Consider the following 72,089-nt stretch of genomic DNA (forward strand, 5'->3'; position numbering starts at 1 on the left):
TTACTTGGAGACATAACCGTTACTCTTCATTTCAGATATAAAGGAAAAGGGAAGAAGATTGTTCAGATTTTTGTAATTTGCAAAGTCTATTATTCACTTACTAACATGAGTGTCGGAGTTTCTTTTGCAGGTACCCACCCCCCTTATTTTCTCATTGTCAACGTATAACTCATCCCGACAGAAAACTTGCAGATACACATCGGCAAATGAGCTATACAGTGGCCAACCTCTACAACAACAACAACAACAATAACAACAATAAGGAGATGAAAAATGAATAAAATGTTGTGCTATGAATGTGAAACTGTTAGAGTTGAAGGTGCAAGGGTTGTGCCTTATCCAATGATCTTAGCTACTCAGAATGGTCCTCCCTATTGTTCTGATATTTGATGCGTTTATCTTCTTCTCAGACAGAAGTAGGTCTTTCTGTCCTTCAAAGTTGTCGTAGCACTTCTATTTCAACCTGGCCTGCTTCTTTCTCTTGAAACTCGGTTAGCATTTTTGGCTTCATCACTGCTATAGTCTCTTGAAATTTTCCAAGGCGAAGTCCACTTTTTAGTGCATGCAGGTGGACCTCTAGATTGACGTTTGGGATCTCCATAGCCACTTTAGCTAATCTCGTCATATAGTCCTTGAGACTCTCATGTTGTCCTTGTTGTATGGTACTAAGATAGTCCAAGTCATGCACATAGATCTTCGAAGTTGCAAAGTTGTTAACAAATAGGCTGGCCAACTCATCAAAACTTGATATACAATGTACAGGTAAACCAGAAAATTAGATCAAAGCAACACCATCTAAAAAGTGGAAAATATACGACAAAGTATTGGATCGGATGCACCGTTCATGAACATCATCGAATAAAATTTTGTGACATGGATGTTTGGAGTGACTAGCATTATGACCTTGACTTCCGAGGTATGGTCGTCATCATCATCGTGATTACCAAGATTTTTCTGTTTTTGGTTTAATAACTCGGTCATCCGCTAGACTTCTGCTCTCAACGACTCATTGATAGCCAATAGTTCGGCCTTAGTAGGAGGAGGAGGTGGTGGATTGTTTTATTCTTCCGCCATTGATTATAGCCTACAAAAGAGGGCAGAAAATTGAACAAAGAAGATGATAGTGGGGTTAGATTTAAACTCCTACCCCACGATGGACGCCAAATATTCTTACATATTAATCTGATCTGAGATATAACTCTTTCTAGTACCGAGATATGACTCCTTCTCCGTTTATATGGAGTTTTATGTCCTAAGAGCACAGATGCCGAGCTAAACTTCAGTCGTTGAGGAACACCAAAGAAGGTTAGGACCTACAAAGAGACTCCAATGCTCAAGTAAGAACAAGTATAAGATGAGGTATATGTTATTGAGAATGAATAGCGTACCTTTTACATGCTTAGAGTTTTATATTTATACACTTGTTATGCTATAGATAGTTATCCCGTGGTTCTAGTATTTTGGTAACCACTGCACATGTTCATATGGTTCCGTTATAGCCGAGATTCTTTCTAACTGAAATAGGCAGGCTTTATTTATTTTATTCAAATTTTAATTTATAAATAAATCTTAGGCCGAGTTATAACTAACGGATCAAATCCATTTTATGAACCTAAACGAGCAAAATCCTCAAAGATATATTATTTTTAGAGAAAAAGACAAATAGGTCCCTGACCTTTTTTTCACGAACATTTTTGTCCCTGACCATTGAAAAATAATTTTAAGTCCCTGACATCCTTAAAAGTTGGATGGAGCAGTCCCTCCGTCCAAATGCCTCCGTTAGATCCAATGAAAAAGTCTGACGTGGCTCCCGTAATGCTTGTCACGCGTACGCGTCGCTTGGCAGACTTTCCTCTCACACATATGCATGACACACGCGTACGCGTCACCATGAATTCAGCAAATCCTCATTTCTTCATGAATTCCACTTTGCATGCTTTTTTTCCATTTCTTTCAAGCCATTCTTGCCTTTTCAAAATTTTAAATCACTCAAAGAAACATATCAAGACATCGAATAGGAGAAAAATAAATTAAATTTAGCCATAACCCCATTACAACCCTTGAAAAGACCTCTTAATATGTGTATCCATGCATTAAGTATATGTTGATTGGTAGAAGAAGAGCAAGCCTTAGAAAGCAAGATTAGTAGAAAATTGAGAGAATCGACCCTCAAACACTAGAGAGATTATAGTGCAAACACTTCCGGTGAGGGTTCCATGCTCAATACCCTGTTCCTTGCTTTCACGAACTTTCTTCTTGCAAGTATATTTTTACTTCATTCTGAGATTTGAATTAGTGGAATTCATAAATCATCATACTATCTTAGCCTTACTTGTTCATATATGTTCTGGGAGATTAATTCATTTTTAACCAAGTAGGTAGACACATTTTGCATATTTGATGAACCACAAGAGTTTAACATGAGAACATGCTAATGTTTAAGTGTGGGAAAGTTGATGAACCACAATTTTATAGTTTATATTGTATTGAATTTGGTAGATTTTATCAACTTTTTTCATATTTATTCACTAAAATAGTATGGTTTTGTGAATTTCTCCTAAGTGTGCTTAATGATTGAAAATATGCTTCCTAGGCTATTAAATTGCTAAATTTAATTTACTTTTCTCCCATTCAATGCCTTGATATGTTTGTTTGAGTGATTTAAAGTTTTGAAAGCAAGAATGACTTGAAAAAAACGGAAAAAAAAGTATGCAAAGTGGAGAATTCATGAAGAAATTAGGATTTCCTAAATTCATGGCAACGCATACGACACATATACGCATGAGAGGAAAGTCTGCCAGGCAACGCGTACGTGTGACAAGCATTACAGGAGCCACGTCAGACTTTTCCGTTGGGTCTGACGAAGGCATTTGGACGGATGGACTGATCCGACCAACTTTTAAAGACGTCAAAAACTTAAAAGTATTTTTCAATGGTCAAAAACAAAAATGTCCACGAGAAAAAGGTCAGGAACGTTTTTGTCTATTTTTATTTTAAATCTGAGCAAGTTTTATATTATATGTAATCTAAAACTCAATTAATGGGAATGAATTAAAGAAATTTTTAGGTTCTATCATGAAAATGGAGTGTGATCATGGTCCCCTACATATTTTGGGTACGTGACCATCAAATCAAAATTGAAAACAACTTTTTTTAGATTTTACCCACATGCCTACAAAATCAATGGGCTACTTATTAAGTACTAAAAATAATAAATGTAATATGGGAATTTTTTTATTTAAATTAAATAAATATAAAATTTACAAAAATACATAAAATTAACTATATTTACATAAATACACAATATATCACATCTCAAATTGTTAAAAATGAGTAGATCTTGAATACTTAGATATGTGTAAAATGTGTAAATAAAAATATAAAGGGTATTCAACTACACAGCACTCCAAAATCTACTCACTCCCAATTTTTAGGTAAGTAAGGTAGCATTTGTTTTTGAGGTACTGAGACAGAGACTGAGAGACTGAGATTCAGTGTCATGTTTGTTGGTTCAGAGATTGGTACTAAAATTTTTGTCTCTGTCTCTAAAATTTCAGTATTTCAGTACCTCCAAATGTAGAGACACATAAGACTAAAATTTTTAGAGATGAAGAATGAAACTTTAATAACATTTTATACCTAAAATACCCTCATTTCAATTCATTATTTCCAATTTTACCCTTTGTGCAAATTAAATTAGAGTTTCATTTTTGTTTTAATTTTTGTCTCCCATTTTGTACCGAACAGAATATTGAGATTATCTCTGTCTCTTAGTCTCTGTCTCTCAATCCCAATCTTTTTATCTCTGTCTCTCTACCAAACGCTATTTAAGAGAAAACTATAGATTTAAACTATAGCTAATGACCATATTATCATATTATATTATTATAAATTAAAATAACAAATGAGAATAATTAGAGGGATATCTCGTATGAATTGAGCATCACCCATCATCATCCATACCCATTACCCAAACCTTCCATGAATAATAATTATGAATTGAAACTTGAAACTCAACAACGCTCTCACTATTAACCTTCGCTTCTCTAATTTTGATTCCAACCCGCCACTATTTCTCTCAAGATCCCTCATAATCCGTTGGAAAAGTTTCAAACTTTTGAGCTTTGAAACTGGGGTTTTCTCATTCTGCTTGTTGGGCCGTCTTTGAGATATGCCCGGAGATGGCGGCGACGGCAGTGGTGGTGGTGGTGTTGCTATCAGAGGTGGCAACATCTACTGGGGAAGGAAAGGGGGCACTGATTTCAGAAGAATCGTTGTGATCTTTGCTTGGGTTTCTATTCCACACAACTTGCTTTGGGAATTCGTTGACTCTTCTTTGGGATGGAATTCCCTTGTTTGTTATGCTCATTATCTTTCTGCGTAAGTTTTTCTTTCTAATTTTTAGATTTGTTTGGGTTAATTTGTATTTCTTTTAGGTCAATTTTTTCTGCATTAGCAAGTAGTTGTTTGTTGTTTAATAACTGATTTGATTATCAGATGGAGTTCATTGAATAAGAAGATGATGAAATTTGTGGGCCTAGTGTGTTAGATGAGAGGAATAGGTCGTATACCCAAATTAGTTTGAACTTAAAAAAATTAGGCTGTTGCATGGTATATCCTTGTCTTGGAGAGCAAAATTGTCAATTGTCAAATGGAATCTTTGCTTCTTGGAAGATAGTTGGTTATTAATTCTAGCTAAAGTGGCAATCTCAATTCTAGTTAAAGTTTTTTGGCTTTAGAATCTTGGCATCACTCTGTTCTAGCCTTCTAGCTAATATTCCGGTTTTTGCTTCTCTTCTTTTGTGTGATTCTTTATATTCCTAATTTTCAGTGTTCAAGCAAACAAGCAATGACCTACTTGTGGGTCTTTTTCTGGCTCATTTAGTGAACTTTATCATGGGATGGCAGCTTTAGTGAGTTGGAACTTGCATTATCATGTTGGCCAAACCATGTTGAAACAAAATGGAACAGAAAAGTTTGGCTTGTATAAGCGCCTTTCATAGAATTAGGTTTTCACCATGATATTGATGAAAAACGTTAACTTCGTAGATAGTTGATGGGAAGTAGATGTGGACCTGTTTTATCAAGTAGAATTAAAATAGATGAAAATTTACCAGTGATAAACTAGAAAAGTTACTCTTATTGTTGCATCAGATACATGTTACAGAGTTTACACATAAAATCAGGAATATGGGTGGGTTGTAGAGGTGTAATTATTCTTGAGTCATTAAATTTTTTCCATAATTTTAGTTATGTATTATAAGACAGCAATAGTTTTAGCTGTAACTCTTTACAGAGGTTTGTGCTCTGCTTTGTTGCATATGCAAATATTTGAGACCTGCCCACATGTACATGTCTCTATATCTTACATGATTTGGGAAGCTTTTTTGTACAATGAAGTACAAATAGTTTGACTTCAGACGCGGAAAAGATATGGAACCCAGCTCCACTTCCACCTATACAGATGTGATTTAGAATGGAAATGTTGTTGTGAATCTGTAACTGTAAAAAGAATATGTTGAAAGGAGATTAGAGCATAAAATATTAATAATATCTGGTATTCTACTACATATTAAGTAGGCTTGAGTTGTTAGATGTTGTATGATCCTAAATTACTTTTAGCAAAGCACTTTGAGACATGCTAAGTGATAGCCAACTATATTACTGTTGAAAGCATACTATTTCATATTCGCATTTTGTCTCCGATCATTGCCTTATTTGGGTTTATTGGTTTGGTGTTTGATATTGACAGAAATGTTTATATTACAAATTTCTTCTCTCATGCAGATTCCATGATGAAAATGTCATGTCACTGGCATTTAGTGTTCTTAAGGAGCTTATTGAGGTCTGTGTTGGAAATTTGAAAACATGCAAATATCTATATATATCCTTTTAAGAAGTTGTGGTCACTAGGCACCATCCTCATTATCTGTATATCTTGTCTTTGTTCTACATTCTTGGATTATGCTAGAAACAATTTTGCATTTTGCAGGAACTGCGGATTAGGTCATGTCCTGTTGTATTTGCTACATTTTCTGCTGGGTCAAAAGCCTGTCTGAACAAGGTATTTCAGGTAAGTTTTATTCATCTGATCTATCTTTGGCATATAGAGAATTAATGTATGTCCTATTAAAATAGAGATTCCCATTGTAACGGTTTTCATATAAATGCAGCTTATTGAAGGAGGATGTGAAGCTCGAATACACATGGTAATTCACCTTTTGTTTTATTTTTATTTTAGGCTAACTAAATTTTGCCTTTGTTCACTCCGTGCTTTCATCTTTGATTGATGAAATCTTTTAATGCCGATTTTTTTGAAACTTACTAATTATTAGTTTATTTTGTGAAGCATAACTATCAGTTGCTTAAGAGATGTGATTCCGGACACATCTACGATTCTGGCCCGCTAGATGTTACGAGTGATTTCGGCTTCCGTTTCTCTCTACACCCTTCCATTGCAAAAGTGCCCGAACTGTAACAACCCCATTTTTTGAGTACGCGGGATCTTTTCTGAAGGCACGGATTTCTCCGGAAGATCAATAAAGGGAACACTTCTGTTGTATCATCAAGCATCTCAATCCTTAATGTTATTATGTCATCCTTAAGCTAGAACATCTTTTGAGGCAAGCTCGATAACGCAATCACGAAGAACCTAGCTTTTGAACCGTATCGGTTAGGAGTTTTGGTTCTAGTTTTCATAAATAGTCTCTGTTTGACGAACCGGACACAATTCATGAGAAAAGAGAGATAATAGTATAATACGATCATTATAGTAGTATTAGAAGATACTTGAATGATATTATAAGGTTAGCTGGTCTGTTTTAGTTAAAAATAAGAAATCAGTTTAACCGGGTTCACAGTTTACTGGTGTAGCTTAACACCTGCACTCTTTGATGACTTTAGCAATGCTAAGGCCTCATAATACATGCTCTATTCTCATAATACATATGTTACTAGTGTCATTTATGCTAGTAGCTTAGAAAATAAATTTTAGAGATGTTTTTACAAGTGTTCCGATACATCTAGTTTTAGTAGTTATACACCTGAGATATTTTAATATTATTTTAATCCACCTCCAAGCCAACCAAACGCAACTCACCCTACACCCTCCAAAACCCCCAAGGCTGCCTCATTTGCTCATTGTGGCCAAAAATCATCAAGAGAAAAAAGAGAGAAACGTCTTGGTTTATAAATCTTCAAAGCTTTATTTCTGCTGAACTAAAACTCAAATCAAAACTTTGATTTCACTAAAATGATCCTTTCTTCTTCCTCTACATAACCATACAACATATCAAGGCTGGAAATAAGGTGAGATAGCTGTCTCCTTCCCTCTTCAATTCGGTTTTCAAGGAAAACCATGCAAAACATGTGTTTTCTTGATGTTCTTCCTTAGGAATCATGCTTAACTTGACTTGAGGGCCAAGAAACATTAATTTCCAGAAAGTTTAAGGTGAGATATCTCTTTCTAATGTGCTGAGAGAGATTTGGTCAGTTGAGGGTTTTTGGATTTAAAGTTGTTCTTGATGTGATTTAGGAGGAAAAAGTGCTTAAGGACCACCTAAGGACATAACCAAATTTGGAGCAGCAAAACCAGGTAGGGTTTGGTAAAATTAATCTTGATTTATTATGTTTAAGTTGTGTGATTATGATATGCTTTGGTTATGCTTGAAATTGATTGTTTATATGAGTGATTCTTGTTGAAATTTTGGTGAAATTTTGATGAAATTTGATGAAATTTAAGCTATGAACTTGTGTTCTTGTGGCTGCTGGAAAATGAAACCCTAGAGCTTAAATTGGGGTTCAATTTGTGTTAAAATTATGTAGAAAAGATGGGGTTTTAGTGGCTGAGAATTTATTATGAATTATGGTAAAAATCGGTTGCTGAATAGATTTAAAAACGGGTAAAAACAGAGAAAGAATCTGAAAAATTTACGAAGAACATGAAGGACACTTTGAGTGTGATGAAGAACATGGAAGAACAGGCCTTAGATCTTAAAAATGGCAAGGTTGTAATTATTTTGGTGTTTGAGGAATTATTTGGTAAATTCTGAAAGTTAAGGTGGTAAAAGTAGAAATATTAAAAGTTATGGGTGGTAAAAAATAAATTTTAAAGGTTAAAAGTTAAAGTGGGATAATTTTCAAAAATTTAATGATAAAATAATAAATAATAATAAAATATTAAATAATAATATTTAAATAAAAATAATATTTTAATAAAAACAATAAAATAATACAAAAAAGTAGTTTTCTGTAAAAGCCTTAGAAAGACAACTTTAAGTGCAGAATCTCATAATTACCTTCATAAAACACTTAGGGAGTGGTAATAACATGTTAGTGAGCCAAAGATAAAGGAAAGATAAAAAGTTAAAGAAGAGATAAAAATTGAAGAAAAAGTCTGTAAAGTTTTAATGACAGAAAAACAGACAGAGATTAGTGAACGAACTAGGGCAACATAGTTAGTCCTTGAGTTGCAACTAGGGTTAGGTATTATATGAAAAGTTAAACTATTTCAGTATAGACTTAATGAACCTATACTTGGGATAGACTAACTATTCGTACCAAAATTTACATAAGCTTTAAAGATATACGTTAAGCAGAGAAAAGAGTAATCAAAGCAGAGTAAAGAGATACAGAGAACAGAATAACCAGAGTAAAAAGACAAAGAGAAAAGAGTAATCTGATAAAGAAAAATGGTTTGAGTTAAGATGTTGTAAAAGTAAAAGTTGTAAAGTTTGTATAGTATGATTGAATAGAGAAAGAAAGAGGTACTACATAAAAATGTGAAAGTGATGATGAATAATTAGAATGATAATGAATGATGATAATGAGAATGATTCTGTGATGATCTGTTGTATAAAGGCAGTCAGATAGATGGTGGTACGACCACTGAGAGCGCTTCCCTGGGATACTTAGCTATAATGCTATTCTGTAAGTCAGAGGACTCTTACAGAGGTATCGAAAAAACACGACTAGCATATACTCCTGTAAGTCAAAAGACTCTTACAGTAAGTGTGTGTATGCTCCTGTAATTCAGAGGACTTTTACAGTGAGTGTGTTGGGCAGATATAAGTTAACTAGCTCCGCCATGCAAGTCAAAGAACTCTTGCAGTGGGTTGCTAGTGCCGCCCTGCAAGTCAAAGGACTCTTGCAGTGGTTTGCCTCGCAAGTCAAAGGACTCTTGCGAGGATCATTGCCAACAGGGAAGCCTTACCTGGTCAAAGGACTCCGGGTAACGTCGAGAGCGGGTATGTAACTGATAAATGAGCTCATTACCTGCACTAGGGCTAGACATGCATCATACTTTGTTGCGCATTTCCTCTGTTATGATTGTTGTTTGAATGTATGCCTTCTTTGATTTCATTTTATTCTCTGTGTCTGTGTTTTGTTTTCTTGTATTCTTTTGTTTGTGTTTTGCTTTCTGTTTTCTCTATTTATCTGTTTTTTCTTTTTACTGCTTCTCGGTATTCTGCTATTTATCTGCTAAACAACACGGAATTAACAAACTTAACTAATAACCCCGGCCCTACTAAGAACTTTCCAGTTCTTACCCCTTCTCTCTCCCTTCCCCCTTCAGATGGAAGCATGAGTACCCTTCCGTAATTCACTGACGACCGTTCGCAAAGAGGATTCTGCTCTAGGTAGTCTTCTGAGTCTAGGGTGAATCTTGTATCTCTGTTTATATATATATACTATGAGACCAGCCAATGTCTGCACCCCGTTTGTACGTGAACCTTAACCTAAGTCCTGTGTACGAGACTCTTGTTATGTGGCTACTTGATGAGGTACCAGGGAGACGTCATATGGTAATGTCTGATTGTGCAGAGGAATAGTAGATGATGTTCCACCTTCTGATGACGTTCTACTTGACTTGAGTTTTGAAGACTTAGAACGTACTTTCCCTCGCTTTAGTAGTTTAGATGGACTAGGTGAGTATAGAGTCTAGGCTAGCCTGGGTGCCAGCTTAGGGACTTCTTAAACAAGTCAGGGCCTGAGATGTTGTGTGTATATATATGTATATATATATTATTTAGCTATATCTAGGGGTGTTCTAACTAAAAGTCTATACTCTAATAAAGGCTGGATCACGGAATGTTGTCAACTGCTTGATTTGTATTTATGTGAGGTTGTTTATAACTGTGGTATTTGTTATTATTTGCGAATTGATTGTGAATGATTCACTTTATTAACCCAGATATTTTAAAAAAAATACCTCGCAAAATAACTACGCTTTTAACAACGAATCAGGCTCATATAATAAATAATAGATAATAATTAAGTAGACAAGTCGGTAGCGCTCAGTTTCTAGTATGATCATGACGTACCTGAAATTGGGTCGTTACAATTTGATATCAGAGCAGTTTTTTCCTAGTAGAGCCTGGAGAGTGGACTGACTATGCTTCATTGCATACTCTGCTTGTGTGTCTCATGCTGTTAGGGTATCTTTAAGATACATTTGGCATGAATGTCTATGAGTGCTCATTTTGGGAATGTTTGTACTTAACTTGAGATATTAAGACTGATCACCTTAATGTTGATTGTTTGGTGCGAATATGACCTTAATGACTGTGAATAGGCATATTTTAATCGAGCTCCGAACGATGAGTCGATGTGAGCCACAGCTATCTTCATAAATATTATGATGTCCATGGCCATGACTATGTGAGATTTGGGTGCTGTAAGGAATGGACCGATCTCTTCGTCAGGATGGATTGAAGGAAATAGAACACTTGAAGATGGATTCTGCACATGGTTGAAATTTTGCGGGCAAAATTTTCTTTTAGGAGGGTAGAATGTAACAACCCCATTTTTCGAGTACGCGAGATCTTTTCTGAAGGCACGGATTTTTCCGAAAGATCAGTAAAGGGAACACCTCTACTGTATCATTAAGCATCTCAGTCCTTATTGTTATAATGTCATCCTTAAGCTAGAACCTCTTCTGAGGCAAGCTCGATAACGCAATCACAAAGAACCTAGCTTTTGAACTGTATCGATTAGGAGTTTTGGTTCTAGTTTTCGTAGATAGTCTCTGTTTGACGAACCGGACACAATTCATGAGAGAAGAGAGATAATAGTATAATACAATCATTATAGTGGTATTAAAAGATACTTGAATGATATTATAAGGTTAGCTGGTCTGTTTTAGTTAAAAATAAGAAATCAATTTAACCGGGTTCACAGTTTACTGGTGTAGCTTAACACCTGCACTCTTTGATGACTTTAGCAATGCTAAGGCCTCATAATACATGCTCTATTCTCATAATACATATGTTACTAGTGTCATTTATGCTAGTAGCTCAGAAAATAATTTTTAGAGATGATTTTACAAGTGTTCCGATACATCTAGTTTTAGTAGTTATACACCTGAGATATTTTAATATTATTTTAATCCACCTCCAAGCCAACCAAATACAACTCACCCTACACCCTCCAAAACCCCCAAGACTGCCTCATTTTCTCATTGTGGCCAAAAATCATCAAGAGAAAAAAGAGAGAAACTTCTTGGTTTATAAATCTTCAGAGCTTGATTTCTACTGAACTAAAACTCAAATCAAAACTCCAATTTCACCAAAATGATCATATCTTCTTCCTCTACATAACCATACAACATATCAAGGCTGGAAATAAGGTGAGATGGCTGTCTCCCTCCCACTTCAATTCGGTTTTCAAGGAAAACCATGCAAAACATGTATTTTCTTGATGTTCTTCCTTAGGAATCATGCTTAACTTGACTTGAGGGCCAAGAAATGTTAATTTCCAGCAATTTTAAGGTGAGATATTCCATTCTAATGTGCTGAGAGAGATTTGGTCAGTTGAGGGTTTTTGTATTTAAAGTTGTTCCTGATGTGATTTAGGAGGAAAAAGTGCTTAAGGACCACCTAAGGACATAACCGAATTTGGAGCAGCAAAAACAGGTAGGGTTTGGTAAAATTAATCTTGTTTGATTGTGTTTGAGTTGTGTTATTATGATATGGTTTGGTTATACTTGAAATTGATTGTTTATATGAGTGATTCTTGTTGAAATTTTGGTAAAATTTTGATGAAATTTGATGAAATTCAAGCTATGAACTTGTGTTCTTATGGCTGCTGGAAAACAAAACCCTAGAGCTTAAATTGGGGTTCAATTTGTGTTAAAATCATGTAGAAAATATGAGGTTTTAGTGGCTGGGAATTTATTATGAATTATGGTAAAAATCGGTTGCTAAAAAGATTGAAAAACGTGTAAAAATAGAGAAAGAATCTGAAGATTTTACGAAGAACACGAAGGACACTTTGAGTGTGATGAAGAACATGGAAGAACATGCCTTAGATCTTAAAAAGGGCAAGGTTGTAATTATTTTGGTGTTTGAGGGGTTATTTGGTAATTTCTGAAAGTTAGGATGGTAAAAGTAGAAATATTAAAAGTTATGGGTGGTAAAAAATAAATTTTAAAGGTTAAAAGTTAAAGTGGGGTAATTTTCAAAAATTTAATGATAAAATAATAAATAATAATAAAATATTAAATAATAATATTTAATTAAAAATAATATTTTAATAAAAACAATAAAATAATACGGATAAAGTAGTTTTCTGTAAAAGTCTTAGAAAGACAACTTTAAGTGCAAAATCTCATAATTACCTTCATAAAACACTTAGGGAGTGGTAATAACATGTTAGTGAGCCAAAGATAAAGGAAAGATAAAAAGTTAAAGAAGAGATAAAAATCGAAGAAAAAGTCTGTAAAGTTTTAATGACAGAAAAACAGACAGAGATTAGTGAACGAACTAGGGCAACATAGTTAGTCCTTGAGTTGCGACTAGGGTTAGGTATTATATGAAAAGTTAAACTATTTCAGTATAGACTTAATAAACCTATACTTGGGACAGGCTACTATTCATACAGAAATTTTCATAAGCTTTAAAGATATATGTTAAGCAGAGAAAAGAGTAATCAAAGCAGAGTCAAGAAATTCAGAGAACAGAATAACCAGAGGAGAAAGACAAAGAGAAAAGAGTAATATGATAAAGAGAAATGGTTTGAGTTGAGATGTTGTAACAGTAAAAGCTGTAAAGTTTGTATAGTATGATTGAACAGAGAAAGAAAGAGGTACTGCATAAAAATGTGAAAGTGGTGATGAATAATGAGAATGATAATGAATGATGATAATGAGAATGATTATGTGATGATCTGCTGCATAAAGGCAGTCAGATAGATGGTGGTACGACCACTGAGAGCGCTTCCCTGGGATACTTAGCTATAATGTTATTCTGTAGGTTAGAGGACTCTTACAGAGGTATCGAGAAAACACGACTAGCATATACTCCTGTAAGTCAAAGGACTCTTACAGTAAGTGTGTGTATGCTCCTGTAATTCAGAGGACTTTTACAGTGAGTGTGTTGGGCAGATATAAGTTAACTAGCTCTGCCATGCAAGTCAAAGGACTCTTGCAGTGGGTTGCTAGTGCCACCCTGCAAGTCAAAGGACTCTTGCAGTGGTTTGCCTCGCAAGTCAAAGGACTCTTGCAAGGAGCATTGCCAACAGGGAAGCCTTACCTGGTCAAAGGACTCCGGGTAACGTCGAGAGCGGGTATGTAACCGACAAATGAGCTCATTACCTGCACTAGGGCTAGACATGCATCATACTTGGTTACGCATTTCCTCTGTTATGATTGTTGTTTGAATGTATGCCTTATTTGTTTTCATTCTATTCTCTGTGTCTGTGTTTTATTTTCTTGTATTCTTTTGTTTGTGTTTTCCTTTCTATTTTTTCTATTTTTTCTATTTATCTGTTTCTTCTGTTTACTGCTTGACAAACGGATTCTTGCGTGGTCTAGAATTTTACAAATAAGCTCTAATTGAAAGTATAGCTTCTAAACCAACAAAAATCCTTTCGTACAAAAAACTTGTTTTTCACTAAAGCAAACCCAATAAGATTTATAACCGAAGTATTCAAACATCGGGTCGTCCCTCAAGGAATTGCAGGGAGGTGTATTTATTATTGGAAACAGGTATATTTTTGAGGTTTTTTAACATAAAAAGCAAGAATAGTGAATGGCAATGGAAACAACTAACTATAAAAACTCTTAGCAAGGTATGAGAACTGGAAATCCCATCTTAGTTATCCTTATCAATTGTGATGAGAATTGTTTATTGCTCCCACTTAGTAAACCCTTACTAAATAAAGGAAAGTCAAGTGGACTAATCAATTTGATTCCTCAAGTCCTAGTCAACTCCTGTGGAAAGACTAGCTTTAGAGGGATCCAAACTAATCAGCAAATTCCAATTCTCAATCAACAAGGAGTTTGATAACTCAAGTGTCACCAATTACTCTACCCAAGCCAAAAAGAGAAAAATCCAAATTATTTATATCATAAATAGAGAAAAACAATCATAAATCTGAAATACCTCAAATTGCATTAAATGAGAAAATCAATTCTAACATGGAGTTCATAAGCCAATATTGGGAAAATAAATAAAAGTAGAAGAGAAATTAAATTAAAGGAACATTGAACCTGGAATGAAGAGAAACAATCCTAAAACTAAGAGAAATCCTAAATCCTACAACGTAAGAGAGAGGAGAGAGCCTCTCTCTCTAGAAAACTACATCTAAACCTAAAATTATGTGAATATGAATGTTGTCTCAATGAATGGATGCATTCCCCCACTTTATAGCCCCCACTTTATGTCGTCCACGTGTACGCATTGATTGAGTTTTCTCCAGGTCACACATGTGCGTGATCCACGTGTGTGCGTCACCTATCTTCAAAGCAGCTATGGCAAATTATATATCGTTGCGAAGCCCCGGATGTTAGCTTTCTAACTCAACTGGAACCGCGTCATTTGGACCTTTGTAGCTCAAGTTATGGTCGATTTAGTACCAAGAGGTCCGGCTGGACAGCTTTAGCAGTTCCTTCAGTTTCTTGTATTCCTTCCACTTTTGCATGCTTCCTTTCTATTCTCTAAGCCATTCCTGCCCTGTGATCTCTAAAAACACTTAACACACATATCAAGGCATCGAATGATAATAAGGGAGGATTAAACATAGCAAAATTAAGACCAAAGAAGCATGTTTTCAATGATAGCACAAAATCAGGAAGGAAAATGTAAAACATGGAATTTACATGAATAAGTGTGAGAATAGTGGATAAAATCCACTTAATTAAGCACAAGATGTACCACGAAGTAGTGGTGCATCACTGCTTCTCGGTATTATGCTATTTATCTGCTAAACAACATGGAATTAACGAACTTAACTAATAACCCCGACCCTACTAAGAACTCCCCAGTTCTTACCCCTTCTCTCTCCCTTTCCCCTTCAGATGGAAGCATGAGTACCCTTCCGTAATTCACTAACAACCGTTCGTTAAGAGGATTCCGCTCTAGGCAGTCTTCTGAGTCTAGGGTGAATCTCGTATCTCTATTTATATGTATATACTATGAGACCAGCCAACGTCTGCACCCCGTTAGTACGTGAACCTTAACCTACGTTCTGTGCACGAGACTCTTGTTATGTGGCTACTTGATGAGGTACCAGGGAGACGTCATATGGCAATGTCTGATCGTGCAGAGGAATAGTAGATGATGTTCCACCTTCTGATGACGTTCCACCTGACTTGAGTTTTGAAGACTTAGAACGTACTTTTCCTCGCTTTAGTAGTTTAGAGGGACTAGGTGAGTATAGAGTCTAGGCTAGCCTGGGTGCCAGCTTAGGGACTTCTTGAACAGGTCAGGGCCTGGGATATTGTGTGCATATATATGTATATATATATATATATATATATATATATATATATATATATATATATATATATATATATATATATATATATATATATTATTTAGCTATATCTAGGGGTGTTCTAACTAAAAGTCTATACTCTAATAAAGGCTAGATCACGAAATGTTGTCAACTGTTTGATTTGTATTTATGTGAGGTTGTTTATAACTGTGGTATTTGTTATTATTTGCGAATTGATTGTGAATGATTCAGTTTATTAACCCAGATGTTTTAAAAAAAAATACCTCATGAAATAACTACGCTTTTAACAACGAATCAGCCTCATATAATAAATAATAGATAATAATTAGGTAGACAAGTTGGTTGCGCTCAGTTTATAGTATGATCATGACGTGCTAGAAATTGGGTCGAACCATCAAAGCTTGCTACCTGGGTAGCAAAATCTGTTGTTTCTGGTTTAGATGCTCTATATATAACTAGGTTGGAAGTCCTAGCTTCTGAACATTGGCAAGCTTTATATTCTTCTGTGGTAAGTGTTGTTAGAACCCCTAACTAAGTCGAGCAGCCAGAATCTTTAGATATTTCTATTTTAAAATAAATTGGCTTTAATTTTCATTTTTGTTTTTAGAATTTTGGTGCCTCGTTTCTCGTTGTATGTTCTGAGAATGATGACCATGTGCGGTACCAAAGCATCTACGACTTTGCCCAACGGCTGTGCAATGTTGGTGGAGATGTCAACCTTTTAAATTTGAGTGGCTCGTCTCACGTAGGTTTGTCTGAGGCCCAATTTCCCCTATGCCGTTTCTGATTTGGACCTGTATAACACAAATGCTGTTACTTGTTTCAGGACACTACAAGCAGCATCCGATCCAATATAGGGCTGCTGTGAGCAATTTATTTGAGAAGGCTGCTTCAATATATTCGCAAAAACTGATCCTCAAACGAGAAAGAACTCATATGGAAGGTGCACAAGATGAGATATCCGAGTTAATCTGCGACCTTCGGAAGGTGGCTATCAATTCAAATAAGAGCCTTAGAAGAGTTGCAGTTGGGCCAAGGGACCATTTCTTTATGCCTAGTGCTGCCGGACATTACAATGATAGGGACTCTGGGACTGTGCAAGACGAACAGAAAGAAAAACCTATTTTTCTGCCCAGCTCTCCAAGCATCAGTGCTCATAGTGTCCTTGGTCAATTTCTTTTTGACGTTTGCGTTCGGAAGAATGTCGAAGGTTGGGATGTTAAATTTTTTGGAACTCCAAACGAAAGGTTGTATTCTTCAGCTCCTAGGCATTCACCTTTAAGTGGTATTAAACGCATCCGTCGCTCAAGGTTATGAAGTTGTTTCTTGCGTCCGATTGAGGAAATACTGTTATATAAGCTTGACTGAACCATCACCAATTTTCCTAGACATAACTAGAAGATATTATGGATTTTTGCTACGACAAATGGATCATTCATTTTAAGGGGGGATAAGTATGATTTTGGTCCCCAACGTAGAGGCTGAAATGTTATTTCGTCCCCGACCTTTTTTTCGCTCCAAAATGGTCCCAAAGGTTTCAGTTTATTTTAAAATCGTCCTTCGGACGAAAATACCCTTCTCCCTTCACCCAAAATCAACCAAAATCAACCACCACCACCACCACCAGAACAGAACCACCACCACCACCACCACATCACCACCACCACCATCATCATCATCATCATCATCATCATCACAAAACCACCACCACCACATCACCACCACCACCACCACCATCATCATCATCATCATCATCATCATCATCATCATCACAAAACCACCACCACCAGAACAAAACCACCACCACCAGAACCCACCACCACCACCACCAATTTTAAAATCATCATGGTCATTATCATCATCATCATCAGAAATTCACAACAAAACTTCACAACAAATTTCAGCAACAACAATATTCCACAAAAAATTTCACAAAAAATCAGAAATTTCACAAACAAATCTAGTTCACAGAAGAAGAAGAAGAAGAAAGAAGAAGAAAGAAGAAGAAGAAGAGTTGGTGGTGTGGTGCAGCGGAAGAAGAAGAAGAAAAAGAAGGAGGTGGTGGTGCGGTGCGGTGGTGCGGCGGGGGTGAGCTGCTATGGTGCGGCAGAGGGCGGGGCGGCGGGGCGGTCGTGCGGCGGAAGAAGAAGAAGAAGAAGAAGAAGGTCGTGGTGGTGTGGTGCGGCGGGTGCGGTGCGGTGGTGCGGCAAAGCGGCGGGCCGGTGGTGCGGTGGTCCCCCTCCTTCCCTCCCCCCCCCCCTTTCTGCGCCTCCCACCCCTTTCTGCATTCCCCCTTCTCTCTCCCCACTCCCCCTTATCTGTTCCCTTTCTTTCTTTTTTTTATTTTATATTTATTTTATTTTATAATTTTTTAATGAAGAATATTTTGGTAATAAAAATATAAAATTAGTAAAAAGGACGATTTTAAAACAAACTGAAACCTTAGAGATCATTTTGGAGCGAAGAAAAGATCGAAGATGAAATAAATTTTTAACCTCTACGTTGGGGATCAAAATCATACTTATCCCTTTTAAGGGACAATGGAAATTTAATGGTTGAAATGGCTTTGACTATTAATTCCTTCCTGGTTACCCTTAGAAACAAAAAGGTGTGTAACCTTGAAAGAAGAGGTTTTGACTATTATTTTTTTTAAAATAATAAAATATTTTTAAATAATAAAAAATATTATTTTAATTTAATAACACTTTTTTAAATATTAAAATTATATAAATACAATGCCAAACGAACATTCGGAAAATGTATAAAAAGTGTTGCAATTTGCGACTAATTTTTTGGTAATGGATTGGAAGAGTGTGTTATAGATAGTTATGAAAAATTGGTTTGTTTTTATTAAAAACTACAAATTGGAGGTTCAGATTTGGGTGGGAGTAGAAAACTGAAGGTTAAATTTTGGATAAAGGTAAAAAACTGAGTGTCAATTTTGGGTGGAGATAAAAAATTGAAGGTCGGTTTTGGATAAAAAATAAATAAATAATTCAAAAAATTCAAATTGAAAGGTTTTATTGGTTTGTTCAAAAAAATTTGTAATATTAAAATATAAATTTGACTTTTAAATTTGTAAATTCTTTTTAAAATAATAATAAAAATTATAAATCTAATTCTCAGATTTATAAGATTTATATAAAATAAAAATACATTAAATTTTTGTATTATCAAAAAACACTACTTATACAGTTATACTACAATACAAAATGTAAAAAGCCACAATTTGAAAACAGAAGAGGAAGAATTATTCTTGTTTGGACATAGTCATTGACGTGGGGCCCAATAGACAGCCAAATATTCTACAATATGGTGTGACTTGTATTGTGTGCCACTCACTCTTGTTAGTCCTTTCATGTTTTCATTATGGGAATGTCTTTGGTGGGGAAAGTATCTTCTAGATATTGATGGACCAAGTAAAAATATTCTAAATGTGTGATTCAGATTCATTCTAGATATAAGTTTTCTATAATATTATATGTGTCCAATACTTACTTTAATTGTAAACTAGTATATTGTAGTCTGGTTGAGCCAATAATATAATGACTGATTTGAATTTTTTTTTTTTGAAAAAAAGTGTTTTAGTGGGTTAAGTGAATGTTGGGCCATAAAAAATTTTAACAATAAAAAAATAATTTATTTGTGTTTGGACTTATTGGATATAAATTTATATATGGCCTTTATTTTTATTTTCAACAGAAGATATTATTAATATTTTGTATATTTAGGTAACAAAACATGGAAAAGTATGGGTGAACAATGAAAATATTAAACAATGTAAACAATAGATATATCGGATGTTCATTTTACTAGTGTACGGATGGTTATTTTAATATTAAAATTTAGAGGGTTAATTTAGAGGTGTAGTGTGTTTTTATTTGATTGGTGGTTGTTCATATTGTTCAACAAAGTCATTGTCCCCCTAGCATTCCCCTTTTTTTATTAACCAATATGTGGTTAGTAAAAACATATATATCAATTTGGTGTCCAACAAAATAAACACACACTATATTTCTTATCAAAATATCTTATAATTGTAAAGTAAATAAAATATAAAAACTATTGATGAAATGAAGAAAGTATTTTCTTTGTTTTCACAAAAATAATAAAAAAATTTGTCAAAGAAAAAAATCCATGAGAATTTTGGAGCATTCAGACTATGACTAAAAACTCTCCAAATAATCATCCAACATTACACCAACCATAGGATACTGTCTTTCTAACTCCTACTAGAAGTAAATATTAAAATAATTTCATATAATGATAATAACAATAATAATTAATTATTTATAATATTTAGAAATAAAACACAGAATATAAGCCTCGTGGAAAGCACTGTAGAGGACACACCAGGTGGCAACCTTGCCCCGACGAGAGGTGCATTGAGGCGGACAGCATGGTAAGCAGTAGCGATATGGGTTTGAGAGATGTAACGGGACTTGAAGAAGTGAGAGGGAATCCGGCGATTATGTCCATCACGAACCTAGATCCCGTTGAATTGAGGACATCATCAAGGCTTTCTTCCATTGTTAGGCATTCTTCCATTGTTTCCATGGTTCGCAAACAATATAAAAAATTTTTCCTATTCAATATCTCATCGCCTCCGTCACTGCCGCCACTAACACTGCTGAGTCGAACCCACTTCAAATCTTCCGGTAGCCATTCAAATCACACTTTTCTTAGAATTTCTCAATCGCAAAAGCTTCACCTTTACTATTAATCACACACCATACAATCGGATTTTGTGTTTTCTAATTTTTTAGTGCACTTAATGAAATAACAAAATTGTGAATCGATGCCAAAAGTGTTCCTTACTTTGGCAACTGTCTTCCATGGTGTTCCTACCGTAAGATTTGACAAAATCTCACTTCCGCAATTAACGGCATCAGCATTGCTGGTGGAACATTTGGTAAGGCCTGTAAAGAGTGTAATAAAAATTTAAAGATGGTAGTAGCAGCTTCTATAAAGATCAATTTACAATTGCAAGAACTAGAAATACCTGCTGCAATGGAAGAAAGTATGTGATTAATAATGCACACCACAAACCTCTTCTAGCAGTTGTCCTGCCACAAAAAATTCATCCAATATGAAACAGCAAACCATGTTCACAGCAACACTATCTGAAATAACAATGCAATCACAAATTTAGCCAACATTTCATCTGCAGAAAATTAAAGCATTGCAGCGAAAAGGAGATAAAAAGAGAATCAAAAGCACACACCTAGTCCATGAATTGAAGCCGCACACTCAAAAGAAGCCTTGAAGCAAATCATTTTCTTCTGCAGTGCACCGCACATTGGCCATGCTTCAGAATCACTCCTTGAGGAACTCGCTGAATCTGAATCTGCAAAGATTAAAATAAGAGTAAATTTTAAGTTTCCCTGCTAACAGATTGTCTCAAGAACAAACCAAATAACAGCTAGGAGCAAATTTAGTACCACTGAACGACAAGGAATCACTACTTGAACTGCTGGAGCCAATTCCTGTCCATTTGATCACAGTAACAAATTAGTATATATGGTAAGAAAATGATTACAATGCTATATAAAATAAGCCTAACCCATTCAACTGATAAATGCACAAAAAATGAAAGGAGTTTTACCCCCATTAGATTTATAGGATGCGGCATTGTTGTAGTTCAAGTTGCCAAGTAGTGCCTGTCGCTTAAAAGAAGGATTCTGCAACAACAACAACAACAACATAAAAGAGGGATTGATGAAACTGAAGAAACTCACCAGTTTGAAATCACCTTTAACATGAAGAGAAGTCCCACCTCTATCGTCGGTACCAACGCCAGGCCTCAGCATGCGCCTCCTCGACGGGCTTCTCCTGAACAACACTGGCTGCGCCTCCAGCATCTCTTCTCAATACAACACCCAAAAACGACACCCCAAAATAAAAACGACGATCCAATAAAAAAACCCTAGAATACAAATCCCCAAAACGACTATTCTTTGTTTCCGCAGGAAACAGCAGGGAACAGACAACAAAACCTTGTTTTTTTTACGTGTTTACATATTAAACGAACGAAAAATGGAAAAACTACCAGAAATCAGAGCAGTAATAGACGTATAAAGGGGAAAATTAGCAGAGTGATGAGCGACGCAATAGGAATTAAAAGGATTCAAGCCAAGACTGAATACGCGAAGGTTCTGAAGGACAAGGACGGAGTTCATGAAGGGAGAGGAGTTAATGATCATAATTGATGATGCGAATATTAGGGTTTTTGATAAAGAAAGAGGAGTATTGAGAGTGGGATCATGGGATTGAGGTGATTAATGGGAATCAGATGAATCCTTTCTTGATTAGGATTAGAGTTGATGGGAACATGGAGATCAGAAGATAGAATCCTTTCTTCATGATCTTCTGTAGAATCTGTGAGCAGGACTTCATCAAGTTTCAATCTCTGAATTTGATCGTTTCAAATCTTGGTGATGGAATTCACCGGAAATGCCGTTTGTTGCCGGAGATCTTCTTGGTCGACAATTTTTGGGAGGGCAATTGAAGCTCTGCCTGGGTTAAAATTCTCCACTCTCGACCCCAACCCAATTTAATCCTATAATCAAATTTGCCCCACATGTTAATGAAAGTTTATTTATGAACCTTTTATTATTTGTAAACCGACTCCTATATGTTGTATTAATTATTTTTATTACCTGCTCCTTCAAGGTCCAGAAAATATTTTCCCCACTGTAAAAAACTCCTTCAATTCTTCTACGTATTCATCAGAGTCATCATTATCCGTCAAAGATATGATGTCTAGAATCTCAAAGGGAAAGTATAATTGTTATTTTTGAGGAGAGAAAATATAATAATTATTTAAAAAATTTAACTAACATCTGTTTATGATAAGTTTATTATTAATAGTGAATTTTAAAAATTTTTATTTAATAAATATAAAATAAATATATTAAAAATTTAAATTTTTTATGTTTTTAATAAAATAAGATCTTTAAATTTATCTATTCAATGTCTAAGATCTCAAAAAAATGTATAATTATTACTTTTGAAAAGAGTGGAAATACAATAATTTTTTTATAATTTTACTATTAATAAAAAATTTTAAATATTTTTATTTAATAAATATAAAATAAATATATTACAAATTTAAATTTTTTATATTTAAAAAAAAATAATTTGAGCTAAATTTATGTTTAAATGAGACAACGATAAAATAATCTAACATCTGTTTATGATAAGTTTATTATTAATAGTGAATTTTAAAAATTTTTATTTAATAAATATAAAATAAATATATTAAAAATTTTAATTTTTTTATATTTTTAATAAAATAAGATCTTTAAGTTCATCTATTCGATGCCTAAAACCTTAAAAAAAAGTATAATTGTTACTTTTGAAAAGAGTGGAAATACAATAATTTTTTTTATAATTTTACTATTAATAAAAAGTTTTAAATATTTTTATTTAATAAATATAAAATAAATATATTACAAATTTAAATTTTTTATATTTAAAAAAAATAATTTGAGCTAAATCTATGTTTAAATGAGACAACCATTGTTAAAAGTATGCCCCCATGCAGGATCGAACTACAGACCTTCAGTTTACAAGACTGACGCTCTACCACTGAGCTATAGGGGCTTGTTTATTCTTGTTCTTCCCCCATTACATCTCGTCATTTTGAAATTCATATGAGATATTTAGATACCACTATAAGCACTACCGGTATGATAAAATAACATTTTAATAAAAAAATTTATAAAAAATTTTATGCATTCAATATATAAAATATGTGAAAAAAATTATTTTTTCAATAATCTTTAATAAAATATTTTTTATAATGCTCTTAATAATTTTGCTATGATACAAAGTGATGCATAAAAAAATACAAATGACAAATAAGTTTACGAATAATTTAAAAATATGATAAAAATTAAAAAATATATATATATAATTGACAAGCAACTTTTATATATATATTTGGTATTAAAACGACTTGTATTTAACAGGCAAATTTGATCAATCGACCTTCCAAAAAACAGTCATTCAAAAAAAAAAATTACTTTAAGACCCATTTAGTCTTCTAAAGTTCTTATACATCAATTCATTTAGAGCACTTTAAACTTGTCATATATGTCACATCATTAGTAACATTCCATCTTTAACATTGTAATTGACTCGAAAAATAGTAAACAGTGAAAACTGTAATCACCAAAATCTTTTTTATTTGAACTATTTCAATAACATTCCACTATAATGTTAACAGGAGCTGCAAACTCGAGCTCTCCTTTATGCATTGAAAACTGCTGAATATCCCTACTATGAGAGACGTCACTTAAAATGTGTACTCATAATTTGGCCACTTGCTTCTGGAAGGTTGGGTCCACACACACAACCACCTAGATAACTTGTATCGTTAGAATGTTATAGAATAGGAAAAAAAAAAGTTTCTTAATAAAGTAAATAAATACCTTCCCAACACTTTTGCCTGAGTGGAGATACTCCACAGCATCTACAACAGAATGCACGCCTAGAAATCTCTTTGGATCAATAGAAACCTATGTGAAAAAAATCAGAAAATTTAAGCATCTCTTGCTGGAAGGGTAACTAGAAAATCCAAGATGAAATAATGTTATATATGTGAAGAGTTTAATGCACTAACAATGTAAAATATTTTACACAATTGTCCAATCACATCCGTTTTATTGGATGACTGTTCACGCGGTCAATGTAAAAGGTAATTATTTCTTTGTGACGTAACATTACATAATTGGATGCACGTATAAAACTGTTTTACACTAACAATGCATCAAAATTAAATTCATATATAAGAAGGTATAACAAAAATTACCTTCAAATTTCCCTTAGAGTAGAAATTAAATAGCTTATCAAGATGTTCCTGCCACAAGTGACTATATTGCACCAGGAAAAAGCCAGCCTAAAAATGGGAATTATGTATAACCATAAGATGAACAACTTAGGAAACATATAAATACATCAAACTTCGTATGGGAGGAGTGTTATATTTACAGGGATGTATAGAGTTATATTTGATATTTTACAAAATAAGGGTATTCAGTGTATTATTGTATAAATCTTATAGGAGGTCAATCTATGAACTTCATTAAATCTCGTGTGTTTCACAAATAAAGTGAGATAAGAAAATTAAAAATAATAAACAACAATAATTAATAGCAGCCAACAAGTGCGGCACTCTTCTATTGCTACATACCACTGTTTGGCTCTTTGCCAAGAGCCTGTCACACAGTCCAGGGTAGTTTGATGGCGTCCAACCTTTTTCTCCTTGATACTGAGTGAAATGGAAACACAGTATTATTAAATCATTCTTATTCATTCAGATAGGTAAAAAAGATAAAAGATAAAATATATGGTACAAGGTGAATAGAATTCCATGTTCCATACAAGGTGAATCACACAATGACTATAGTTCAGTTTACATTAGAATAGAGGATAAAAGATAAAAGATAAAATATATGGTACAAGTCAATTTCGAAGCACTGCATGATTTAGTATAAAGTTTTCAAATCCAAGAACTTGAGAGTAGGACTAAGTGAGTAACAAAAGTTTCTTTGTAGAGTTTCCAAGTGTTCATAGATACAAAGAAACTTTTGTTAGTATCTGTTTAATAAATCATGAAATGAAAAGGGGGAGGAAGGGAGAAGAAGAGAACAGAAAAGAAAGGGGGGGAGGGGTTTACCTGAGAAATCATGCCAATAATAATGAGTCTCCCATGGACTGCCAAAGCTTGCAAACACAAGTTTAACATGTCACCACCAACGGACTCATAGATGATGTCAATACCTTTCGGGAACTCTTTCATTAGGACCTGAAAAAGTAAGCACAAATCAACCGGTTAACAGGAAGCAATTTGCAAGATAATGTCATGATGTGCATATGTCAATTTCAGTTTGTGCTGGTCTAGTGTCTAGATTTACGCATGTTTGAACTTTGAATTCTTTTAATATGCCAAAAATGTTAAAATCTCCACACAGTAAAATTAGAATTACTATCCATGACACAAGGAGGACTTATTCACTTATAAGAAGCCATCAAACAACTGAATAGCTAATAGTGTTGCAAGTGGTTCGTTTCTGTAAATAGGATCATTCACTTATCATACCCTAACAAGAATTAGGGGGTTATGAAATATACAGATTTTATATCTTCACTATGATAGTCGATGACTCTATCAACGCCCAATTCTTTCAGAAGCTTAGCCTTTGCTGCACCTCCACAAGTTGCAACCACTGTGTTTCCAGCTAATTTAGCAAGCTGCAGAAATAAACCAAATCATTACTTGGTCAAGTAAAGGGATTTGTATGGACAAAAATAGTATAACCAGTAAATATTTTACATGGTATATGGATAAGATAAACAAAGATGATAATAGTATGTTGAATTTATCTAGAAGCATTATGTTAGTCTGTCCAGCTTCTACTTACCACACTACAGAATAAGCAGCAGTATGGAATTGGTTTAAACAAGTATTTCCTAGAAACATATACGCATGCATAAGGTTGAGAAAGAGCATGGGATTTATGCACCTGAACAGCAAATTGCCCTGTTCCACCTGCTGCAGCAGTAACAAGCACCACTTTTCCAGATTCCATTTGCCCTGCCTATGCAGTATGTACAAAGATATTTTAAAAATAATAATAACCACTCGTGTAAGGAAAATGGTTGCAAAACAAAAAAAAAAATCTTCTGTTACATCGATACATGAGATAGAGTTTCACATATAGCAAATTCAGATAGTTCTGAAGCAAGGAGATAATCTTATATTAGTCAACCTTTTCTAGAGCAATTGAAGCTGTTAATCCTGATGTAAGCATTGCAACAACTTCTGGATCTGGTCTTGCCACCGGAAGCGCATGCTTTGCAGGAATCTATCAAAAGCAACAGGACAAATCAACACCACATCAGGTTCATATTCAAAAATCACAACATATTATTTATTAAATAAGTGGTAGATAGAACTCCAGCAACTACACCACAAATATGAAAGTAAGACTCTGAGAATATGTTAACTGGTTCTCACCATTATGAATTCAGCATAACCTCCAAAAGTCATGAACCCACAAGGCATTCCAACTTTCAAGTCACTGACAGAATCCCCAACTGCTGCAATTATTCCTACAGCCTAGATATATCACAAACAGTAAGTACAGATGAGAGTAGTGGTATACTGCATCCCGTGGTAGATTTAATATCAAGAAGTTTACTCCTGGGGGTATATCTATACCTCAAATCCAGCATCAAATGGAAGACGAGAAGCAACATCACTGGTTTTGCCACCGAAATACCTGCCTGAGCTAAAATTTACCTATCATTACTGATTCTTGTTAGAATTCTTGACATAAACACGTTCTAAATTAATAAGGATATCACAAGTGAAAGATTCAGAGATAATGTGGGTCGCAACTGTGTATTAATAAAAATAAAAAGAGAGGAACTGATCTCGCGAGACTTCATTAGTTTTATACATGACCACATCCATCTGAAATTAATATTACATCCTAATTGTTTTCATTCTAGAGACAAATAACACTTGTTTATCTTGAGCAGTCCTGTAATGCCTGAGTTATAATCAAATATTAAAAGCATGAGAGATGATGCTACATTGACCATTGGGTCCCTTTAAGCAAACAATTTGTAAGTTGAAGTCTCCAAATTCATCTGACAGGTTCAGTTATTAATATATTGTCTTCTTTGTCATAATAACAGATTCTGAAGACAGTCTTGCTCTTTAACTAATAATTTATACAAGTAAATAGTAGAAGTTTAAAAACTGTCTTATATATTTCATATGTACAATTAGCATATTTTCTACAAAGTTTAAAGAGGAAGATACATTTATGGGCCCTAAATGATTCATGCTTACTCATCTTGGTCACCAAAAGTTTTAACTCTGTAAACTGAATCCAATGAATTTTAAACCATCTCAATCAAATCCCTCGTTGAATGCGAGGTGCCGAGCATTCATAAAGCTCATGTACAATATAATCCTACTCTACACATTTTACATTGTACATGAGCTTTATGAATGCTCAACGACACCTCACATTCAAGGAGGGATCTGATATATATATATATATATATATATTGACTCAACTGATGAAATTGACCTTTTTAATAATCAAATTGAGAATGCATTTTTCTCTCAAGGGTAAATAGAAAAGATGGTTTTCTTACAAAACTATGATGTTCCTTGTATACAGAATGTTCGAGTAATGAGTATATAAGATGAGATGTATAAGTCATGCTGTTTTCTGACTTGAACATTTATCTATTGAGTAACTGATTGATTCTTCTGGTCAATTAGTTAACAAACAAAACAAGTTTTATCTATTTCCCACAATTGAGGCTATCTCTAGTATTAATGAAGAACAGAAAAAAAAAAAAAAGAAACAAAAGACTCGATAATATGCACGCACGAACCTCTCAGAAAATTTAGCAACTTACATCACTAGCATTTACACCAGCAGAAATTATCTTCACAAGAACATGATTTGGTTTGACTGGTAATCTCAGTGGTGTCCTCACTATTCTGGTAGCTTTCCGAAAGTCGTGAGTTAAGGTGTGAACAACTCTGCAAAGGGTAAGCAGCTATCAAAGGCCAATAAATAAAACATAATTCAATTGAAAAGTTATGAGAACAAACAGTCAATAGATCAGAAATTTTGGAGAAAAAAATCACACCCATATACAGCAATAAATACAAAGTGAACACAGAGAAAGAGTGTTCAGATGCACACATTTTTTCAAAACTCTCAGGAAGTGTAATTGCTGGTGCTTTGAAATCAGATCTTCTCCTCAAACGTGAGGAGCGTGCCAAGTACTTTGCTTCTTCTGCTGGGGTTGGCCAGTACTCCATACCTCGACGATTTGTAATCCATAGGCAATGACCAGCTTTATCCTCATCCGTAATGAGCTCAAAAGCACCTTCAAAGGTCAAAATACTTTCATGTCAATTTTATCGTACGTTTAAAATACTCAGTGATCATTAACATTGTCACAATGTGTATTAAAGATTAACAGAATCATAATCAACAACTCAGTTTACATTTTCAATCAATGAAGCGATGATGCAAGGTTCAGCTTAGCATCTTAAACTATTTTAGGACATACGCATAATATGAAGCTTCTTTAGTAGTCACTATATAAAGTAGAAAGCATTGTGATTTGGCAAGCTACATGGTACAAGCAGAACCCCAACCTCATTTGGCCAAGCCTCCTTATACAGCAAGGAAATGTATACATACCTTTTACAACCATTTGCATAGGTACAAATCCCCCCATAAGACGGATAAAATCGGGATCAATCTTTAAACCCATCTCAGTTTCAACAAACTGCATAAAATTTTCAGTAAATTGTTATAGATTATTACAAAAATCTTCCTTTGAAAATCAGTATATAAACAAAGTATAAACTAAAGAAAGACAGTAGTTGACTTCATAGCATTGGGGAAAAACTAAATGATTGTAATCAATTTCAACATAATATTAAAGATTAATAATATAACAAAAGATATCTATCCTTGAAATACAACTCCTACCTCAGGAGAAAGAACATTGATTCGAATTCCCTGACGTTTGTATAGACGAAGTGATCTAGAAAACATAACAACACCACCTGCAGAAGCATAATCTAATGAGTTAGGAAGCTATAGTAAGTCCATTACACAATTGCTAGTCAGTCATTTTTATTTAGTTATTCATTTATTTGTTATTTTATTTATTTGTTATTTGTTTATTTACCTATCTATCTTAGCATTATTGTCATAGCCAAACAATATGCTCTGTAAGCAAAAACTGTGTCAATAATTTTGGGGGGGGGGGGAGTAGAATTGGGGAGCTATGATTGTTATAGGAAACAATGCGCTCTGTAAGAAAACAGTGGTGAATAACAAAAGAAAGTAGAATTGGAGAATTTGTCCTACCCCCACTTCAAGCCCAATCCATTCAAATGAATGCTTGTAAGTAACAGTTTCACTTTTTTAAGTTTTAGCAAACCGTTTACTTGTTTGCGCCATGCTTATTATTTCTCAGCAGAAAATTTTCAATCAGTATTCCCCAAATTAAAGTAGGTAATTAACAAACCTTTGGAGCCAGAATAGATAGGATCGGCGTACATTGGATAAAGACCAGAAGCAGAACCCAAATTGATAATCACACCAGGCCTTTTTGCAGCTTCCATGGTTTTAATCTATTAAAATATAGATAATAAATGTCACTGGCAAGTGGCAACCAATGGTTTTTACATTAATCTAAACATAAAAGGGTGAATAAACGTATGTAATAGATACCGTGATTTCAAATGAGCAAATTCAATAGTTTCTCCAGGCTAAGAATGAAGGCTAATTTCTTATTAGGATAACCACATCCTATTGTTAGCTTACCGCAAGATGAGTGCTGTCAATAACAGCAATCAGGTTGACATTAATAGTGTGTCTCCAACTACGAGTGCCATCTGTTTGATCCTTACTGAATGGTACAGGATTACCAATCCCTGCGGAGGTGATACAAATGTCTAGTCCGCCATATGTCAAAAAATGCTTCTCAAATGCTGCAGCTAGATCCCCTGTTGATGGTTCTGAATTAGTACAATGGTCTACAGACTAAAACAGCACATCCCTTTATCTACAAGTTCAATCATGATAGTTGGAACAAGACAAGATGCATTCTATATATTATGAAACTTCAATTGTTTACTTTCTTCCATGCAAATCTCTAGAACTATGAACTATATCATGTTAAATTAGAAATGGAAGACCGGAGACAAGATCACAAGGCATCAGACTTATGAATTTGGGCATCAGAATAGCGAGGTTTAGAGATTGAACATCTGCAGGTGATCAATTAACAAACAAGATATACTCTGAAACTAAGAGACAAAAGAAGGAAAACAAGCAAACAATTCGAACTTCTAGAATTGTGGAGCTTGTCGAAGTCCAGCTGTATTTTCTTCATAATTGACAATAAGTCCACTTACTTGAGTTACTGACATCGCATTTCATGAACATGACTGATGGAAACTTTAACTTAGAGTGAAACTTGGTGTGGATTTTCTCAACAAGGGAAGCAACTTCTTTTCCCCTTTCTTCAGAGTAATCGACAATTGTAATAAATACACCCTTCTCTGCAAGAGCTAGGACTAGACCTTTGCCTGTATAAAACAAATACAATACAATCAGACTACAACATCACAAGGAAATCATAGATGCTATAAAAATAAATAAATAAATAAAGATTTCGAATCAAGCACACAGTCACCGCTATCTCCTAAACAAAAATGGTTAACTAAATTAAATTAATTCAAATAATAGAGAAAGTTACCATGCTTCCACTAGTCTAATAAGATCAATTCATCAATTGAAGAACATAGGATTCATTGATTAACACAAGGAATTATCAAATATCAAAATTCCACAGCTAAAAATCACAGTTCTTCGGTTGAAGCTTATCTTCAATTCCACCACGCAAATTCCACAGCAATAAGAGCACAACACAAATAAAAGAAAGTCAAACAAGAGAGGAAAAGACGCATGAGTTACCGATTCCAGAGGCACCTCCGGTGACGAGCGCCGATAAGCCAGGTTTGATCTCCATTACCGTTGTTCGGTGCTGTGATTTGGCTACAACGAAAGATGAAATACTGAATATACAATTTTTGAGTGTTGTTTTTTACGACTACTTGCCTGGGAATGAGTGACGAGTGAGAACTCAGCACTAGACTCGCTACCGTTGAATGATAGGTATAGATAAAATAAATAAAATATAAACAGAAAAGAACAAAATTACACAACGTGAGGAATTGATCAATCTCTTCTCAGATAGGTTACTCTTTAAACACTCACTGTGAAGCTGGGACTACGAGTACTATATTTTTTAAATAAAAAAATTAAAATTTATAATATTTTATTTTATTTAGTATTTGATAATTTTTAAAGAATGTTATCCTCTTGTTTATTAAAAGTGTAAACACATCAACGTTTAAAATTAATTTTATTATTTTATTATTTTTCTGTTTACAAGGCATTAGGCCGGCAAACTTTTGTTTTCTTTAATCACTCACGCTTTATTTGGTTAAGAACAGAAAAATAAAAATAAAAAGGTAAAGGATAAATAGGTTCCTAACTTTTTAAAATGCGGATATTTTTGTCCATCAAGATTGAAAATACATTTCGATTTCTCATCATGTAAATTTCGTGACAATTAAATCTTTCTGTGGAATTGGTGCTCGAAACGGTAACGAAGATTACTGAGGTGGAGAGGTGGAGAGTGATGTGTCCGTTACGGTTGCTGAAGTGGATGGGAAACAAATTATTGGAGGACAAATTGGTTCTTAATGACTAAAACGATGCTGTATGCATCTCCACTTTCATGCCCATCATTCCAGACCTCTTCCATGGCAGCAAACGATGATTGAAGCAAACGATATTACGGAACTTTACTCCAAATCTTTAAGCTGTTTCTCATAATGGAAAGAACCAACACCAAAATCAGGAAGAAAAAAAATATTTGGTAAACCAATGTTTTCACAACCAGCTTTCTCATAATGTACATTAAATTTAGATTTCCATTGCCAGAAACAACTACTTATAGAAACACCAAATTTACCATTTGAACTATCTGATAACCCTGGAACTAGAATCTTGGAAGCAGCATGTTCATCAATTCTTGCAATTTCATCTTCACTACCAATCACATAGCCATCAAAAGTTTCAATATAAACCATGAAACTCTTTAATCTTTTGGACTCTTCTGGAACACTTAGTGACCTATGATGAAATCTCATGGAATCACTTCTGGGTATGGTGTTGGAACAAGAAATTCTATGATTTACAAAGTTTGAAAATTTTGATTGGCGTGAATTAAAGTTCTTTTCAATCAATTTCCACTTTGTCTACACCACTTGGCAGCATGGTGTGGAACCATAACAAAGAATTTTCATATCCAAAAATTTAAATCTGCACTAACAAGCCATAGCAAGTGAACTCAGTAGAAATTCAACAAAAACTTTTATAATCATCATATAAAGATTTCAACTTTAACTGCATACATATTTAATTTAACTTTATTATATTTCTAGCAAAAGAAACTATCTCAGCTGCTATTAAAAGCTTTAAATAGTAGAAAAATTTAGCACGAAAAATAATAAATTAGTAACAATAGTAGTAGTTATACCTTTTAAATTAATGAAAAAGGTAGCATGAGAATCTTCTTCTCGTTCCGGAAAAAATGGGAAAGTTCAGTGAAGTATTTTAATTAGAAAGAATCAGTTGAGTCAATGGGTTGAGGGATTCGTTGCTTGTAAGACTCTTCTTCTGTGAAACGAGAGAGGAAGAAAGGGCGCGATGAAACTGCTATGCAAGAAGAAGAAGAAGAAGAGATCTGAGATGATGGGCATAAAAATGGGATGCATACGGCGTCGTTTTGGTCATTAAGGACCAATTTGTTCTTCAACAATTTGTTCTTCAACAATTTGTTCTCTATCTACTTCAGCAACCATAACGTATACATCACTCTCCACCACTTCATTTCAGCACTCTCCACCTCTCCATCTCAGCAATCTTCGTTACCATTTCGAGCACTAATTTCACGGAAGGATTTAATTGTCACAGAATTTACATGGTGAGAAATTGAAATATATTTTTCAATCTTAAAGGATGAAAATGTCCGCGTCTTAGAAGGACAAGACCTATTTATCCTTTAAAAAAAAAACAAAAATGAAAAAAAGAGAAGAAAAAAAAGTAAAAAACTAATTGTCATAATAAAAAATAAAAAAAGTTCATCACATCAAAGTTTTTAACTTTTATAATAATATATGATAACATGATTTACTCATGCAAGCATACTTATTAAACACGTGTCTATTTAGATTTAGTTTGCGTATGCCTATGAGTTATATGGTATTGGACTATTGGTTCATTAAAATTTATTTTATTTATGAACCATAAATTTTTAATTCGGTTCTTTATAGTTGATTCAACGGGTTAAATGGATTGTTTTGTTTCTTTAAAAATATATTTAAACAAAATTATTTTTGGTCAAAAATTTTAAACAAATAATTTTTTTCACTTGGATTTTCGAGTCGAATAAAAAAAATATTAATAAAAAAATGCTAATATATTTATAGAAATATAAAAAATTTAACCAATTTAACTAGTTATTTTTTCAGTTAATTGAACTCAATTTATTTAATTCAAAATTTAAATAAGTCTAATTTTAGAAATAAAAATCTACCTATTTGAACCAATAAACAGGCTCATTCAACAAATTTAACTTATTTTAACAACTTTAGGTGCAAGGTTTTTTCTTGGTATAGCTTTATGCTAGCATAAAAAAAATTCATATGTTTTATTTATGGTTAATTTTTTTTATTATGGATTGCAAACGTGTGTAATCCAATAATATTGTCAGCTTTAAATTTTTTTTCTTTGATATGAGGTTTGTTTTTTTAATTATAATTAAACAAATTGCATAGTGTAATTTTATATTTTTTGTGATTAAAAATTTTGAAAAAAAAAATCAGTTGGTCCAATTTCAAAAAATATGATTTTAAAAAATTTATAAGTTACAAATGGGAGAGTTTAATTTTTTATTTTATCTTTTTTAATTAGAAACCTAAATCAGATGGTCTAATTATTAATATTCTACATTTATTTTAGGATAAACTACACATTTAAATAAAATAAAAGTCAAAATTATCTAAATATAATATTTTAAAATAGTTACATTTTCTCTTATAACCAATCTATATAAACCGACCGCTAATCAATTTTCATATAAATCTCTGTCCTTAATATAAATAAGATACTGTTATATAGAAAAAAGTTTTAGGTTACAACAATAACGCTAATATAACTTCATTTTATTTTCTATTTACTCTTTTTTTGCATTACAAAATAACTCAAATTCAAAAGCAGTAGCTTTCTATTTCATCTTGAATGCATGGTATCAAGAGCATGGTCGATCTATGGCATTTAAAATTAATCAGAAGAACTTTCTTTTCCCTAATTTTGGATAAACTCGACGAAGTCAATTATGTCATGTGGCAGTAGTAAACACTCTTCACCATTATAAGTTAGAACCTTGAAAATCATCTTCAAAAAGACAAAGTTCATTCTCAATTTGATTCATATGAAACTCAAGCTACTGAAAAATATCAATAAAATATACTTAATGGATACAACAAGATTACAGCATTTGTTCTTGATTGATGGTCTCTGTTGATTCTACATTTAAAATTCAGATTACTCACTATACTACCGCCTTAGAAATCTAACAGAAATTACAAATTTAATTTGCTGAAATTTTCAAAACCAAGATTAAACAAATATGGAATCAATTAAAGATGATCAAGAAAAAGAACCTCAAGATCACAGAATACTTGTCTCAAATCAAGATTGTGGATCAATTAGATGCAATTGGATACTCAATTACCAATGAAAATCATATAGAAGCTATTTGTGAGGATTTACCTAAAGATTTCTCTAGTTGTATAATACTGGTACAAGCTAAAGCTGAGCTATTCACTATTGGTGAAGTAGAAAATTTGCTAATTTCTCATGAGAATATAATAGAAAAATTAAAACTGTTTTCAATGTCAATTGGCTAAGTAAATTTGGCACAGTTTCAACTTGTAAATTCAAGATCTTTCTCAAGACCCTACGGAGGAAGAAGATGAGCAAGAGGAGTTGAGTATTGGAGGGTGTGGAGAGTAAATGAGTAATACAAGTAACAACATAGGCTAGTAGTCTTAACCAGTATAAATAGAACACAAATATATAGAGAAAAGTTTTAGGTTACAACAATAACGCTAATTAAGTTTCATTTCACTCTCTCTGCACTCTCTCTTTGCATTACAAACTAACTCAATTTTCAAGGACATCAGCTCTCTGTTTCACAGCCTTAAATCATCTTGACACTCTTCCAGTAGTTTATGTGTAAATTTTAAAAACTCTCCGACTGTAGCAGTTTATAAAAATTGGTTATAGGACCAGAATGTAATCACTTTGAAAATATTGTATTTGGATAATTTGACTTCTAATTTATTTAAATGTGCAATTTGTTCTTTATTTTAAATGTGACAAAACAAATTGGTTGATCTGATTTACTAACATTGTATGTTCACGAAACACTTCTTGTTCCCATGTTTATGCATATCACATGATCCTTCCTATATATATTAATTAATTTCTGTTTATTTGTTATGTTTTTGACTAAAAAAAATTATTATGGAATGTTAAAAGGTGTAATATCTCAAATTTTATTTGTCTTTTTTATTTTTTTAAGCTCTCGCAAAAAAAGAGATGTACGTGTAATATTTTTTAATTTTAAAAATAGTAACTCACCTGGTGCAAGAACAAGAAAAAATATTTTTCAGTCTTCTCTCAGTTTGTGAGAAGACCATGACATGACTTTTTCAATTTTTTGCAACGGGCGAAATAACACTAAATTTACTATTAAAGGGGTTAACAAAGATTAAAAAAAAACTAAGGTTTTTGTCTATAAATTCATTACAACAACGAGTGAATGACTCATTCGTAGATCAACCTTCTTCAATATATTTCTCTTTCAAAAATTTATATCCTACATGTTTCTTCTTCAATTTTCGTATGTGAAATTTTGATTTGGATAGTAAATTTTATGAGTTTTGAGAGAAAAAATAAAAGTTTGTATAAATTTATTAATACATTATGAAATAATAACATATCTAAATAAAGGTGTGAAAATTTTGTGGAAGAATCATGTTTCTTTTATTATTTTTTACAATATGTCATTTGCAAAACTACAAACTTTGTTATACCATAACATACAAAGTCATATTTTAACATGAGTAATAAGTATTTTATATAGATCTGATGTTAGTTTTTGGTAGGATAGTGCAGTTTCAAACAATAAATATGGTCGATAAATTCTTTTGATGTGTCATCTTTTATCCATGTCCTAGATCTTGAAGCTGCATGACTTATATTTTCACATTTTTAAAAAGTATAATAAAATACATGCATTATTTTATTTAAAAGATAGAAAATGTTTCATTTCTCAATTTTATCTTTATTATCAGCAGTATGAATCAAATGAGTTTTTGTATTTTTATTTTTTTATTATTTTTATTTAAAAATAATATTTAAATACAACATCAAATATAACAATAATACTAATAATTTGTCATTTATCACAAATAGTTTTTGTCATTTTAGCAATCAAATATAAAAATAATACGTACTAAATACTTGCAAATTCTATTTATTGAGATGTCTACAAATATGTTCTTATGATTTGGTAATATCTCAAACGATTATAAACTATAAATTTAAAATAGTCCCTTCTAGCACTTCAATAATAACTACCTTTTATTTAAATATTTTTCCAGCTCTTCTCGATGAAACTTATCTTTCTCTCTCTCTCATTGAAAATGGTACGAGGCTCTTGTTGAGCTTCAACGCTTTAACAACCCATATTTTATAATAATTAAACAACGCTTTGCATGTAAGACACGTGTAACCACAAAGCCATCTTGTAGCGTACAAAAAACCTGTTACAGAACATGCAAATTAGTTGGTACAACCTTGTCCAAACAATCCCGTTAGTAGGACATGCAACAACTTTAAGGCATCTCACGATGCGCGAGAGGGTTGTGTCAGCAGCTCGCACTGTGTGAGAAGCTAATTTTTCCATATTCACTGTTCAACATCCCTATTTCCCATATACACATACAACACTATTTTAGTTTTCATTTCTAAATTAGTTTATGTTTGTTTTTTCTTTATTTCATATTTTCTATCAAAACAAATAAATGAATATTTTTTAATCAATCTATTTATCCTCTCTATTTTATTTCCTTCCATTCTCTTATCTATCAAACAATATTTGGAGTAATTTTGGATTTACTTTCAAAAAGATTTTTACCTTCTAAAAAAATGGTATATAAATTAAAACTAGAGTAAAATATGTTTTTTTTCTTTAACATTTTGGAAATTCTTCAAAAATAACCCTAACGTTTAATTTAATTCAATTTTATCCTTAATGTTTAAAAAAGTTTCAATTTTAGCCTTACGGTCAATTTTTTAACAGTTAACTTTAATCTAATATTTTCTTTACCAATTTTATCCTTTTAAATTTATTCCTATTTCCTAATCCAGTTTTCCCAATACAATACCCTTCAACCTCAATAGTTTCATCTTCCATCCCCGACTCCACCAGACCCGACACCCCAACCCCATTGTTGCACCCTTCAATATTGCCATCCCAACACCTCACCACCCCTATCATCATCATCATCATCATCATCATCATCACCCAAACCTCCATTTCTTTTCTCTTTCTCATTGGTTGTCTACAATCACCTCACCAACACCTCCTTCATTCACGTCCACGGCCGCCTTTCCTATCCAACCCACTACCATCACTCATCCTACAAACACAATTGCAACAACATCAATATTAGCACCACTAACAGCAACAAAATAACAAAATTAAAATCAAAATTAGTTACAAAAATAAGAGAGATCGAAGTACAGAGACTCCAAACATGAAGCGGCAACACACACAAAGAGTAATAAGAGAAAGCTTGGTAAGAGTGATTGAGAAGATGGGAGTCCACACCGCCATGCCTTTGGTTACGAGAGAACGTCGAGCGCTGCTATCGCTAGAGGACAATGTTGCACCGATGCAAGTGCTGCTGTTCTGCTTTGCCCTATGACGCCCTGTGCCACCTATGGAGTTGCTGTCATCGATGTCCGCTCCTACTAAAGCAGTTTGCTATTCTGCAACCTACACCCTCCACTGCGAGTTTTATTCCTACTCAACCATGCTTCTGCTTGTTAGAACTGCTGCCAGAGGTGGCAATGCGAGACAGATCCAGGAGGTGACATAAGGTGGAGACCCGGTCAGAGGGGCAGAGAAGAAGAGAGAGGAAGAGGACCAGCGACGATGCTCGAAAATGGGAGTGGAGAGGAAGAGGGGCGGCGGAGATATGATGGAGAAGATTTACAGAGGAGAGTAAAAAGTGTTTCTATGTTTGAGAGATTGAGGAGAAGATGAGCGATGATAGTAAAAAAGTGTTGAGTTAGAATTAATTTTGGTATGATAAAATGATGACAAACATTATATTGGGTTGAAAGCCTAAAGTGTGGTTAATGTGTGTATTAGTGATGCAGGCCCAATAGATTCATCTCAGCCTAGTTTATGTTGCTTTAACTAAATCAAAGCATCAATTTAATGCATATGAAGAGAGAGAAGGTTCTGCATTTGCTAAGAGAGAAATGAACATTTGGCAACATTTTATGATGAATAAGTGACAACTAGGACATCAGGATACCAACAACACAATAAGGACAGTAAAGGAGCAAAATGGATTGCAATTGCAACCTCAAAGACGGCAGAGGGTAGTGAAGCAAAATAAAAAAAGAATGCATACCAAGGAGGACAACAGCTCAGACAACAGAGGTACTGGAGCAAAATAAAAAAGGAATTGATGCTAAGGAAGACAAGGACAATGGGCAGAATCAGCAAGAAAAATAAAGAGGCAGTGAAAAAATTTAAAGCAGCAAGCTTCTCACTATATAGTTGACTCTTAACAACTTTTGAAAATAAGGAAATAGAGTGAAGAAAAATTCAGAGCATCATCTCATACATGCAGAATTATCTTCCTTCTTCTTGAGCTTCATTTTAGGTTTTCTTTGTTATGGCTATTTGACGTTAATCTTTCTATAATTGAAAAAAAGGCAAATCATGTGAGGTAAAAAAATGAAAAAAAAAACGAGAGAAAAGAGACAGGAAAGATACATTGAAAAGTCAAAAGAAATTTTTTGTGTATTTGGTTATTGTTGAACTAGGATTAGTTCTCCTTGCCAAGTTGGGATAGCACTTGGTGGCTGTTGAACCAGTGGGTTCTCCTTTGCCAAGTTGGGACAGTACTTGGTGGTGGCTAGGCTTGGTTAGAAGCTTAGTGGTTGATACTAGATGAATTAGGTTATAATTCATTGGTATTAGTGTATGTAATTAGTTTGATTATAGAAAAAATTCTACCATATTCGTGGTAAAGACTGGATGTAGGTTTCATGGCACAAGAAAACCGAACTGGGGTACATGCTTGCCTGATTCTCTTCTTCCCTACTCTATTGTATTCTGGTTTTAGAAACAAAAAGCAAAAAATCTCCAGCATAATCTGCTTTTGTGCAAATAGAGATAAAGATCTTTAGTTTTGAAATTAACTTGATTCAACCCCCTTTTCAAGTTCTAGAATTACCATAAAAAGGGGTAAAATTGGAAAAAAAGTTGACTAATTAGTTGACTATTTAAAATTTAACAGTAAGGATAAAATTAAAATTTATTTCAAGCATTAAGGACAAAATTGAATCGAATTAAACGGTAGGGGTAATCTTGAAGAATTTCAAAAATACTAAGAACAAAAAGTATACTTTACCCATCATATTAAAAGTATTTTTTAACAAGGAAATTATTAATTTTTTAAAATATGAAAAGTGGGTTTCGGAAAGTCAGGGTCAAGGACAACTTCAACCACTATACGTAGATAGAATGTAAACTTAAATCGATGATCAGTTGCCCTTGTCTTAAGATTATTCACCTTGATAGTGAAAATTCGTATTGAATAAACTTTCATCTCCTCCAAAAGCACCTCTAAAATTATGTGTTCTTGTGAAAGTTGACCGCTGTATAGCTCGTCCGCCGGTGTATAACTGGTGCACGAAATTGTGATCATCAATGGCGCCATCAACATGGTACGCTCAATTGCAATCTCAACTCTTTATCACAACTTCGCACAACTAACCAGCAAGTGCACTGGGTCATCCAAGTAATAAACCATACGCGAGTAAGGGTCGATCCCACGGAGATTGTTGGTATGAAGCAAGCTATGGTCACCTTGTAAATCTCAGTCAGGCGAATTCAAATGGTTATGGATGATATATGAATAAAGCATAAAATAAAGATAGAGATACTTATGTAATTCATTGGTGAAAACTTCAGATAAGCGTATGGAGATGCTTTGTCCCTTCCGTCTCTCTGCTTTCCTACTGTCTTCATCCAATCCTTCTTACTCCTTTCCATGGCAAGCTGTATGTTGGGCATCACAGTTGTCAGTGGCTACAGTCCCGTCCTCTCAGTGAAAATGTTCAACGCACCCTGTCACGGCACGGCTAATCATCTGTCGGTTCTCAATCAGGTTGGAATAGAATCCATTGATTCTTTTGCGTCTGTCACTAACGCCCAACCTTCAGGAGTTTGAAGCTCGTCACAGTCATTCAATCATTGAATCCTACTTAGAATACCACAGACAAGGTTTAGACCTTCCGGATTCTCTTGAATGCCGCCATCAATTCTAGCTTATACCACGAAGATTCCGATTAAGGAATCCAAGAGATATCCACTCAAGCCTTGTTTGCTTGTAGAACGGGAGTGGTTGTCAGGCACGCGTTCATAAGTGAGAATACTGATGAGCGTCACATAATCATCACATTCATCAAGTTCTTGAGTGCGAATGAATATCTTGGAATAAGAACAAGCTGAATTAAATAGAAGAACAATAGTAATTGCATTAATACTCGAGGTACAGCAGAGCTCCACACCTTAATCTATGGTGTGTAGAAACTCCACCGTTGAAAATACATAAGAACAAGGTCTAGGCATGGCCGAATGGCCAGCCTCCCAAAGAGGGTTCAATCATAAAAACATGATCAAAAGATCTAAAATGATCAAAAGATTCAAAGATCTAAAGATCTGATTTAAGAACTAAATGTCCAAAGATGAAAATACAATAGCAAAAGGTCCTATTTGTAGAGAACTAGTAGCTTAGGGTTTACAGAAATGAGTAAATGACATAAAAATCCACTTCCGGGCCCACTTGGTGTGTGCTTGGGCTGAGCATTGAAACTTTCATGTGTAGAGACTTTTCTTGGAGTTAAACGCCAGCTTTTGTGCCAGTTTGGGCGTTTAACTCCCATTCTTGTGCCAGTTCCGGCGTTTAACGCCGAACATTCTTGAGCTGATTTGGAACGCCGGTATTGGCCATCAAATCTCAGGCAAAGTATGAACTATTATACATTGCTGGAAAGTCCAGGATGTCTACTTTCCAACGCCGTTGAGAGCACGCCAATTGGGCTTCTGTAGCTCCAAAAAATCCACTTCGAGTGCAGGGAGGTCAGAATCCAACAGCATCTGCAGTCCTTTTCAGCCTCTGAATCAGATTTTTGCTCAGGTCCCTCAATTTCAGCCAGAAAATACCTGAAATCACAGAAAAACACACAAACTCATAGTAAAGTCCAGAAAAGTGAATTTTAACTAAAAACTAACTAAAACATACTAAAAATATACTAAAAACAATGCCAAAAAGCGTATAAATTATCTGCTCATCACAACACCAAACTTAAATTGTTGCTTGTCCCCAAGCAACTGAAAATCAAATAAGATAAAGAGAAGAGAATATGCAATGAATTCCAAAAACATCTATGAAGATCAGTATTAATTAGATGAGCGGGGCTTTTAGCTTTTTGCCTCTGAATAGTTTTGGCATCTCACTCTATTCTTTGAAATTCAGAATGATTGGCTTCTATAGGAACTCAGAATCCAGATAGTGTTATTGATTCTCCTAGTTAAGTATGATGATTCTTGAACACAGCTACTTTATGAGTCTTGGCCGTGGCCCAAAGCACTTTGTCTTCCAGTATTACCACCGGATACATACACGCCACAGACACATAATTAGGTGAACCTTTTCAGATTGTGACTCAGCTTTGCTAGAGTCCCCAATTAGAGGTGTCCAGGGTTCTTAAGCACACTCTTTTTGCCTTGGATCACAACTTTATTATTTTTTTTCTTTTTATTTTTCTTTTTCTTTTTTTTTCGTTTTTCTCTCTTTTTTCCTTTTTTTTTGTATTCACTGCTTTTTCTTGCTTCAAGAATCATTTTTATGATTTTTCAGATCCTCAGTAACATGTCTCCTTTTTCATCATTCTTTCAAGAGCCAACATTCATGAACCACAAATTCAAAAGACATATGCACTGTTCAAGCATACATTCAGAAAACAAAAGTATTGCCACCACATCAAAATAATTAATCTGTTATAAAATTTAAAATTCATGCAATTCTTCTCTTTTTCAATTAAGAACATTTTTCATTTAAGAAAGGTGATGGATTCATAGGACATTCATAACTTTAAGGCATAGACACTAACACACTAATGATCATGAGACACAAACATAGATAAACATAAGCATAATTTTCGAAAAACAGGAAAATAAGGAACAAGGAAATTAAAGAACGGGTCCACCTTAGTGATGGGGGCTTGTTCTTCCTTTTGAAGGTCTTATGGAGTGTTTGAGCTCCTCAATGTCTCTTCCTTGCCTTTGTTGCTCCTCTCTCATGATTCTTTGATCTTCTCTAATTTCATGGAGGAGAATGGAATGTTCTTGGTACTCCACCCTTAGTTGTCCCATGTTGGAACTCAATTCTCCTAGGGAGGTGTTGATTTGCTCCTAATAGTTTTGTGGAGGAAAGTGCATCCCTTGAGGTATCTCAGGGATTTCATGATGAGTGGGATCTCTTGTTTGCTCCATCCTTTTCTTAGTGATTGGCAGAATCTTTTGAGTCTTCCAATGTATCATTTCTGAGTCCAATGGAATTCATAGGTATAGGAAGAAGCCCTGTCAAATAGAGATCTTTTCTTTCATCAATGGGGATGTCTCCCTCTATGTCAATTCCAACTGAATAACAGAGGTGACAAATGAGATGAGGAAAGGCTAACCTTGCCAAGGTAGAGGACTTGTCCGCCACCTTATAAAGTTCTTGGGCTATAACCTCATGAACTTCTACTTCCTCTCCAGTCATGATGCTATGAATCATGATGGCCCGGTCTATAGTAACTTCGGACCGGTTGCTAGTGGGAATGATTGAGCGTTGGATAAACTCCAACCATCCCCTAGCCACGGGCTTGAGGTCATGCCTTCTTAGTTGAACCGGCTTCCCTCTTGAATCTTTCTTCCATTGAGCGCCCTCTTCACAAATGTCTATGAGGACTTGGTACTTGGTCCAACCTTTGATCAAAGTTGACCCTTCTAGTGTAAGGGTGTTCATCTCCTTGCATCATGGGCAAGTTGAATGCCAACCTTACATTTTCCGGACTAAAATCTAAGCATTTTCCCCGAACCATTGTAAGCCAATTCTTTGGGTTCGGGTTCACACTTTGATCATGGCTCTTGGTGATCCATGCATTGGCATAGAACTCTTGAACCATTAAAATTCCGACTTGTTGAATGGGGTTGGTAAGAACTTCTCAACCTCTTCTTCGAATCTTATGTCAGATCTCTAGATATTCACTCTTTTTGAGTTTGAAAGGGACCTCGGGGATCACCTTCTTCATGGCCACAACTTCATAGAAGTGGTCTTGATGCACCCTTGAGATGAATCTCTCCATCTCCCATGACTCGAAGGTGAAAGCTTTTGCTTTCCCTTTCCTCTTTCTAGAGGTTTCTCCGGCCTTGGATGCCATAAATGGTTATGGAAAAATAAAAAGCAATGCTTTTACCACACCAAACTTAAAAGGTTTGTTCGTTCTCAAGCAAAAGAAGAAAGAAAAGAGTAGAAGAAGAAGAAATAGAGGAGATGGAGATGGCTTTTTGGTTCGGCCAAAGGGGGAGAAGTAGTGTTTAGGTTGTGCGAAAATGAAGGAGTGAAGATGGGTTTATATAGGGGTGGAGAGAGGGGTAGGGTTCGGCTATGGGAGGGTGGGTGTGGGAAGAAAAGTGGTTTGAATTTGAATGGTGAGGTAGGTGGGGTTTTATGAAGGATGGATGTGAGTGGTGAAGAGAAAGATGGGATTTGATAGGTGAAGGGTTTTTGGGGAAGAGGTGTTGAGGTGATTAGTGAATGGGTGAAGAAGAGAGAGAGTGGTGGGGTAGGTGGGGATCCTATGGGGTCCACAGATCCTGAGATGTCAAGGAAAATTCATCCCTGCACCAAGTGGCGAGCAAAAATGGTCTCTATGCCAATTCTGGCGTTAAACGCCGGGATGGTGCCCATTTCTGGCGTTTAACGCCAACTTCTTGCCCTTTCCTGGTGTTTAACGCCAGTCTGGTGCCCCTTTCTGGCGTTAAACGCCCAGAATGGTGTCAGACTAGGCGTTAAACACCCATTTGCTGTCCTTACTGGCGTTTAAACGCCAGCAAGGTCTTCCTCCAGGGTGTGCTGTTTTTCTTTCTGTTTTTCATTCTGTTTTTGCTTTTTCAATTGATTTTGTGACTTCTCATGATCATCAACCTACAGAAAACATAAAATAACAAAGGAAAATAGATTAAATATAACATTGGGTTGCCTCCCAACAAGCGCTTCTTTAATGTCAGTAGCTTGACAAAGGGCTCTCATGGAGCCTCAAAGATACTCAGAGCAATGTTGGAACCTCCCAACACCAAACTTAGAGTTTGAATGTGGGGGTTCAACACCAAACTTAGAATTTGGTTGTGGCCTCCCAACACCAAACTTAGAGTTTGACTGTGGGGGCTCTGTTTGACTCTATTTTGAGAGAAGCTCTTCATGCTTCCTCTCCATGGTGACAGAGGGGTATCCTTGAGCCTTAAACACAAAGGATTCTTCATTCATTTGGATAATCAATTCTCCTCTGTCCACATCAATCACAGCCTTTGCTGTGGCTAGGAAGGGTCTGCCAAGGATGATGGATTCATCCATGCACTTCCCAGTCTCTAGGACTATGAAATCAGCAGGGATGTAATGGTCTTCAATCTTTACCAAAACATCCTCTACAAGTCCATAAGCTTGTTTTCTTGAATTGTCTGTCATCTCTAGTGAGATTCTTGCAGCTTGCACCTCAAAGATCCCTAGCTTCTCCATTACAGAGAGAGGCATGAGGTTTATACTTGACCCTAGGTCACATAGGGCCTTCTTAAAGGTCATGGTGCCTATGGTATAAGGTATTAAAAACTTCCCAGGGTCTTGTCTCTTTTGAGGTAATTTCTGCCTAGACAAGTCATCCAGTTCCTTGGTGAGCAAAGGGGGTTCATCCTCCCAAGTCTCATTACCAAATAACTTGTCATTTAGCTTCATGATTGCTCCAAGGTATTTAGCAACTTGCTCTTCAGTGACATACTCATCCTCTTCAGAGGAAGAATACTCATCAGAGCTCATGAATGGCAGAAGTAAATCTAATGGAATCTCTATGGTCTCAGTGTGAGCCTCAGATTCCCATGGTTCCTCATTGGGGAACTCATTGGAGGCCAGTGGGCGCCCATTGAGGTCTTCCTCAGTGGCGTTCACTACCTCTTCCTCCTCTCCTAGTTCGACCATGTTGATCATGTTAATGGCCTTGCATTCTCCCTATGGATTTTCTTCTGTATTGCTTGGAAGAGTACTAGGAGAAAATTCAGTAATTTTCTTGCTCAGCTGTCCCACTTGTGCCTCCAAGTTTCTAATGGAGGACTTTGTTTCAGTCATGAAACTTTGAGTGGTTTTGATTAGATCAGAGACCATGGTTGCTAAGTCAGAGTGGTTCTGCTTAGAATTCTCTGTCTGTTGCTGAGAAGATGATGGAAAAGGCTTGCCATTGTTAAACCTGTTTCTTCCACCATTATTGTTGTTGAAACCTTGTTGAGGTCTCTGTTGATCCTTCCATGAGAGATTTGGATGATTTCTCCATGAAGAATTATAGGTGTTTCCATAGGGTTCTCCCATGTAATTTACCTCTTCCATTGAAGGGTTCTCAGGATCATAAGCTTCTTCTTCAGATGAAGCGTCCTTAGTACTGCCTGGTGCAGCTTGCATTCCAGACAGACTTTGAGAAATCAAATTGACTTGCTGAGTCAATATTTTGTTCTGAGCCAATATGGCATTCAGAGTATCAATCTCAAGAACTCCTTTCTTCTGATTCGTCCCATTGCTCACAGGATTCCTTTCAGAAGTGTACATGAATTGGTTATTTGCAACCATTTCAATTAGCTCTTGAGCTTCTGTAGGCGTCTTCTTCAGATGAAGAGATCCTCCAGCAGAACTATCCAATGACATCTTGGACAGTTCAGACAGACCATCATAGAAGATACCTATGATGCTCCATTCAGAAAGCATGTCAGAGGGACACTTTCTGATCAATTGTTTGTATCTTTCCCAAGCTTCATAGAGGGATTCTCCTTCCTTCTGTCTGAAGGTTTGGACTTCCACTCTAAGCTTACTCAATTTTTGAGGTGGAAAGAACTTTGCCAAGAAGGAATTGACTAGCTTTTCCCAAGAGTTCAGGCTTTCTTTAGGTTGTGAGTCCAACCATATCCAAGAGATATCCACTCAAGCCTTGTTTGCTTGTAGAACGGGAGTGGTTGTCAGGCACGCGTTCATAAGTGAGAATACTGATGAGCGTCACATAATCATCACATTCATCAAGTTCTTGAGTGCGAATGAATATCTTGGAATAAGAACAAGCTGAATTGAATAGAAGAACAATAGTAATTGCATTAATACTCGAGGTACAACAGAGCTCCACACCTTAATCTATGGTGTGTAGAAACTCCACCGTTGAAAATACATAAGAACAAGGTCTAGGCATGGCCGAATGGCCAGCCTCCCAAAGAGGGTTCAATCATAAAAACATAATTAAAAGATCTAAAATGATCAAAAGATTCAAAGATCTAAAGATCTGATCTAAGAACTAACTGTCCAAAGATGAAAATACAATAGGAAAAGGTCCTATTTGTAGAGAACTAGTAGCTTAGGGTTTATAGAAATGAGTAAATGACATAAAACTCCACTTCCGGGCCCACTTGGTGTGTGCTTGGGCTGAGCATTGAAGCTTTCATGTGTAGAGACTTTTCTTGGAGTTAAACGCCAGCTTTTGTGCCAGTTTGGGCGTTTAACTCCCATTCTTGTGCCAGTTCCGGCGTTTAACGCCAGGCATTCTTGAGCTGATTTGGAACGCTGGTTTGGGCCATCAAATCTCGGGCAAAGTATGGACTATTATACATTGCTGGAAAGCCCAGGATGTCTACTTTCCAACGCCGTTAAGAGCGCGCCAATTGGGCTTCTGTAGCTCCAGAAAATCTGCTTCGAGTGCAGGGAGGTCAGAATCCAACAGCATCTGCAGTTTCAGCCTCTGAATCAGATATTTGCTCAGGTCCCTCAATTTCAGCCAGAAAATACCTGAAATCACAGAAAAACACACAAACTCATAGTAAAGTCCGGAAAAGTGAATTTTAACTAAAAACTAATAAAAATATACTAAAAACTAACTAAAACATACTAAAAACATACTAAAAACAATGCCAAAAAGCGTATAAATTATCCGCTCATCAATAACTAGGAGCTTTTTGTCGAGATGAGTTATACTTCGGTAGCAAAAGAACAAGGGGGTAAGTATCTGTAAAAGACACTCAGACACTTAAGTTAATGAGTGAATAATAGGCTTTGCAAATTGCAATAATCTGAACAATATTCTTATCCTTTTCCTGAATATACGAAATGAAAAGTAACGATTATGTCTTGATGTACCCTCTATTTTGTAGTACATCTTGTGCTTAATTGAGTGAATTTTATCCACTATTCTCACACTTATATTCATGTAAATTGCATGTTTTACATTTTCCTTCCTGATTTTGTGCTATGATTGAAAACATGTTTCTTTGGTCTTAATTTAGCTAATTTTAATCCTCTCTTATTACCATTCGATGTCATGATATGTGTGTTAAGTGTTTTCAGAGATTATAGGGCAGGAATGGCTTAAAGGATGGAAAGGAAGCATGCAAAAGTGGAAGGAATACAAGAAGTTGAAGGAACTGCAAAGCTGTCAGCTCTGACCTCTTCGCACTCAATCGATCATAACTTGAGCTAAAGAGATCCAAATGTGGCGGTTTTAGTTGCGTTGCAAAGCTAACATTCGGGCTTCGAAATGATATATAATTTGCCATAGTTTCATTGCAGATAAGTGACGTGCACGCATGCATCTGTGAAAATTCAGAGTATCAGAATTCGCCCCCAGCAATTTCTGGGTTATTTTTGACCCAGTTCTCGGCCTAGAAAACACAGATTAGAGGCTGCAGAGTGGAGGAATCAGAGACACTTTTTCATTCACATAATTTTTGGTTTTAGATGTAGTTTTCTAGATAGAGAGGCTCCTCTCTCTAGGTTTTAGGATTTCTCTTAGGTTTAGGTTTATTTCTTCCCAATTTTAAGTTCAATGTTCCTTTAATTTAGTTTCTCTTTTACTTTTATTTATTCTAGTATTTTAGTTAATATATTCTTCTTGTTGATTTCTCTTTTTTCCAATTTAGCTTATGAATTCTCATGTTAGATTTGATTTTCTATTTAATGCAATTTGAGGTATTTTATATTTATGATTGCTTTCTTCAATTTGTGATATTGATGCTTTCAATTGGTTGTTTGAATTTTATTATTTCTCATTGCTTTTCTATACTTTTGTGTTGTGCCTACCAAGTATTTGACAAAATGCTTGGAAGAATGTTAGAGTAGATTTTTATCCTTTTGGCCTTGGTTGAGTAATTGTTGACACTTGAGTTATCAAACTCCTTTGTTGATTGATAATTGAAAGTTGCTAATTGATTTGGATTCCACTAAAGCTACTCTTTCCTTAGGAGTTGACTAGGACTTAAGGAACCAAATTGATTTGTCCACTTGACTTTCCTTCAAAATTAGAGGGTTAACTAAGTGGAAGCAGTGAACAATTCTCATCACAATTGATAAGGATAGCTAGGATAGGACTTCCAGTTCTCATACCTTGCCAAGAGATTTTCTAGTTATTAGTTTATTTCTTTTGCAATTTATAATTCTTATTTCCTATCCAAAACCCCAAAGCACACTTCCTTGCAATTCTTTGAGAGACGACCTGATGTTTAAATACTTCGGTTACCAATTTTATTAGGGGTTTGTTACTTGTGACAACCAAACTTTTGTATGAAAGGATTCTTGTTGGTTTAGAAGCTATACTTTCAACGAGAACTTATTTGTGAATTCTAGACCACGCAAGGATCCGTTCGTCAAAATGGCGCCGTTTCCAGGGAATTGCAAACGTGTGCCTTATTATTGGTTATTGTAAATATTTGCTTCCCATATTTGCTTTTTGCTTGTTTGCTAGTTTTTGTTAGTTTAGGAATTAGCTGCTTATTTTTACTAGTTTTTGTTTTTATTTTCTTTAGCTACCATGAATTCTCACCCTTTTGGCTATGAGTTTGGTTACAATTATGTTGCAAAAAGAGGAGATTACAATGAGAACATGCATCAGGGATGGGACAATCAAAGGTGAGAGGAGCCTTAATATTTTGATCAACCCTCTTGGCAACAAACTCCTCCGATGTATTACAAGCAACAATCATTCTGTGATGCATATCAAGGCAATGGCTATGGTGGACCTTTCCGTGACAATCAACCCCCACCACACTATACCTATGAGCCCCCTCCTTAACATAACTTTGAACCACCATACTCACAAGCCACCCACTACCAAACACCTTTCTATGATCCTAATCCTTGCCCACCATACCAAGAACCTTATGAGCCATACTTAGAACCACCCCAATCCCAACAGAATTACTCCCAAGAACCACCACCTCAATATACACCATCTCTATATCCTTATCAAGAAGAACCACCTCCGTATTATGAGCCCTTTCTCCTAATAAATGAACCCTCCTATCCACCCCAACCTCTATTGGATAATAACATACTTATCTCTAATCTCATTGGTCTCACCTCTAAACTCCAATATCTTATATCCCACAGGAACCAACCCTCTACCTCCAATATTCAACCCTCAAGCTTTAGTGCACAACCACCCTCCATGCAAGAATACCCATATCCATCAATCCAAGAGCAAGATGATCCCAATTATGCTATTGACATTGAACAAGAGAGAAGGGATCGTCTTCGCGAATTCATACTTCATAAGAATCTAGAGGAGGCCCTAAAGGTGGAGGTAGTAGAGATCCTTGAAGGCGAAGGAATGGTTGAAGAATTAGTGAAGGAAGACATCAAGGAAGAGTCTAATTTTGTATTAGAGCAAGTGGAGAAAGCCAAAACTATAGAAGAAGAGGAAGTGGTTGAAGAATTAGGAGATGCGAAACCTCCATGAGAAATTCAAATCATAGAACCTCCTTCCAAGACGTTTGAATTTGATGTTGAAGAGGGTGTACAACCTCCGAGGTATATCATGGTTGGAGACTTAGAAGCGGTTGATCATGAGATGAGTTCAATAGTTAATGAGTTTCTACCTACAATTGAACCCTCTCCCATTGAACTGGAGGAACAGGTTACTGTTGCAGAAGCTTGTCAAGAGGTGGAGACCATAAAAAAGGAGCCCAAGATAGTGAAGCATACATTGGCAAGGCTGCCACTGGAGATACCTCTCCCGAAGGCATTACCATCCAATACAACATTCAAGTGGGTAAAATTCTTATCCTTCACCTTTACTTTCCCACTGAATATGGTTTGCTTGAGACGGATGGTCAACTTAGAGCTCTTTGTGGCCTCAAGAGTAAGAAGGAGATGGTTAGTGGTAGGAGTTGTCATGCAAGGTTCAATATAGTTGTATGCTCCAAGTTGAAATGCAAAGGTTGGTGTAGAGCTCGATTGAATAGGTCTAGGAAGTTGTTTGGCCGCTTCAGTGAGAATTCAGATTGCTTGCCACCCAGTTGGAACAATGGTGATTAACACAAAGACGGGTGCAAAAGTAAGGTTTGGAACCCCGAAATTCATTCTAGCAATTAACACTCTTGGGGCCTTGTAACTTGCTTTAACTTGCTTGAAAGCTATATGCGCCTAGTTTGGGATCCCGGAGGCTATTGGAATTGCAAACATTGGTGGAGATTTCTAGAGGAGTTCAAGCACAAGCCACCATGACAAGGAGCTCACCAAATGTCCAACTTAAGGACAATAACTAAAAGTGCTAGGTGGGAGACAACCCACCATGGTATGATCGTTCCCTTTCATTCTTAGCTTTATTTTATTTTGTTTTTATCAGTATTCATTCATAATTTTTGCATATTCATCTGCATTCTGCATTCTGCATTCTGCTTAAAAAAAAGGGGTGTTCGACACGCAAGCGTCCCTGACGTGTGCGCATCATGTGTGAGTTTGCACCACCAAGGAAGTGACCTGAGAGTTGGGCCGGAGTGGTGCTGGAAGCGTGCCTTGCGCACAAGCCAACCCATGTGTACGCGTGGGCAACGCGTGTGCGTCACCTGTATTTTAGTCAACCCACGCGTAAGCGTCAGCGACGCGTACGCGTGGATGGAAAATCGGCGTCAATGGGTGATTTGCCCGAGAGTTGTGCTGCCTGGGTGCTGGTATTGTGCATTTAGCACAACCAGTAGTCACGCGTACGCGTGACTGACGCTTACGCGTCACTTGGATTCTTGCTCACCCACGCGTAAGCGTGACCGACGCTTATGCGTCGCCTCTTCTTTTGCACACCCACGCGTACGCGTGGGCGACTCTTACGCGTCGCTTCGCCGATCCATTCTTCTACTTTTCTCTCTCCTTTCTTATTCTTCCTGCCTCCTTTCCTACTTTCATCTCCTCCCTTTTCCTTCTCATTTTCTTTTCCTCATTTCATTTACATACTTTCATTCATTGCATTTTAATTGTATGCATGCTTTTATTTTCTTTTCTATGTTTATTATTTTTCTATTGGTGTTAAATGTTCTTATTCCACTGTTGCATTTCTCTTGCTTTCTTTTGATGTTTCGTGACTTGTTTTACACTATTGGGTGACATTATTTAGATGTCAATACTAATTTTTTATGACATTTGTATTCCTTGTGCATTGATATATCCCTATAATGTCTCTCATGACTCACTCTCTCTCCCCCATTATTGCAATTTTTGCACTATTCATATGTCATTTGCTTCTATTGTTTTCTCACTTGCATGTTGTAGCTACCATGTAGTTGAGATCTTCATTATTTGGCATCAATCCACCCATATTTTATTTGTTTCCTTTTCTTTGTTTCTGGGTTACTCTTCTTCCTTTCTCTCTTCTTTCAGGATGGCCATCAAGAAAGAAAAAGGAAAAGCTTTTAAATGGGGCGAACAACAAGTCCATTTGCATAATCCATTAAAGAAAGAGCATCAGTTGGAGCAACCCACCCACTTGCACATCTCAGCATGCACCGAGGACGGTGCAATCTTTAAGTGTGGGGAGGTCAATACCGACTTCTACAGGTTAGTTAGTTCCTTCTCAACACCAATGTGGGATTTCCTTTGTTAGTTTATTGTTGCATTTGCATGTTTGATTGCATGTTTGTTAAATTTTGTGCATATTTTACCACTACTTGGTTGAAGTAATAATTTCTTTTTCAAGAAACTTTTTTATAGCATTTAACTAATTTCAATTAAAATTTTGTTAAACTTGCTTGAAGAAATTGATTTTGGAACATGGTTTAGAGCTCGAACACACAAAACCAGTGAGATTTTGAGCCTATTTGATTGGTTGCATTTTATCAACCAATATTTTGTTTTGGTGTGTGTTGTTCTCTTTAAAATTGTGATCTATATCTTGTTTGATTCTATATTTTCATGGTTTAATGTATGCATATACTTATATGATTGAGGCCTTGTTTCACTTAGCTTACATAACCATATGGCCTTACCCTTTCATTATCCTTTGCAAACCAAAGTTGAGCCTATTCTACCCCTTTGTTCTTTACTTTAGCACATCACTAACTCTAAGTGAAAAATAATAATGTCTTAATTTGAATCCTTGGTTAGCTTAGACTAGTGAGAGTGCTCATGAATTAAGTGTGGGAAAAGTGGGTTTGGAAACATTTGGTTTGGGAATTGGGTATGTTCGACTTTTTGTGAAAATGTGAAATATGTTGAGAACATGTTTATGCATTCAATGCCTTAATCATATGCATTGGAAAAAATAAAGAAAAGAAAAAAATACAAGAAAAATAAAAGAAAAAGAAAAGAAAAAGAGCAAATAATAAAAGGGGACAAAGTGCCCCAAGGTAAGTGGTGATAGCAATGCATATGAGTTGTACTCAATTTCGGATGCATGAATATATAAAAAACATAGTTAATGGGCAGTTAGATCTTACATTTTAATTACATGGGTTGTCCTAAATTAAGTGGGAAGTTTAGGTTAATTAAGGATTCAGATTTTAGTCCACTTGACCAAATACAATCCTACCTTGACCCTAACCCCATTACAACCCTCAAAAGACCTCGTGATTTGTGTATTTGTGCATTAAATTTATGTTGATTGGTAGAAGAAGAGCAAGTATTAGAAAGCAATGTTAGTAGAGAATTGAGAGAATCGAACCTTAAACACTTGAGTAATTAGAGTGTATACACTTCCAGTGAGGGTTCGATGCTCGATTCCTTGTTCCCGGCTTTCATGAGCTATCTTCTTTTGCAAGTTTACTTGTACCTTATTTTATGATTTGAATTAGTGAGATCCAGTTCATATTTCTTCTTGAAGGATTTGTTTACTTTTAACCAAGTAGGTAGAAACATTTTGCATGTAGTTGCATTCATATAGATAGGTTGCATTTCATACATCATACCATTCCTCTTCACTTTTATAGTTTCTCTTGAGCTTAGCATGAGGACATGCTAATGTTTAAGTGTGGGAAGATTTGATGCACCACTATTTCGTGGTACATCTTGTGCTTAATTGAGTGGATTTTATCCACTATTCTCAAACTTATTCATGTAAATTGCATGTTTTACATTTTCCTTCCTAATTTTGTGCTATGATTAAAAACATGTTTCTTTCGTCTTAATTTAGCTAATTTTAATCCTCTCTTATTACCATTCGATGCCATGATATGTGTGTTAAGTGTTTTCAGAGATTACAGGGCAAGAATGACTTAGAGGATGGAAAGGAAGCATGCAAAAGTGGAAGGAATACAAGAAGCTGAAGGAACTGCAAAGCTGTCAGCCCTGACCTCTTCGCACTCAATTGATCATAACTTGAGCTATAGAGATCCAAATGAGGCGGTTCTAGTTGCATTGGAAAACTAACATCCGGGGCTTCAAAATGATATATAACAAGTTTAATTACCCGTGCCATGCACGTGATAAGATTGAAATTATAATTTTAAATTATTTTTTTAAAATTAATTTGAATTACAATAATTTAATTAATAAAAAAATAATATGTTATGCATTGTTTGATTTTTTTTAATCTAGTGTTAATTAGATTAAGTCTAAAATAGTTATTAATCGATTTTAATAATCTACTTTCTTCAATAAATCAGACATATATACTGAATGTGATCATAAATATAATATAGTAATAGTTAAATCCACCAATAAATATATTAGCTATTATCACAATATAAAAAAAATTAAATATAAAGGCTATTAGCACTTATAAATCTATAAAATTGCACTGTCTTTGATTCGTGCACGGGTTTACTTATCAAATAAACTTAAAATATGAACAAAACATATTTATAAAATGGACCTAGCATTACTTGAAAGAATCATAAAAAATAATCAACTTACCTTATCATTCATGAGAATCATTTATATGTAAGTCGTCTTATTCTTGTCAAATTTGGATGGGACTTTCCATAACCTTATAATTCTTGCTTTTATTTTTCAAACTTTTTCATTACACAATCTACCGTAGGCAATACTGTTGATAGAATCGTAGTTAGTAGCCCTTAGGTATGAGAAATAATAAACAGAAGAAGATTTATGTTTGGATACGAATTTTCTAGATGATAAATAATTGTAACAATTCACTATTAATCCTTATATATATATAATTATACATGGTAATAATTAGGAAATATTTTCAATGGAGATACTTGCTACAATTAGATGAAATTTATGCCATTATATTTTATTAACCTTTATGATTAATTCAATAGAGATAGTTACTCAATATATATGTTATTGACATTAATTATATGCCAATATGTTTAGGAAAGAGCTAAAAGAGGAGATATAAATATATATAATATTATTGCTATATAGGAAGCATATATAAATTGCTACATTTTTTTATTATATTATACAATTTTAAATTATAGTATCATGTTATTATTAATTCTAGATACTTGCTATAATTATATCAAATTTAATTATGACTCTAAATAAATAAAATAGATAACATTCAATATTTTTTTTCTTTTTTACATTCAATATTTACTGTAATTATAAAAAGTAAAATAATTAATAAAAAAATATGAGCAGAAAATAAAATATATTAATCAAAATTCAATTTGTTATCTAATTAATTTTGTGTCCATACAATATAACTTTACGAAAATGTTATGAATCATAACCTTTTTTATTCTATAAAAAAAATACTATATGTAGCCTTTAGTAGTACAAAAATAATTATAAAAATTAATTATTGATATTGATATTAATCACAATTGATTATTGATACCCTAATTTTTTTAAAATATATTTTACCTTTTTAAAATATAATACATGTACCGTGTAGACCATTATTATTATTATTATTATTATTATTATTATTATTATTATTATTATCAAATTAAATGGGTCACTATTAATGTGTGCATTAACTATCTCCTAATAAAATTATTGTACTTAAATGAGAATTAGAACTATATCAGTTGATATAATTAGAATGATTAAAAATATCGATGATTGATAAGTAATTTAATAACGCATTAAATATTGATTTGATATAATTATAATAAAGATATTTTCTTAAATTAATATAATTATGCATTATTCATGAGCTAATTGTAATATAATTAGAATCAATTTATTTGAAAGAAAAAAATAGTTCATGTGTAATTTCCAAAAATTATAATAACTTTTTTATTTATGTATACGGATATATTAATTTTGTTAAATAATTCTATATATTTGTATATATATATATATATATATATATATATATATATAAATAATTATTTACATATACATAAATAAAAAAATATATGAACTATATTTTGTTAAACTCTATCTTATCGGTTATTAAAAACATTTAAATCACATGTGTTAATTATTTTTTTGTTATAATTATTTCATTTTATATATATAATTATTTTTTATTCAACAATCGTGTAATAATTTTTTATTTTTCATATGTATATATATTTCTCAATTCCGACTCCATTCATACGCATATTAATAGTTTTTTTTTCTAATAGTAATGTTTTAATTCAATTTGAATTACAATTACAATTAATTAATTGATAGAAATTATAATAAATTGTATGATATTTAAATAATTAACCAAATCAATTAGTTGATATAATTAATTTATTATAATAAATTAAATTTAATGAGTTAAAAGAAATAAATAAAAAATACCATCAGAAACATGTCACGACATTTTTATAATTAAGTGCAGAAATTTAATTTTTATATAATAGAATAGATATTTACAGATTATTATATTAAATATAGAATAAAAAATACACTAAACAAAATAAAAGTATCAATGGTAAAATATAACCTAAAAATCACTTAAATTAAAAAATAACCTATGATGAGTTATAATAAATCTATATATGAGGAGTAAAAGTAAAATAAATAATTAAAAATAAAGTAAAAATAGAAATTAAAAAAATAAAAGAAGATAAAAAAGATAATGTGTGGAGTAGATAAAAAATGTATTGCAATAGAAGATTAATATAATTAATTAATACAAAGGATGAAAGAGAAAAATCAAAATATAATCTTATTAAAAAGATTTCAATAAAATATTTTAAAGAAGAACCTATTAATCAACTTTTATAAAAATATTACAAAAAATTTAAATTATATTTAAATAAAATAATAATAATACCCATAAGAATTATTAATCAAAATAAATAAAAAAGAATTAATATAAAATAAAATTATAGAAAAATATTAGCAAAATTAAAATAAAAAATAAAAATTATAAATTATAAATATTTTACATGAAATACAGAATAGAGAAGGAGAAAAGGGATATATAAAATAATAAGATAATAAATTAAATTAATTAAGTTCATTTATTTCATTGCTTTATATATTATTTATTAAATAATTTAATGTTTATCTCAATCAAATTAAATAATAAATTAGTTATAATTAATTTGGTTTAATGAATAAAAAAATTAAAATAATTTGATATTTACTCTAATTAAATTAAATATTTGAAGTTATGATTAATGTAATTTAATGAATCAAATAAAATATTAAATGATGAAATATTTATCCTAATCAAAATCAAATTACACAATTGATTAGTTATAATTAATACAATTGAATGAATCAAACACATTAAATTGAAAAATAATTTAGTTAATTTGTATCTTAAGGACACATTTTAAAAATATTTATTTTTCAACAATTTTTATAAAATATTTTTTATAATATTTTTAGCATATGGTCTAAAGATACAATTATAATAACCCATTAAAAAGTACTTAATTAGTTAATACAAATAATTAGTATAATTGATTTAGTTCAATAAATTAAAAGAAAAATAAATGTGAAAGGAAGAGATAAAGAGAAAGTAAAATTATAAAAACGTGTAGTCATTAAAAAGCAATAAAAAAAGTCCCTTTTAATTTTTTATTTATTAATTATTAATTTATTATAATTAATTTCACAACATTTATTATACGTTATTCAACTTACAAATTAATAGAATCAATTACTTGATATCAATTATCGATAATTAATTATAATTGATATAACTCATTTCGTTATACTTTTTAAATACATAATTAAAAATGTACGTCTCAATTTTTTGTTAAAGTAAAATAAAATAAAATATATAAATTGAGTAGATATAAATTTAAAAATTATAAATTTTATTAACAATTTAAATAAATTAGTACCCTAAAATTAAATTTAATGTCTATTTTAAAAATAATTACTGACATTTTATTTTTTTAATTATTAATAATTTAAATAACATAATACCTTATAACTTATTTTATTATTTATTTTAAGTAATTACTAACATACTTGTTAGTAATACCCAAGTGTATATTATCAACATAATTTTATCACGGGTATTTCAATCTTATCGTCATTGCAATTTTGTACTGTCTTACTTTTTTTAATTGTTATTATATTATTAGAATTGTTAAATAATATTAAAAATTTTTTGAAAATAGAAATAGTGATGGCACCTTGAATAATTAATTCAATAGAATTAAATTTAAAGAAATAAGATGATTCAATCAATTGTATAAATAATAGCATATTTATAAATATTAATATTGAAAATAGTCTCACTAATATGATCAATACAATAATTATATAAAAAAATAATTAATTACATAATTGCATAATTTTTAAGATTCTAAATAGTTGAATCTAACGCACAATAAAAAAATATCTATATGATAATGTTCTAATATTTTAACATACTTTAAATCATATTATAAATTTATATATCATATTATAATTTTAAGTCAATTCCTTAAACACATTATAACATAAACCATTTAAAAAGATACACCAAATTAACGAATATCACATGGGTCACAACATACAATCTAAATTGTCACAATATTTTAAATAAAAAGAGCATCAATACAGAAAAATCAATGAATATATATAACTAAAATAAAGAGCAACAAAGAGACACACAAATAAAATAAAATAAAATAAAATAAAGAGAATCAATAAAAACATTAACATATAAACCACATACACGAACAATGTATAAATTAATTGTGAATCACAAAAAAAAGATAATATATATATGAATTGAAGTACACATGACAAAATAGAATATTACAAAATAAAATTATTGTAAGATTATTTAAAAATAACATAAAAATGACATTTTTTTTGTTAATCAAAAGTTAAAAAAAAGTGTGCGCCTAATAATAAGCAATTAAAATAAATAAAAATTTAAAAAAAAATATAAAAAATGAAATGTATAAATAAAGATAAAAGAAACAAAAATTTAATAAATTATAAAAATTGTACCTAAACACGAGAGAGAGGGGAGAGAGGGAGGGAGGGAGAGAGAGAAAAAAAAGCGAATGAGTAAAAAACATTTGATCTGGTATAAATAGATGGTATTGAAAAAAATAAACTAATTAAATTAATTTATATATTTCTTTATCATATTTATTATCTATTAAATAATTCAATATTTACTCCAATCAAATCAAATAATTAATAAATTCATATAAATTATAATAAATGGTGAGATTTGAATGTCTAATCAAATTAATTAATTGATATAATTAATTAATTATAATTGATTTGCTATAACGAATTAAATGAAATAAATTAGGAAACACCTTAAGAGCATGTCACATCAGTTCTGTTATTAAGTGCAAAAATATAATTTTTATATAATAAAATAAATAGATAATAAAGATATTTTCTTAAATTAGTATAGTTGTGCATTATTCATTAAATATTAATTATAATATTATAATATAATTATAATAAAAATATTTTTCTAAAATAAATTTATTTAGAGAAATATAAATTGGTTATTAATAACTGGTGCCATTATCATATAATTATCATATTATATTATTATTATTATTATTATTATTATTATTATTATTATTATTATTATTATTATTATTATTATTATTATTATTATTATTATTATTATTATCAATATTATTAAAATGATTAAAATATTTTTGATTGATAATTGATAAGTAGTTTAATAATACATTAAATATTGATTTTATATAACTATATATAATAAAGATATTTTTTAAATTAGTATAATTATGTATTATTACTTAAATGCTAATTATAGTATAATTATAATAAAGATATTTTTATAAAATAAACTTAGAAGCGAAAATAGTGCATTCATTCTGACGGGAAAATAGATTCATGAGAAATCGACACTTCACTTCCATTAGTCGGGAGAAAAATCTAGTTTTAGTATATTAAGTAATATAATTTTAATAATAATATACGGGTAATTAAAATAGTTTATATACGAGTTTTTCAAATTATTATTATTATTATTATTATTATTATTATTGGATAATGAATAAGAATTAGAATTATATCAATATTTTTAAAATTAATATAATTAAAATGACTAAAAATATTTAAAATTAATGTGCGTTATTAATATCATAAAATTTGATCATTTTATGATTAGATTCAAATATTCTTATTATTATTAAAAGTATTTTCAATTGATAATTGATAAGTAGTTTAATAATGCATTAAATATTGATTTGATATAATTAGAATAAAGATATGTTCCTAAATTAGTATAATTATGTATTATTCATTAAATATTAATTATAATATAATTATAATAAATATATTTTTTATAAAATCATTTAGAATAGAGAATAAGAAAGTTATTTTAGAGGGAAAACAGAATCACGAGGAATCAACACCTCACCTTCATTAGTTGGGGAAAACCCAGTTTTAGTATATTAAGTAGATTTGCCATAGTTTCCTTGCAGAAAAGCGACGCGCAGGCATGCATCACACGCACGCATGCATCTGCGAAAATTTAGCGTATCAGAATTCGCCTCCAGCGATTTTTGGGCTATTTTTGACCCAGTTCTCGGCCCAGAAAACACAGATTAGAGGCTGCAGGGTGGAGGAATCAGAGACCCTTTTTCATTCACATAATTTTAGGTTTTAGATGTAGTTTTCTAGAGAGAGAGGCTCCTCTCTCTAGGTTTTAGAATTTCTCTTAGGTTTAGGTTTATTTCTTCCCAATTCTAGATTCAATGTTCTTTTAATTTAATTTCTCTTCTACTTTTATTTATTCTAGTATTTTAGCTCATCTATTCTTCTTGTTTATTTCTCTATTTTTCCAATTTAGTTTATGAATTCTCATGTTAGATTTGATTTTCTATTTAACGCAATTTGGGGTATTTTATATTTATGATTGCTTTCTTCAATTTGTGATATTGATGCTTTCAATTAGTTGTTTGAATTTTATTATTTCTCATTGCTTTTCTATGCTTTTGTGTTGTGCCTACCAAGTGTTTGAAAAAAATGTTTGGAAGAATGTTTGAGTAGATTTTTATCCTTTTGGCCTTGGTTGAGTAATTAGTGACACATGAGTTATCAAACTCCTTTGTTGATTGATAATTGAAAGTTGCTAATTGATTTGGATTTCACTAAAGCTAGTCTTTCCTTAGGAGTTGACTAGGACTTGAGGAACCAAATTGATTCGTCCACTTGACTTTTCTTCAAAATTAGAGGGTTAACTAAGCGGGAGCAATGAACAATTCTCATCATAATTGATGAGGATAGCTAGGATAGGACTTCCAGTTCTCATACCTTGTCAAGAGCTTTTCTAGTTATTAGTTTATTCCTTTTGCAATTTACAATTCTTGTTTCCTATCCAAAACTCCAAAGCACACTTTCCTGCAATTCCTTGAGAGACGACCCGAGGTTTAAATACTTCGGTTACCAATTTTATTAGGGGTTTGTTACTTATGACAACCAAACTTTTGTATGAAAGGATTCTTGTTGGTGTAGAAGCTATACTTTTAACGAGAACTTATTTGTGAATTCTAGACCACGCAAGGATCCGTTCATCATGTCTCCGAGTAATTTTGCTTTAAATAGAGAGTAATAGTATATTTGAGCGTTTTGATATTTTTTATGAATGTTATTGATAACTGATTTATAACATATATAGCTGAGTCACGACGTATAGCCGAGCTATAACGGCCGTATCATGACCCCCCGAGCTTGACCTAGTGATATTTTGATGAAATGGGTTGAGCTTATATTGATGAGTTATGATTCGCCATTTTGATTTATAGCTATATGGACCCCCCAGCTCAACTTGTTTAATCAAAATAAATATCAAAAAATATAAAATCTGAAACAATTAAATGGAGAAATACAAGTTTTTCTTGAAAAAGAAAATGAAAAAGAATAGTGGTCTTGTCATTAAATGGGGCATTAACTAGTGCTCCAATTTCCAATGTGATTGAGTACTGTTGGTTTTAATAGAAATAATGGTTGTGATTAAATAGACGGAACTGAACTGGTTTGTATTGAATTTTGGCATATGTATTTGGAATCTTGAAGGGTTTCATTAAAGGAACTTTAGTTAGATTAAAAACGTTTCGGAAGAGTAAAACATGAGTAAAAGAGAGTAGTCTCTCTCTTTTTATTTCTAATTCTAATTCTGATTCCTTCGCCTTCTACTTTTCTGTTTGTGGGAAACAATGGTAGAGAAAAAGGGAAAAGGGTTGCAGAAGGATGATGATGATAGGCCGTATAAGTGGATAAGTAAGGATGTTAAGATTCGTAGGTCTCTCTTCATAAACAAAGATAATATAAGAACCGCAACTAATCAATCGGTTAATTAAATAATTATATTGCCCAAATTAGATTCCGAAAATTTGGAGTGAGAATTTGAGAATTTAAAGGTGATTCTTAGACTCAGTGGGTCTTTCTGAGTCAGAAAATGTGCCTTCTGCTAAAACCCATAAAACTACGAACCGGTAGTTGAACCGGTTAAACCACTTCAAGTCTGCCCGGTACCGCACAAGAAAGAATGAAAACAGCCAAAAACCTTAGAAAAGCATTAGAAATGAAAAACCGGGCGTTAATTTTAAAGTTTGGCCCAAAGTTGGGCCAAACGGGCTAAAAACGCTAACGGATTGAACCGGGTCCAAGTTGGGCCCAAGTCCAACATATATAAGGGCTCATTAATGAACCCATTCATCATTAAACACACACACTACAGAATTGAGAAGAGAGGGGGGAAGAAGAAGAAAACCCCCCATTGACACTATTCACTCCTCACTTCAACTTGCAATATCTCGAGCTACAGTGCTCTGATTTGCATGCCATCAGCGGTTACGCGTTCCTTGTGAACAGCTCTACAATACACATATAAGAAATTGGTAAGGAAAGTTCAAAATCTTCCCAGTTCCTCTCTTTAAAATTTTGGGTTTTTAGGGTTTTGGGTTAAATGAGTTTTTGTGATTTTGGATATTTAGGTTTGCTCTAATCCTTGCTTAGCATTGGATTTTGGCTATCAAATCTATTAAAAAAGGTAAGAGACATTAAACCCTTGTGATATTATGTTTAAATAGAACCCTAGGTTGATTTGTGATGGTTTATGCATATATAGTTTGATTATTGTGAGTTTGGAGCTTGTTGGTGATTGTTGGAGGCTTGGATTGTGGTTGAAAGCTCATTTGGTGCTCAATTTTGAGTTTTGGTTCATATAGAGAATCGGCCAAGGTATGGTTTCAGTTTCCTCTATGTAGTATATAATATTCATGGACACCTAGGCTAGTGACCCATAGGATAGGTTTGAAAATTTAAATGTTGTTGATGATTGGTTGGTTGATGATGTACAATAAATTGGTATTGCTGATAATTTTAACTGATGATGTTGAGATATGATGGATTTGGATTATTGAACATTGTTGTTTAATAATATGAAGTATGGATGAGTCGATGATGAAGGTTTATAGTGATAAATGATGATTTGTGGATATGTGTTGGAATGTTATCTATATTTGCTTATTAAGGTTGAGAATGATGAAGTAGGATAGAAATATTGGTATTAGTTGTGAAAAGTGACCTAAGAGGGGAAAATGTGTTGTAGAGGGAAGTTTGGTATTGTTTTGATTGGGTTGATATATGAAAATTGGGAAAATTGGGAACTTGTGAACTTTGGGTAAAAAATTAATTTTTATGAACTTTGTCTGATCATAACTTCTGCCTTGATTTTCAAAATCCGTTGGAACTAGTTTATATTTAAAGTTCATTGAAAACTCTTTGAATCGACATAAAGTTTGTAAAATTTGGAATTTTGTAGAGGAAGTTATGATCATTCAAAGTTGGTGTTGAAAATCTGAAATTCTACAGAGTTGCAGAATTTCAGGATTTCTGATATGTACGCACGCACAGCCTTGTGCGCATGCACAACCTTGAAAACATTTAACTCTGTGCGGATGCACAGACCTGTGCGTACGCACAGGCAGGAAAAGGGTCTCTGCTTGCAGTGTTAACACAGCTTGTGCACGCGCACATCAAAGAAGAATTGTGACCTGTGCGGATGCACAAGTCAGGAAGGGTCGTCTGTTGGGGGCACTAGAACACCCTGTGCGAGTGAACAGATTTTACAAATTTTGGTACCTGTGCATACGCACACCCCTGTGTGCACGCACACTTTTAAAATCTCCCTGGGCGTGCGCACATACATCCCTGTGCGGATGCACATGCCCTGTTCCACAAATTTAAACTTTTATTTCAACTATTTCACCTTTCCGACGAGGTTGTAAACTTCTATAACACCATTTTAAGACTATTGGGCCTATTTTTGGGTACTTGAAACATGGGCAAGGATTTAAAGGTTTTAGATGATATTATTTGAAAAAAATTAGAAAACGGAGGTCTAGGTTTCTGGAGTACTGAGGGTGGTTCAACGGTGTGTGATGAATGGTTGATGTATGAGATGAGAATTGAGGAACTGTTGAGTTCGGAACTGAATTGTGAATGAACAGTGGTTGAAAAGAGTCGAGTGCTCTGAATGAGGTGATGGATCCATCTTATATTGAAAATGTTTTTGAAAACCACTGTATTACTTTTTCATTGAGATTATGAGACGCTATGCTCCCGGCAGGGACGACAGTTAGATATCGCCTATCGAGGTAGCGGCGGCGACGTAAGTGCGATGATTCCTCCCGCTTTCATTGAGATGTGAGGTCCGTGGCAAGAGTATCCCGCTCGCATCCCTTCGGATCAATATAGCGTGCAGGCACAAGATCCTGGACAGTGATTCGAGCACTATATCTCGGGGGTTCCCATATGATGATTCCGAATGGCGACGTCTCCATGGAGATGTGTCGAGTTGGCAGTTGAATCGATAATGTGATATCACAACCAGTAGGACAGGCATTCATCATGTGCATTTTCTATCTGTTTGTATGCTTTGCCGACTTGATATTGTTGCCTATTTGTATCACATGAATAATTGCTACTTGAGTTACTTGCTTTATATGCTCCTACTTGTGATTTACTTGTATTGTATATACTTGTGATTTTTACTGGGATTGAGGAGGTTCGGAAGGCGGTGGCAATGGGATCGCATGGAGGATAGGGTGGTGAAGGCTGTGGGACAGAGGTGTTTGGTTAGAATAGAAATTTCCTAAGATAGAATACCCTGTTTAATTATGTTAAGATTTATATATATGTTTTATTGTTTAGTATGCCTTAAGATTGAATCTTGTGATTGATATGGAGTCTAGGATTGCCTTTGGCATCCCGGGGTCTTATATCCTACATCATTGGGTACTGTTACCATACTGAGAACCTCCGGTTCTCATACCATATTTCTGTTGTGTTTTTCAGATGCAGGTCGTAACCTACCTCGGTGAGTTGCTTTGATGGTGACAGGAGCGGAGGATATCTATTTGTCTTGAAGTCTTTTGATCTCTTTTGTATATATCTCTCACTTTTGTATTTTGTTTGGCCTAGAGGCTTGTATTTGAGAAAACAAAATTTGTATAAGCTGTTTTTACTGTCTGATTTCATGTATGTTTTGTATATGGCTAGCCGGCTTAAACTCCACGAGCCGTGGCTAATCTCTTGCGATATTATATACTTATCTTTTGTTATGTTACCTTTGTTTCTTGTGCTTTAGGTTAGACGCTTTGTTAGTATGTCTTGCGCTTTTAAATCTTATTTTTGAGTTATATCCTTTATCAGGCTTCTAGATTATATATATTCTTTCAATATATATTATATGTAAGAGCTTAGAACTGTCGTAACCTTTGATTAACCTTTGATTTACGACGTGAGGTAAAGTTTAGGCTAATTAGGGTGTTACATTGTGTGGTATTAGAGCGGTTCGTCTTCGTGAGCCTAAGGGATGGACCAATTGTGCTTCATTACATACTCTGTGTGTCTTTTCTTTGATGCTATTAGGTTATCTACTTGATAATTGCATAGCATGCTTGTTTGTGAGTGCCTGTTTGGGATAATCAAAATACTAGGCTTTTGATATTGAGACTGATCACCACGATATCGATTGTTTGGTGTAGACAGGAAATCTAATGGCCACTCGCAGACGAGGTCGAGCACGTTCACGAGAAAGTAGGGATGAGCAACGAGCTGATAACCATGCCGAGTTCATGGAGGCGATGGAGAATTTGGCGAACACCATGGATGCGAATGCTGCTGTGACTTTGCAGGCTGTGAGATGTTATCCCAACCGGTTGGAAGCGGAAACAAAAGTGGAGAGGGTGCTGAGGATAGCTTGAGAGCTGTTCCGAGAATTCTAGCTGCTTTTCAGAAAGCTGACCCGCCGGTTTTCAATGGTTCGACAAACCATACTAAAGCAAACAACTGGTTCCAAGCTGTGGAGCGTGCATTGCTAACTCAACATGTACCGTATGACCAGTTTGTGGAGCATGCGGCTTATCAACTAGTGGGAGAAGCTCAGCAATGGTGGCAAGGAGAGCGCCGACTACTACACCAACAGAACATGAACATTACTTGGGCGTGCTATTCGAGGAAGCTTTCTACAAGAAGTACTTTCTTGAGTCAATGGAGGACGCCAGAGAGTTGGAGTTCTTACAGCTGAAGCAAGGGTCCATGACTATACCTGAATACACTAGTAAGTTTGAGGAACTTTGTAAGTTCTCGAGGATAAGTTAGGGTGCCCCTGAGTCCTATGAAGGCTGGAAATGCATTAAATACGAAGTAGGGCTGAGGGAAAAGATCAGACGTGTCGTGGCTCCCTTGGAGATTAGGGGATTCTTTGAATTGGTGGACAAGGCGAGGGTTGTCGAAGAATATGCAAGGACAGTAGACTCGTCAAGGAACACTCATGGAGGAAACTCTAGTAGGGAACGCGATGATTACCTCGAACCAAGAGGACAAAACTTCAAGAAAGATGGACATACTCCCCAGCATCTTCAAGGTCAATAGAACTTCAAAAGGGACAACAAAGCCCAGTTTTATCGGGCGAAAGGAAATGGTCGATGTTATACTTGTGGGGAGCCTGGACATATATCTAAGAATTGTTGCCGCAGGAGGAACCAAGATGAGGGTCAGAATCAACAGTCAGGCCGTGTGTGTACCGTGGATTCACGTGATACGACGGGGTCGGATCTTCCGACGAGAGGTAAGTGTATGCTTTGAGTATTATATTGCTTGGATTTGAGGGTATCCTAGTTCTATCTCTGTAAAGTCGCCGTTAGGATTACAAGGGTTCAGATTTGTGTTGGGAGTAAACCAAGGGAAAGAAAGATTTTAGTGATGGTAGCCAAGGATTTCGGACTTGTGATGAAGAACGATCAGAGTGGACGTGCCGGAATGGTTACTAGGTATGACTAGAAGTCTTGGCGGTTTCCTGTATGGGTGATGGGCGCGATTCAGCACTAGTGGCAACGGGAGTACCAACTGACGCCTTTACGGTTCTTAACTATGATTTTTGCGGTTTTAAAATTTAAAATGATTTTCAAATTTGGTTCGGAGCTTTGGTTTAACTAATTTGGTTTTGAAACTAGGATTGGAACTTTTGAATCAAATGATACGATTTAAAAAGGAAAGTGAGTCCTAAGATTTTGTTAACTTGTGATTTTGGTTTGCAAATTTTAACTTATCAAACGGTATTCAAATTGAAAGGTTCTGATGTAAGGATTCTAATGAATTTGGGAAAAATCGTGCTTCAAAGTGATTGATTTACAAATAAAAAGTTTTTGACCCTTTTGATAAGGTTTTAACAATGGACTCATTTAGATTGAACTCAATTTTTTTTAAAAAAAGGTTTTGAAAAATACTACAAAATCGGTAATTGGTTTAAGGAAACATTTTGGATTCGTAATGACGATAATCAAAGTGACGCAGCGGAAGGCGAGAGAGAACATTGGCACGGTAGGATGCTGGTGAACGAGATGCTTTGGCAACTGGTTGGAGACACCACTTGTACAGAGTGAGGTTTAGCATATTTTCTGATCATAAGTCTCAAGACATCTTTGATCAGAAAGAGCTTAATATGCGTCAGAGGAGGTGGATAGAGTTGCTAAAGGATTATAATTTTGAACTGAGTTATCATCCTGGAAAGACGAATGCGGTAACAGATGCCTTGAGTCGAAAGTCATTGACAATTGCTTAGATGAGAATCAAGGAGGAGGAGTTAGTGGATAAGTTTGTGGATCTTAAGTTGGATATTGGTGAAGATGCCGGAAGAGCTTGTTTGAATCAGTTGCAAATTTCAAGTACGTTTAAGATGGAGATTCAAAAGGCTCAACAAGATGAACAAAAGCTTTAGCAATCGTTTCAACCAGTTAGTGAGAAGAGGCTTGGAGAATTTACCAAGGATGATGAAGGGTTGTGGAGGTATAAAGGGAGGATTTGTATACCGGATGTTGGGAGTTTAAGGCAGGACTTGTTGTCAGAAGCTCACAACAGTGGGTTTTCTATTCATCCCGGAAGCACGAAGATGTATTATGACTTAAAGAATATGTTCTGGTGGCCGGGGATGAAGGTTGATGTAGCTACAGTGGTATCCAAGTGTTTGACTTGCCAGAAAGTAAAGATAGAGTACCAGAAATCGTCAGGAATGCTACAACCACTTGAGATTCCTCAGTGGAAGTGGGAAGGAATCGCGATGGATTTTGTGACCGGTTTACCAAGGACTAGGTCGGGATTTGATGCAGTTTGGGTGATCATGGATCGCTTAACCAAATCCGCTCATTTTCTGCCTATCCCCGAGAACTATTCTATGGAGGAGTTGGCAAGATTGTACATCAAGGAGATAGTAAGGTTGCATGGTGTGCCGTCAAGCATAGTGTCAAACCATGATCCTCGAATCACATCAAGGTTTTGGGGAGCTTTTCAAAAAGCTTTCGGTACGAGGTTATATCTCAGCATGGCATATCATCCACAAACGGATGGACAGTTGGAAAGGGCTATTCAGACGTTGGAAGATATGCTCAGAGCGTGTGTATTGGATCAACCTGGAAGTTGGGACCGATACATGCCATTAGTGGAATTTGCGTACAATAATAGCTTTCACGCGAGTATCGGGATGGCTCCGTATGAGGCCTTGTATGGACGGAAGTGCCAATTTTCACTTTGTTGGTATGAATTTGGTGAAGCAAGTGTTTTGGGTCCAGATTTGGTAGCAGAGACTACAAAGAAGATTAAGAAGATACGGGAAAAGATTTTAACTGCTCAGAGTTGACAGAAGAGTTATGCGGACCAGAGGAGGAAACCGTTAGAGTTTGAAGTGGGAGAACATGTTTTTCTGAGGGTTACACTGACAACAAGGATTGGGAGAGCAATCAAGACCAAGAAGTTGAATCCGAGATTCATAGGACCGTTTGAGATTCTAAGGCGATTCGGGCCGGTGGCGTATCAAGTAGCTTTGCCACCTCACCTATCTAGCCTACATGACGTATTCCACGTGTCACAACTCCGTAAGTATACATCGGATATGGCTCATGTGTTAGAGCCTGAGTCGGTCAAGTTGAGGGAGAACTTAACATTCCAAGTGACACCAGTGAGGATTGACAACACCAGTGTGAAGCAGCTATGAAGAAAGCAAGTTTCATTGGTTAAGGTTGCTTGGAAGAGAGCAGGAGTTGAAAAGCATACTTGGGAATTAGAATCCGAGATGCGAAAGGATTATCCTGAGCTTTTCTTAGGTAATTTAAATTTTGAGGGCAAAATTTCTTATTTGGTGGGGAGAATGTAAGAACCGCAACTAATCAACCGGTTAATTAAATGATTATATTGCCCAAATTAGATTCCAAAAATTTGGAGTGAAAATTTGAGGATTTAAAGGTGACTTTTAGACTCAGTGGGTCTTTCTGAGTCAGAAAATATGCCTTCTGCGAAAAATCATGAAAAATCACAAATCGACAGTTGAACCGGTTGAACCGGTTCAAGTCTGCTCTGTATCGCATGAGAAAGAGTGGAAACAGCCAAAAACCTTAGAAAAGCATTAGAAATGAAAAACCGAGCATTAATTTTAAAAATTTGGCCCGAAGTTGGGCTAAATGGGATAAAAACGCTAACGGGTTGAACCGGATCCAAGTTAGGCCCAAGTCCAACATATATAAGGGATCATTAATGAACCCATTCATCATTAAACACACACACACAACAGAATTGAGAAGAGAGGGGGGAAGAAGAAGAAAACCCCCATTGACACTATTCACTCCTCACTTCAAGTTGCGATATCTCGAGCTACGGTGCTTCGATTTATGTGCCATCAACGGCTACGCGTTTCTTGTTAAGATCTCTACAAAACCCATATAAGAAACTGGTAAGGAAAGTTCGAAATCTTCCCAATTCCTTTCTTCAAAATGTTGGGTTTTTAGGATTTTGGGTTAAATGAGTTTTTGTGATTTTGGATGTCTAGGTTTGCTCTAATCCTTGCTTAGCATTGGATTTTGGCTATCAAATCTGTTGGAAAAGGTAAGAGGAATTAAACCCTTGTGATATTATGTTTAAATTGAACCCTAGGTTGATTAGTGATGGTTTATGCATATATAGTTTGATTATTGTGAGTTTGGAGCTTGTTGGTGATTGTTGGAGGCTTGGATTGTGGTTGAAAGCTCATTTGGTGCTCAATTTTGAGTTTTGGTTCATATAGGGAATCAGCTAAGGTATGGTTTCGGTTTCTTCTATGTAGTATATAATATTCATGGACACTTAGGCTAGTGACCCATAGGATAGGTTTGAAAATTTAAATATTGTTGATGATTGGTTGGTTGATGATGTACAATAAATTAGTATTGTTGATAATGTTAATTGATGATGTTGAGATATGATGGATTTGGATGATTGAACATTGTTGTTTAATAATATGAAGCATGGATGAGTTGATGATGAAGGTTTATAATGATAAATGATGATTTGTGGATATGTGTTGGAATGTTATATATATTTGCTTATTAAGGTTGAGAATGATGAAGTAGGATGGAAAGATTGGTATTAGTTGTGAAAAGTGACCCAAGAGGGGAAAATGTGTTGTAGAGGGAAGTTTGGTATTGTTTTGATTGGTTGATATATGAAAATTGAGAAAATTGGGAACTTGTGAACTTTGGGTAAAAAATTAATTTTTATGAACTTTATCTGATCATAACTTCTGTCTTGATTTTTAAAATCTGTTGGAACTAGTTTAGATTTAAAGTTCATTGAAAACTCTTCGATTCAACATAAAGTTTGTAAAATTTGGAATTTTGTAGAAAAAGTTATGATCATTCAAAGTTGGTGTTGAAAATTTGAAATTCTGCAGAGTTGCAGAATTTCAGGATTTCTGATATGTGCGCATGCACAACCCTACAAAATTTTTATTCTGTGCGGACATACAGATCTGTGAGTACGCACAGGCAGGAAAAGGCTCTCTACTTGCAGCGTTAGCACAGCTTGTGTGCGCGGACATCAATGAAGAATTGCGACCTGTGTGTACGCACAGCCCTGTGCGCACGCACAAGTCAGGAAGGGTCATCTGTTAGGGGCGCTA

The 72,089-nt window shown here is 34.1% G+C and overlaps 2 protein-coding genes, 1 non-coding gene and 1 pseudogene across 3 annotated transcripts; 1 reads left to right on the forward strand and 3 right to left on the reverse strand.

The window, feature by feature from the left end:
* Positions 1–4,171: 4,171 nt before the first annotated feature.
* On the forward strand, positions 4,172–17,114 carry LOC130957153 (uncharacterized). Its single transcript, XM_057884034.1, has 8 exons — positions 4,172–4,380; positions 5,788–5,845; positions 5,993–6,073; positions 6,174–6,209; positions 6,350–6,474; positions 16,114–16,243; positions 16,343–16,484; positions 16,562–17,114. The coding sequence occupies exons 1-8, from the start codon at positions 4,172–4,174 to the stop codon at positions 17,050–17,052; spliced, it is 1,272 nt and encodes a 423-aa protein (XP_057740017.1). The 3' UTR covers positions 17,053–17,114.
* Positions 17,115–23,268: 6,154 nt separating this feature from the next.
* On the reverse strand, positions 23,269–23,340 carry TRNAT-UGU (transfer RNA threonine (anticodon UGU)). Its single transcript has one exon. It is a non-coding gene; the product is annotated as a tRNA-Thr (tRNA).
* Positions 23,341–23,902: 562 nt separating this feature from the next.
* LOC130955547 (uncharacterized) lies at positions 23,903–31,532 on the reverse strand. Its single transcript, XM_057882434.1, has 18 exons — positions 31,275–31,532; positions 30,713–30,886; positions 30,120–30,301; positions 29,821–29,926; positions 29,277–29,353; positions 28,983–29,070; positions 28,476–28,662; positions 28,183–28,309; positions 26,963–27,043; positions 26,759–26,860; positions 26,511–26,606; positions 26,265–26,339; positions 25,873–25,992; positions 25,418–25,546; positions 24,932–25,009; positions 24,551–24,637; positions 24,171–24,257; positions 23,903–24,098 (listed from the first exon to the last, which is right to left on the reverse strand). The coding sequence occupies exons 1-18, from the start codon at positions 31,327–31,329 to the stop codon at positions 24,048–24,050; spliced, it is 1,902 nt and encodes a 633-aa protein (XP_057738417.1). The 5' UTR covers positions 31,330–31,532; the 3' UTR covers positions 23,903–24,047.
* A 638-nt stretch (positions 31,533–32,170) lies between these two features.
* LOC130957154 (pheophytinase, chloroplastic-like) lies at positions 32,171–32,674 on the reverse strand (annotated as a pseudogene).
* Positions 32,675–72,089: the final 39,415 nt, after the last annotated feature.

Source organism: Arachis stenosperma, chromosome 10 (genome assembly GCF_014773155.1).
Source record: "Arachis stenosperma cultivar V10309 chromosome 10, arast.V10309.gnm1.PFL2, whole genome shotgun sequence".
Classification (NCBI taxonomy): domain Eukaryota; kingdom Viridiplantae; phylum Streptophyta; class Magnoliopsida; order Fabales; family Fabaceae; genus Arachis; species Arachis stenosperma.

Coding starts and splice junctions, on each gene's coding strand:
- LOC130957153 (XM_057884034.1), top strand. CDS start 4,172: ATGCCCGGAGATGGCGGCGACGGCAGTGGTGGTGGTGGTGTTGCTATC. Junction 6,074..6,173: donor GTCTGAACAAGGTATTTCAG/GTAAGTTTTATT, acceptor ATATAAATGCAG/CTTATTGAAGGAGGATGTGA. Junction 16,485..16,561: donor GAGTGGCTCGTCTCACGTAG/GTTTGTCTGAGG, acceptor TACTTGTTTCAG/GACACTACAAGCAGCATCCG.
- LOC130955547 (XM_057882434.1), bottom strand. CDS start 31,329: ATGGAGATCAAACCTGGCTTATCGGCGCTCGTCACCGGAGGTGCCTCT. Junction 29,354..29,820: donor TATCTATTCTGGCTCCAAAG/GTTTGTTAATTA, acceptor ATGCTTCTGCAG/GTGGTGTTGTTATGTTTTCT. Junction 26,607..26,758: donor GTTATGCTGAATTCATAATG/GTGAGAACCAGT, acceptor TGCTTTTGATAG/ATTCCTGCAAAGCATGCGCT.